Source organism: Morus notabilis, unplaced genomic scaffold (assembly GCF_000414095.1).
Source record: "Morus notabilis unplaced genomic scaffold, ASM41409v2 Scaffold1, whole genome shotgun sequence".
NCBI lineage: Eukaryota > Viridiplantae > Streptophyta > Magnoliopsida > Rosales > Moraceae > Morus > Morus notabilis.
Window position 1 is genome coordinate 29868 of NW_010357566.1, and position 72089 is coordinate 101956.

The 72089-nt window shown below is 33.1% G+C and overlaps 5 protein-coding genes across 6 annotated transcripts in view; 2 read left to right on the forward strand and 3 right to left on the reverse strand.

The window, feature by feature from the left end:
* Window positions 1–19573: 19573 nt before the first annotated feature.
* LOC21396847 (proteasome subunit alpha type-3) lies at window positions 19574–29894 on the reverse strand. Its single transcript, XM_010090173.2, has 10 exons — window positions 29586–29894; window positions 29404–29443; window positions 29233–29316; window positions 28816–28889; window positions 28053–28139; window positions 27871–27955; window positions 27671–27717; window positions 21251–21316; window positions 20470–20560; window positions 19574–19856 (listed from the first exon to the last, which is right to left on the reverse strand). The coding sequence occupies exons 1-10, from the start codon at window positions 29687–29689 to the stop codon at window positions 19785–19787; spliced, it is 750 nt and encodes a 249-aa protein (XP_010088475.1). The 5' UTR covers window positions 29690–29894; the 3' UTR covers window positions 19574–19784.
* A 9954-nt stretch (window positions 29895–39848) lies between these two features.
* Window positions 39849–46595, forward strand: LOC21396848 (N-acylphosphatidylethanolamine synthase). The gene is made up of 4 exons (XM_010090174.2): window positions 39849–40243; window positions 41098–41183; window positions 44663–44800; window positions 45962–46595. Exons 1-4 carry the CDS (start codon window positions 39919–39921, stop codon window positions 46262–46264), a joined length of 852 nt encoding a protein of 283 aa, XP_010088476.1. The 5' UTR covers window positions 39849–39918; the 3' UTR covers window positions 46265–46595.
* A 418-nt stretch (window positions 46596–47013) lies between these two features.
* On the reverse strand, window positions 47014–48326 carry LOC21396849 (syntaxin-related protein KNOLLE). Its single transcript, XM_010090175.2, has one exon. It carries the CDS (start codon window positions 48101–48103, stop codon window positions 47168–47170), a length of 936 nt encoding a protein of 311 aa, XP_010088477.1. The 5' UTR covers window positions 48104–48326; the 3' UTR covers window positions 47014–47167.
* Window positions 48327–57989: 9663 nt separating this feature from the next.
* LOC112093412 lies at window positions 57990–59667 on the reverse strand. The gene is made up of 3 exons (XM_024171749.1): window positions 58924–59667; window positions 58630–58727; window positions 57990–58545 (listed from the first exon to the last, which is right to left on the reverse strand). The coding sequence occupies exons 1-3, from the start codon at window positions 59665–59667 to the stop codon at window positions 57990–57992; spliced, it is 1398 nt and encodes a 465-aa protein (XP_024027517.1).
* Window positions 59668–67895: 8228 nt separating this feature from the next.
* LOC21396850 (aquaporin SIP1-1) overlaps window positions 67896–72089 on the forward strand; it is a 4694-nt gene continuing 500 nt past the window's right edge. For both annotated transcript variants that reach the window (XM_024171857.1, XM_024171864.1), the window contains exons 1-3: window positions 67896–68396; window positions 68700–68972; window positions 71912–72089. The exon at window positions 71912–72089 is cut by the window's right edge. In XM_024171857.1, coding sequence (XP_024027625.1) covers window positions 68097–68396; window positions 68700–68972; window positions 71912–72061 — 723 coding nt within the window. In that variant the 5' untranslated portion in view covers window positions 67896–68096 and the 3' untranslated portion in view covers window positions 72062–72089. The remainder of the gene's footprint in view (window positions 68397–68699; window positions 68973–71911) is intronic.

Genomic DNA, 72089 nt, shown 5'->3' on the forward strand with positions numbered 1-72089 from the left:
AAAATAAATGCAAGAATCCACAGAGATCAGGATACTTCCTTCCTTTTCGACTTTTGATCTATTGCAGTGTGCATAATTGGTATATGTGTGTATATATTTATAATTAAACAAATGAGTCCGCTTTTTACAGTCAATTATCTTTATATTATTGTTTTTATGTTTATATTAGTTGAATGTATGATAAATAAATTGAAACTATGAGACTGTTATTTTAAGTCTTTAGATCGTTCATGTACAGAGAAGAACATACAGAAGACATAAATCTAAAGAGAATAATCTAAAGAATATGATCCGCAATCGAAAGAATAAAGTTAGGCGCTTTATTCAGGTTAAAATTGTTATATTGTCTACTTCCTAACGGAGACGGTTTATCTTGGTCGTCGGAGGTAGAACTCCATGAATAGAGACATTGATATAGTTCTTAGTGGTGAAATCTATATTGGATTGGACTAAAATTGAATTGTTTTAATTAATAATTCTGTTTAAATAAAACAATTCACTTATAACGAATTATATATGGTCATCTTAATCCTGATATGAATAATAAACCTGTATGCTTGACTTGTATTCTTTGATGTACCAAAGGAAGATATCTTGGCACTATGTAAAGGTACGATTATCGGTACATTGAGAATAGACTGTTGTCTGCATATATTTATTATTCATAGATAGGGAATTCATAGCTCCTATAAAGAGTTAATGATATCCTCTTATGACATTATCCATGGATTGAAAAATATGAGCGCTTGGCAATTAGACTACTTTGTGTTATCTAATTATTTACTATTTGTATTGGTATAAATAGTGTGTTTTTGATGGAGTGATTATGGAACATAAGATAAATATAATCGGGAAGGTAAAACACGCTAATATAATGAGTCGTGCACGAGAGCTATTTAGAGCTTTGCAAATATACTATGTGAATTAAGAGTGCAACTCTAAGCTTTTAGTGGAATAGCACTAGAGTTTATAATCATGAGATAGACTTGTTGGTTTACAAGTGCTGTTGTGATTTTAAGAGCTTGATTTATATATGTCGATCGGGTTCCTTTACTAGCTCACATAATTTTCTATAACAATACGGAGTATTTTCTAAATATTGGTAACTTGTGTTATTTTTGTAAAAGGTTCAATGTCAATGTGAGATCGGTTGTTAATTCATGAGTAATTTATCGGGCGAATTAATTGACAAATTAATTATAGATAAATTGGTTGAATTATTGTTTTAGGTTTAATTTATTATGGGAAGACTAATATATGACTGCTTTGATCAGGTTCTTCTATATTAGGTTATTTGAATTAAAACTGAGACTCTGTGCAAGTTTCATGTACTAAATTACTTGGAAAATAACTTTCCCATAACAGTCACCGGTCAACCGGTGGAGTTTTACTCTATACGTACTAATCAACCGGTTGAGGCACGCTGACACTTGCTAATGTGGCAAAACCAGCTCTGTACGTGAGATAGACTTAGGGAAATATAATTGTTGCAGGCATATGACTTTCTAAACTCTATAAATAGCCCAGTAAGTCTCATTATTAATTAGATTACTCGAGAGACTTTTGGGGACAATTGGTAAGTGTTTCTGAGAGGAAAAATTGGTTCAAATTCAAGATTAATTTTTCCTTTGGCTCTCTTGTGATTGGAAGGAGTACAAGAATGCCAATGGGAGATTAAACGACGTGTGTCCACTCGCACTCCGATCATGGAAATGAGAATAGTAAAGAAGACTAGTTGGTTGAGGCTCTTCCGGTTGCTGTTTGGAATGCTTTGATTTGTCAAACGTGCTGTTTCGATAATCTCTCAAGGTATGATTTAAATTTTTGGTACTTATGTTATATAGGATCATGAACATGTTCTTGATGGGCATTGACATTAATTAAAATTTTTAAAATTCTGTTGCGTACTCAATGTTGCTTTTCCAACAACTTATAATATATGCAAAGACACATTTGAGAAAAATAATGCAATATAAGCAAATTAGAAAAATAATATTTATGAAAAATTCAGTCGAGAAGGCCTTCCAAAAATAATTAAGTACGAGCATATTGTTAAAAATTAATTTTGGAGGGACAATTAGAAAAAATTGTGAGAATAACTTTTAGTATAACAATATTTTAGAGTACTATCGGAAAAAATATATCTAAGTACGATAACATTTGGGAAAAATATTAATCAGGTAAATGAAAGAAAAGACAATTAACAAGGAGGGTAAGAACAAGAAAACATAAATTTTTGGGAAGAAAACTAAATGGAGAAAGAGAAAAAAAAAATCAAAAGCAAAAAAATAACAAAAAATCAAAACAAAACAACCAAAATGAGACGAGCGTTTCAACTAAAACGCTCATTTTGGTTGAAAGTTTTGAAACTTATAATATATGTAACGACACATTAGAGAAAGATAATGCAAGATGAGCTAATTAAAAAAATTATACTTATGAAAAAGTAGTGGTCGAGAAGGCCATGAAAAAAATTTAAGTATGTGCATATTTGTAGAAATTTAATTTAATGAGAGAATTAGAAAAATTTTATGAAAATAACTTTTGATATGATAATATATTAGAGCACTATCCGAAAGAAATATCTACGTAAGATAATATTTAGAAAAGAAAAAATAATCAGGTTAAATGAAAGAAAAATGTTTAAAAAAAGGGCAAGAATGAAAAATATAAAATTTTAGAAAGAAGAGTAAACGGAAAAATAGAAGATGGAAAGAAAAAATCATAATCAAAGAAAAAAACATCTAAAGCAAAAAAAATAAAAAGAAAAAGAAAAATAAACAAGGCAAAAAAATGTTTCAATCAAAACGCTCGTTTTGGTTGAAAGTTTTGAAACATATAATACATGTATATATATAGATATAGACAAATTGATCGTGTGTGCATATGTAAGTAACTTTAGTTATTTAAGGGTCTTCCAATATAGTTTTAATTTATTATTCTAACTTGCATTAAAGGATATTATTGGCATATGACAAAATTTTACAAGTCATGTTAAAATAGAAATATATTATAATATCATTAAAATAATTACTACGTATTTTTACACTATAAAATATAAACCTGAGTATCATTATAACAGTTACTAGCAAAAACTGCACGTGCAAGGCACCCGTATTTATGTGCATTCAAATTTTTTAATTTATTTTAATTAAAGTGTAATTAAATATAAGAGATTAATTAAATAATAAATACGATCAGGTTCATCTGGTCAATTAGAGCTGTTTTGTCTTCAAGTTGTGGCTGCTGCTGTGATATTGAAAGTAAATGGTATCCACGATTCTGGATACAAGGTTGTTAGCCATTAAGCAGAAACTAGGTACGTCTTGATGGTTCTCTAATCACTTATAAAATTTAGAGGAATGAACAAGATTCCAGTAACAGTGAAGGGATTCACGGGTGTAAAGCACGAATGATAGAAAAAGAATATATAGCAGAATAAGAGTGTAACCAGAGGATTCGGGGGATGTGCCCCCTGAAACAGGGGGTTCGGGGGTTGTGCCCCCTGAAACATATAATAGAAAGAGTTAAAATTAAATCATGCATGACTTTATTTTTTTTGCATCTACATGGCTTATAGAGTTTGTAAAATAAATTTTCATAAGTTAGCGGTGTACGGGCGAATTTTCGCATCATGAATTTGGCGTACTAGCAGTTCTCTATTTATCCAATTAGTTAATTTCATTATAAACACACAACTATATAAAACATAAATTTAAAATTAATAAAAAAGTTTTAAATTTTCACGTATATTATGTAATATACTATACTTAGAATTATTATAACATATTATACATAACATATATAGTTTAAGAATAATGATATAATTAAATGGGGTGAATAAAGAAGGCATAGAATGGGGGAACTCTAAACTAAACTCTGTTATGCGACTTGCGACAAGTTAAAATTTTAACCCGTTTATAACCCACATCTATTTAAATCAGTTTTTTTTCCACCCTATTTAGGGTGGTCCGTGAATGATTTACGAGGTAAAATCATCATTCGTAAGCTATACATGTTGGCCACCCGTGGAAAAACGACGATGAAAAGTGACAAAAGCAGTCGAGTAAAAGATAAACAAGAAGAAAGGCAACAACAAGAAAAAGAATTTGATTTTACCCGTTTATAACCCGCATCCATTTAAATCAAGTTTTCTCCACCCTATTTAAGGCGGCTCCTTGCGGGTAAATGAGTTAACGGGTGATATCGTCATTCCTAAGCTATATGTGTTGGCTACGTGTGGAAAAAAAGACGACGAACAGCGGCAAAAGTAAACGAGTAAAAAATAAAAAAGAAGAAGGGCCAAAAAGAGAAAAAAAATTGACCATCATCTGCCTACTTTCACACTTAGTAATATACTAGTTTTGTTCATGTGCGGATTAATTTAAAATAACGGTTATACTAATTATTTTAAAAAAGAAGAAAAATGACATAAATTTTAACTTATTTTTTGTGTGTTTTAAATTAGCTCTTTTTGTTTTGTTTAATTTGAGTAGTATCGAGAATTAGAGCGAAGCGGTGAAAAAAATGGATAAAATCAAACCACAAATTAGTTCAAAATAAATAAATAAGTATACCAAATAATAATAACTAAAATAATAAATTGAAAATTATTTGAGTCGTCCTATCGAGATCATGGACGATCACGTTGCGCACGTGCACTCCATAGCCAAGAAGAAGCACATCCAGTTGCAAGTGTGACAGGTGGGTAGTCAACGAACGCACGATAGTGGCCTAGCTATCGGCCACTTTCTTTTCTATGTGAGATTCGCGGCAGTGTGCTCCACGGAAAAGTCTTTAGTGCGTGCTTCGTGTGTGTGATTTTTTAAATAACAGTTGCATACATTTTTTTAAAAAAGAAAAAGAGAGAAAGAAGAAAAAAGGATTTAAATTTTAACTTATTTTGTTGTGTTTTAGATTAGCTCTTTTTTGTTTTGTTTAATTTCATTTTTATTTAATTTTGTGTAATTTTATTTTATTTTAGTGTATTTTTGTTTAATTTTATTTTTTATTCAAATTATTTGTAGTATTTTAACTTGAAGAATATTAGAAATTTGGTTTAAAATGGTGGTAAAACGGACAAAATTAGACAACAAATCAGTTCAAAGTGAATAAATAAGTATAATAAACAACAATAATTAAAAAATCAAATCTAGAATTATTTAGGTCGTTCTATTGAGATCATGGACTGCTTTATTTTTTATTTAATATGGTGTTATTTTGTTTTATTTTAGTGTAGTTTTATTTAATTTTATTTTTTATACGAATTATTTATAGTATTTTTATTTTAACAATATTAAAAATTTCATACAAAATAGTGTTAAAACGGACAAAATCAAACCATAAATTAGTTCAAAATAAATAAATAAGTATAATAAAAAATAATAACTAAAAAATTAAATTAGTAATTAAAACTTTCAAATTGACACAAACAAATTTTATAAATCACTTGTGTCAACATGGTCATGAATTTTAAAATGTGCATGATGTACCTCTTGAACTTTATCACTTGTGTCCACATGTCTTTTGAGTGTAACTCCGTCAAGTTTTTTAACAGAATTACTTATAAAAGCTCCATAAACTTTGTCACTTGTGTCAATATACCACCTGAACTTTAAAATATACCTATTGTGTCTTCGAACTATGATATGTCTCCAACTTTTCATTTTCCCTCTTGATTCTATCAATTTTTTGAACGAAAATATTGATGTAACCATTAAATTGCTAATTAGCTACGATATTTGTGGTTTATTGAATGCCTTCCCCTCTAAAAATATTAGTTAGACACCAATTCTCAAGACATTAGTTGATTAGAACCAATGAAGAGAGAAAAATGTGGAGCAAATCTGTATAATGTAATAGGTTTGTTTTTTTTAGTTTTTTTTTTCTTTTTTCATTAGAATAGGTTTATTAAATTAATAGGTTCTTTAATGTAGATGATAGATTTTTTCTTGAATTTTATATTACTTGTTTTTTTTTTGTGAAGTTTTTTTCTCAAGATTTGTTATTCAATGGGTTTCTTCAGGTTTGTGTTGAATTTTTTTAAAAAGAAATAAAATAAAATAAATGACTTGAACGTACTTAGACTTAAAATTGCTATATTTGTATAAAGAATAAACATATTTTACGAGCACTTCTTTCTAGATTATATATTAAGAAAAAAGATAAAGAAAATTCATTACATTACACATATTTACTCTTCATTATTTTCTATTTTTATTGCCTCTAATCAACTATTGTTTTGAGAATTGGTCCTAACTAATATTTTTAGACGGGAAGGCATTTAATAAATCCCAAATATCATAGATAATTAACAATTTAATGGTCATATTAACATTTCTATTTAAAAAATTGATAAAAGTAAGATGTGGGAGAAAAGTTAGAGACATATCATAGTTTGGGGCATAACAGGTATATTTTAAAGTTCAGTGGGCATATTGATACAAGTGATAGAGTTCAGGGGGCGTTTATAAACATTTCCGTTAAAAAAACTTAACGAAGTTAGACTCAGAGGTATGTTGACACAAGTGACAAAGTTTAAAGAATACAACATACACATTTTAAAGTTTAGAAAGCATGTTAACATGAGTGACAAAATTCAGAAGGAATTTATAAATTTGTCCTAGATGTAAACTACGAAAGTCAGTGATTAGATTATAAACCAAGAGTGGATAGTACCATGCACAAATTTTAAATTACACGCATATTTGTCTTTTGCAAAATATATGGACATCGAAATTTGAAGTTAATATATGTTAACTAATACGAATTGGGCATCTTTTGAAGATATAATGTTGAAAGTATTAACCATTCAGATGTGAGTAGAAAAAAAAAAACAAAACAAACAAAAAAATAAAACAAACAAAACAAAAAATCGGACATGCTTCTTTGGTAAAATGTTTGAGGCTTTACTAAGCTCAAACAGTGTGTTTGAGGAAGGAAAAAAAAAAGAAAAAAAAAAGAAAAAAGACATGCTTCTTTGGTAAAATGTTTGAGGCTTACTAGTTCAAACAATGTGTTTGAGGAAGTACATTACTTAAGAGTCAAAATAGAGGTGTCAATTGGGTTGGACTGTCTATACAGTGCATAATTCAGCAAGGCCCGATCTTGTACTGTTACGGGCCGGGCCGGCCTGACACGTCTAAAGGGCTAGGGTTGGGCCTCATTTTCCCAACTCGCGGCGAGGCACGGTCCTGACCCATTGAAGGCCCAGACACGGCCTAGCACGGGCTTTGGCACGACCCTGCTCAGGGCTGGTGGTACCTCAGCCGGTCGACCTTTGCAGTCGACTAGTTATTGCTCAACAGTAAAAAATAGATTTGTTGTAAAGCGAGATTAAGAGATAGAAAACACTATGAAAGGCCTATCTCCCTCACAACATTCGCAACTCTTCTACATCACTTTCAAGTCTCAACTCCTCTCACTCTCATAACTCTAGCTCTCATATTCTCTCTCTAATTCTTAGCTTTCTTTCTCGATTCTTAAATTTCTCTTATCTCTTTCATTTATAAATTCCAATCAAATTGAAGACATCCTAAAAAAAAGACATTCTACTCATTATTTTTGTATAATATTTTATTATTTAATGTTTGTTTACATTGTTTATTATTAAAAATATTTTTGTTAACATTTTTTTTACAGATAATGGCAGAATCAACTACTTCTGATTTTGGAGATCAACCATTTTATGATGATGAAATTTTGATGCACAACTCCAACCCTACTAATGAGGGTAATGTTTTGCTTGATGACCAATCGGTGCACAACGAGGTTACAGGAGAGCGTGCAAGGGAAAAAAGACCGCGCACAGCTCCTGCATGGCAACATTACATAGAGGATCTACAACCAAATCCCAAAAAAGGTGAAATTAAAATGCATGCGGTTGTAAATATTGCAAAATAAAATATTTTTCTAACAAAAAAGGTGGGGGTACAGGCCATCTCGATAGACATTGAAAAATATGTCTACCATTACACCAAAGTGGTGGTGTGGACTCCCACCAACAAACACTTTCACTCACAAATTAAGGTTTACAAAATTTTTCATATGATGCATAACGTGCTCGTGAGGCACTAGCTAAATTTTTAGGTAATGCCAAATTACCTTTGTCTTTTGCAGATGGTGAAGCATTTAAAGAATTGATTCAGACTGTATTTTGTCCACAATTTAAAAGGGTTAGTAGAAATATAACTAGAGCTGATTGCATAAAAGTTTTTATGCAATGAGACAATAGCTTGTTGATAATTTTAGGTCTTTTAATGCTACAGTCTCTTACACATTTGATCTTTAGGAAGATTGTAATAAAACTGGTTATTTATGTGTCACGACTCATTATATTGACAAGGATTGAGTTTTGCAAAAGCGAATTATTGGTTTTCGTTTATGTCATTTTCCATATAATGCAAATGTTATTTTTTCTACTATTATGGAAATTTTTTTATGGCATTAAAAATAAAGTTTTAACCATTACTTTTGATAATGCATCAGCAAACACAATTGCTATCAATATGTTCAAAGCAAATTTGAAACCAGCTTTTGGTGGAGAATTTTTTCATCAACATTGTGCATGTCATATCATAAACTTAATAGTCTAAGCTGGTATTGAAATTATATCCCATCATCTAACTAAAATTAGAGATGTGTTATCTTTCATCTCAAGTTTTGGAACTCGACTCAAAGAATTTTGACAATATTGCAGGAATAGCCAGATGAGGTGAAATACCCCGGAGAATTAAATGAGATTAATTAAGATAATTGAGATTTATTAGTGTACCTAATTTGAATTAATTAATTAGTTATTAATTAATATATGTTTCTGACGTGTAAAGTTGAGTAATTCCAAGGTATTTAAATATTCTCAGTATTTATATTTTAACCCAAAAGTGTGTATGGGCGCATTTTTAGACTGTTATTTTAAAATGTTGACATTTGTCCATTTTCTTTTCTTTTTCTTTTTCCTTTTCTTTCTTTTTCTCCTTTTCTCTTTCCTTTCCTGTACATACACACACACACACACACACTCTCTCTCTCTCTCTTCGTTCTCACTCTCTCGTTCCCTCACTCTCTCTCTCTTTCTCTCTCATGTTTTTGTCTCAAATCAACCAGATTTCGAACCAGAGAAGAATTTCAAGAAGTTTTCAACGTCAAGAGAAGGATTTGAGGTAAGATCTCTAAAAAATCTCTCTTGAATCTCGGATTTGTGGATTTGAAAACTTATTTTTGGTTCGAAATAGATTTTGATAGATTTTGAGTAAACTAAGTTAGACATTGGAGATCTTGGGTTCTTTAGACTTGTTTTAGGACCTAAAACTCGGATCTAGTGGTTGTCCTTTGAGATATTTTGATTTGGGACTGGATTTGTAGGTTTTTGAACTGATTTCTGTGAGTTTTCTCGCACTGGTTTTCTTCACCGGTCGACCTGTGCGGTCAACCAGATTGCATTGGCCTGACCGGTCGACCAGTAGGGTCGACCGGATTGCACACCACCGGTCGACCGGTGGTGTTGCACTGTTCTGTCACCAGTCGACCGGTGTGCACGGGGTTTGACCCTGTTTGGCCTGAAAATGCTGTTTTGACCCCTGTTTTTTAGGAGGACCCAAATTAGCTTCATTTGGGGACCTAGAGTAGATGGATTAGCATCTTTAATCCCTGTTTTGAGATTGAAAACCCTTGGAATGATGATTTGAAACATGAAATGGTTTGTGGAACCGGTAATTGAATTATGGCACACTAATAGGAAATCAAAAGGATATGATTGAGTCTGAATTACTTTAGGAATGAGATTGGAATCCTAAAGTATTGTCTTGTAACAGTGCTAGCTGAGGACTCGGATTGAGTGGCTTGAGGAAGCGGAAGCCGGAATAGTACACTGCTAGCCACATGTTTGATAATTACGAGGTAGGATTTCTATCCCCTTTTCCTTGTGAGCCTGATTTTCAAAAAGAGTTTTAGCCTTGTAAATGTTTTAAAGAAAGGGGCTTGTTTGCGAAAGAAAAATCTTTGAAAATCGTGGCTTGTTGTAGTTCACGGAATCCATGGCTTGTTGTAGTTCATGAAACCCATGGCTTGTTGTAGTTCATGAAACCCATGGCTTGTTGTAGTTCATGGGGCCCACGACTTGTGTAGTTCGTAGAATGATAATAACGATTTCATAAAATTTAATGAATGATTTCTTAAGGTAAGAGATCTTGCGAACCGGTAAACTGGCTTATGGCCTAGATAGGATGTAGAGCGTGCATCCTCTGGGGCAGAACCTGAAACTCAGCCCGAGAAGGCTTGTGCATGTGGTTGTGTAAGTAATATGTATAAATTACTTGCTGATGCCTGTAATACGGTAATTTTCAGTTATATTTTCTTTGAGAAAAAGGATGTGAGGTTTTGGCTGTTGTGTTGAAACTGAATGTCTCATTTATTTACTTATTCATTTATTTATTTACCGCTTTCTTATTTATCTACAAAGTTATTTCAAATTATATCCTATTGGGCCTTTCGCTCACGTTTCTATTGTTTTATATATATTAAACCCCTTCTAGGCAAATCTAGGAGCGGTGCGGAGTAGCTGGATTGTTGCTACCGTTCGATCAAGTGAGGATTGTGTTCATCCTCTTGGATATATGTAAGGATTTGTAAATTTTATAAACTCTGATATTTGGAATCCTAGACTTTGGTTGATGTCGGTAACTGTAATATTTTGTTTACATGTCATGTATGTACGTTAATGAGATCCTGTGGAAAGACCTTGTAGTTTATTTTAATTGAGTGTGGGGCTCGTTGGGAATTTTCTTTATTATCATGCGTTTAAACCCTAATCGAGCTCCACGTCACCGACCCCTGCTCCGGGGCGTGACATGAGGCCAAGAAAGTTTCGAACAGATGTTCAACATAGGTGGAACTCCACCTATTTAATGTTGAAAACTGCTATTCCGTATCAACATATAATCCTACATATGAGAACACTAAGCATGGTGAGCATTTTATTTATGATGCAAATTGGAAGATTGGTGAATACTTTTTTAAATTTTTAGAAGTATTCTGCAATGCTACCGAATTACTTTCTAGTGTGTATTATCCCACTGTTCATCTTACTTCGCATCAATTATTTAATATTTATTTAACATTTGCTTATTATAGGCATAGTGATCTTTTTGCACCCATAGTAAGTGAAATGGAAAGAAAATTTAAAAGTTATTGCGCCAGTTGTCCAATTTCATATGCATTAGCAAAAATTTTAAATCCTATATGTCAATTAGATGGTGACGAATCTTTGAAGTCTGCTACAGCAGATAATTTATCTGTTGATATGAAACTAACCATTGATGATGCAAGGAAAATGTTAGAAGATATATTTGCATTGTATGAAAAAAATACGTAATAGGACAACAACAGTCAACTTCGACTTCAAAGAGCAGTGTTGGGCCTCAAGGTTCATCGTGGAGCTTCTAGAAGAGAAAAGAGAAAGCATTGGGATCATTATCAACACATGGACTATCTTCAGAACTTGTCAAATATTTTGAGTCAAAGTTTGTAATTGATAATGACAAACTAGACATCTTACAGCGGTGAAAGAGCAAGCAAGATCATTTTCCCACAATATTCATTATAGCATGTGACATTTTGACAACTCCAGTGTCCACAGTAGCATCAGAGCAAGCATTTATTGCAAGCAATCGAATTCTTGAAGATAAGAGGAGCAGAATGTACCCGGATATTTTGGAGGGGCTAAAGTGCGTGAAAGACTGAGAAGATGCAATAAGACAAAAACAACATTATACAAATGATACACTTCTAGACAATTTTTCAAACTAGGACATAGCAGAATCTTCAGGAAGCAATTCGGCCATAGTGTAATTTAATTATCCTTGAATATTTCACTCTTTTTTCCTTCATAAAGGTTTTGTCCTGATCTCCTCACAGGTTTTACTTGGCAAGGTTTTTAACGAGGAAGTCATTTACTTGTAATTACTCATATTATTTCAATAAAATCACATCTTCTTAGGGAATATGATATATTTCCTTTTTGCATTAATTTCAAAAATTACCCCTGAGCTATGACCCTTGTAACACTTTGCCCCCTGAATTTTAAAGTGTAACATCTGCTCCTCCTGAACTTTATTCTGTTAACAAGTTTTTCCTTTCTTTTACAATGAGTGACGGAATTGTCACGTGTCACTTATTTAGTGAGATTTAAAAGTACAATTACGCTTATATCCTCTTAATCAGATTAGATCACAAGGATTAATTGACAGAATTCACCATATTCGTTCCCAAAAACTAGTTCTTTCAAAAAAAAAAAAACATAAATAAGAATTCTTAATTTTGTTTTAAAAAAAATCAAAAGATCTCGTTGGGGCAAGAAATACGATCAAAATTCCAAACTATAAAGAAACCCAAAATCCAATAATGAAGTTGACTCTCAACTTCCAACATAAAGAGAGAAAAAATCTGACATAATCATCGAAGAAACAACTCTAGCTCTTCACTAATCATACAAACTCTTATATTTTTCAAATCTCTATAGGTAAACTAATCTGCAATTTTCAAATGAACACTAAACCTCCTAAGCTTTAATATACCAGTTTAACGTCATTCATGGAATGCTTAGAAAAAGTCACAAACCAATAGTCAAAACAGGGATCTAAGATTGTTTTTTTTCCTCCTTATTATCAAGAACAAATTCAAATTAGAAGACTAAAGGAAAATCTCTATTTTATTCCACCCCTGCCACAACTGCAAGTCAAATCGTTGTTTGAACTCGTAGCTCCGCTAGCCTTAACGCAACGTTGAAGCTCAAAAAGGTGAAACAACATCCTCAAGGGCCGCTCCCACAAGTCGTCTCCCTCGTTCAAATCTGTCACCCCTCGCCTTGGAACCTCAATCCATCGCCCCTTACCACGAAAGCTGCCCGTTGTTGTGAAAGTCGTCGAGCCCATCGTCCCTCATCGCAAACCGGTGGCCTGCATTCCATGATTTTGTCTGATGGGGGAGAACGAGAAAGAATGAAAGGAAAAGTTCAAGAATTAACTTGTTATTCTATTTAATTTAATAGAAATGTATTTATTAATAATGATCTTTTAAAAAAATTTTACTAAACAGTTTATCCTCATGTATTAACTGAAAAGCCTTTTTTTACGCATTAGAGTTTTTTAATCCATTTTTTTAATAATCTGGGGTTTTTACATGGTATTTTACGATAATACCCTCCTCAAATAAGTCATGTACCAGACACGTGGTAAGTTTCATCACTCATTGTAACAAAAAAGGAAAACTTGTTAACAGAATAAAGTTTGGGGGGAGCAGATGTTACGTTTTAAAATTCGGGGGGCAAAGTATTACAAGGGTCATAGTTCAGGGGGAAATTTTGAAATTAATCCTTCCTTTTTTTGTCATTAAATATGATAAAAAATGTGAATCCAATGCAATCCGGTTGACCGGTAGTAGAGAAGTAGTAATCCACTGGTCGACCGGTGATGCCTCTACCGGTCGCCTGTCTCGATCGACCGGTGCCCTATCTCGGTTGACGGGTGCCTTGTCTCGATCGACCGATGCCCTGTCTCGGTCGATCGGTGCATGCTCAACGACCATAAATTGGATCGTTGAGCTTCAACAGGTTGAAAATGGCCAGGGCCGGTCCTAGCCCTTATAGACAAAGGCCGGAGCCAGGGTTGGGCCTGAGGGTCTCTCCTCAAGCCCGGCCCAAGCATGACCCTATACAGTGCAAGGTCGTGTCTGGCCCGGCCCAAGCCCCTAATAGGCTTGGGGTTAGAAGGGGCGTGCCGACTCGGCACGACCCTTTTGACACCTTTAAGTCAAAGCTTATTGATCGCCTAGCTAATTTGGAGTGTTTAATGCGAGATGATACGAGATAGATTGCCATTATATTTTGAAAGTACAAAAAAAAACATATATATAAGAAGAAATCAAGGAAACTAGAATGAGGATAAAACCTGGATATCCTCCAACCATATATTTTTGTTTTGTTTGAAAAAATTTGATAATTTGATGATGGATAATAATGTAATATTATGGCTTCGTTCAGTTCGTTTATTCGAGTTTTTAATTTAAGTTGATATGTGATTTTATATGAGAGTTTTTAACTGTAATAAAATTAAAATTAAAAACTCTAAGAGGTGAAATCAAGGTCTATTATGATTATGATAAGGATATCTTCGAACTTGTCAAATATTTATAAAGATGTCGGTTTTTTGACTTTTGTAGTTTCCCATCAAATCTCTGATTACAATTCCAAGAATCTTTAAAAAAAATCCACATTTTACGAATTAAATAAACGAATTTGAAAATGTAACCACAATGTTGGGTGTCTTGACAATAAGTATTAGGCGTCAGTATCTATATAATTTGGCTAGCAATGTATGAACTATAAATGTCGGCCAATTGATTATTCCTTTTTAACTTATATAATGAACTATAAATGTTTTATATTCCCTTTAAATCTCAATCTCAATAATGTCGGCTAATTGATTACTCCTTTTTAACTTATATAATGAACTATAAATGTTTTTGAATAAAAAATTAGGGTAGAAGCGACTAACTACAACTAATTTTGGAAGTGATTATAAAGACTATATTTATTTCACCGATTTGAGTTTAGAATTCGAGTTTTATTATAGTAAAAAAATTTAAAAAAAAATCACATTTAACTTTTTTACTACAGTAAAAAGCTCTCACATAAAGTCATATCTCAATTCTAATTAAAAGCTCAAATCAGTGAGATAAACGGACCCAAAAACTCCACAACGTTAAAAAATTTATGCATTAAGTCAATAATGTGACTTGCGTTATAGGCGGACCACGTCACCTAAACCCACTAAAAGTTAATGAATATTGAATTAGTAACTTGAAAGTAGCTCTAGAGCTCCTAAAGTATACAATAATGTATCCCTTAACAATGTTAAATAAATTTGTTAAACGATACTTTCATAGTGTATAATTAAATTAAAGCAAGATTACAACAAAGCTTAAGTCGCTATCATGGTAGTTACTCGATTATCGGTTCAAAGAACAATGCTATATATGTGTGTGTCATTGAACTGTGAGATGGGCAATAAATTATTAATTAACAAGCTAAAGGTTTCTTGACATTAGAAAAACTGATAATTTGAAAGGAAAAAAAAAAAAAAAGAGAATGTGAATTTTTAAGTAGTGGACCCTGCCTTTTGATGGAATTAGATTTAGATAGTATACAAATAGTTATCCCCTATATTTTAGCTAAACCACATTTGTTATTAGATTTTTGATAATTCAAATATATATATATATATATATATTGTTTTTGAAAACAGTTGACAACAACCTTTTTAAAAAAACATAGATTTTCGTTATTAATAAAATAATTTCTATGCATAAATTGAGTTCTCTCTCTAATTTACATCGCTTAGGTTTTGTTATTTTCTTTAGGGATAAAACTATTTTGGTACCATATATTATAGTCAAACACATTTTTAGTATCCTGTATTGTTTATTATATTAAAGCGCATCTCCAAGTTCTTAAAAATATCTTCTTAGTATCTTGAAATTGATTTTTGAGATGCAAAATTATATTAGTACCATTCTATTTAATTAGCAAAAAAATTAATAAATACAGAAAAATATTAACTTTTTTATTTTGTTATTTTCTTTTACATATTTTAGTGTTCAAAAGTATTTTCAGATTTAGCTCACAATGAGTTGTAGCTTTTTAGCTCACAAGTTTGTCCTATAGCATGAACAAACTAGTGAGCTAAAAAACTCAATTAGTACAAATATTCCTCTCAAAAAAAATTTCAAACATAACGACATAATAGATAATGAATGACCATTTATGCTTCATTATTGAATATCCATTTATCATTATTAGGCCCTATGCATATGCTCAAATGCGCAAGGCCATGGGATGGGGAGTGACCTAATCATTTAGTCCGACTACCCTAAGGCCATCATTAATTTTATTAGTTATAAATCTCTTTAAAATTCAAAGACAATTATTCTCTCATTCAACTCTTAAGATTTGATACGGTGCTTAGATCTTTATTATCTTAGCTTTTTGTTATAATAGACATGTGATTATAATCATGTCATAAAACATTAATAATGCAACTTAAACTTAAGAGGCAACATACTTAAAACATCATCATTATCATTCATGATATACACTTATTCATCAATCATGGAAAACGGATGCACACAAAGAAATTGATACAACAACACGGCTTTTAAAACTATTCACATTGAAGGTGAGGTTTATTCGCTGTCAGTTTATTATAGAATTTTCTAACTCATCTCATTTAACTCATCTTATGAACACTCGTTAGGATTAGTTAATTTCATTAACTATAATTTCTTAACTCATTTCACATTTCTAGATTAACTAATGAATTTTAACTTATCAGTTAGTCAATCTCCCATTTAAATTTTATGAACCGACTTAGGTTAATTACTCTTTTCTAATTATTTACTCATATGTTGACGTTAATTAATTAATTATCTCATTAAATCTTACTATTTTGATCAATTAATAATTAATTAATTAATTAATCTAATAATTGCTATTACTTCATTCTAGAGTCTGGAATTAATTAGGCTGTGTTCCTGTAAGTACGCTCGTGATTTACCTTTAAGTTAATTTTTAAGCCCAAACATTCCTAAGGATAAGATTTGGGCTTTATGGGCTTGAAATTTGACTAACTACCTAGTAGCTTTCTCTAGGTCTACCTAGAGGTTACCTCATTTTTTATTTGGGCTTTTAGGATTGGATATCATCTTAGTATTCTAGTTGGGTTCCTTAATGGTCAACCTATGCATTACCCTGCCCATTATTAGGGGGGAGAAAGAAAAAAATAGGCCAAGACTTGAGATGAATTAAAATTAATAGGCCAATAGTTTACATAAGTTAATAAATAGGCCAAATTACTGTTTTCGTCCATAACGTGTCTAGTTATGAACCATAACTTGACAAGTTATTGTCCATAATTGTCCATAACTTGTCTGGCTATGAATCATAACTTGACAAGTTTGTCCATAACTTATATAGTTATGAACCATAACTTGACAAGTTATGGCCTTTTAATTTCTATAACTAAAAATTGGCCTATATACTTTCTTAAGCTTTTCATATTGGCCTATTTTCTACTATTTCCCTTATTAGGGCACTTGGGCCCATATGAACCTCTTCACTTAATTAGGCCTATCAAATGGTCGTCTCTGGTCTTCTAAGGCTTTTAGCTTGATCTGGGTTTCTCGGTTCCTGATGGACAGTTTTACATTTAGAAAAATTATCGTTTTATTCCTAGCAGTTTTGACGATTCCAAATCGTAAACCTAGGGCTTTATTATACTAAACTTTCTGCCCTCAAGAACCTTGAGCTAAAGCTTGAAACTCGGTGTCCGTTTAATCTTTCTACCCTTTTACAGTCAAATGACCGTTTTGTCCCTAACGGCTATCCAAGTGACCTTAGGATTCTACTCTCGACTTATTGAGTTTTTTATTGCTTAACTAAGGTTCTAAAATCATTTTAAAGAGAGTAATTCTGAATTTCTCAGAAATTACTATTCTACTCCAAAAGACGGAAATTTTGACGTTTTTACCTTTAGGGTCGGTTTTGACGTCTCTTCACCAACAGACTCATCTTAACACAAGGACCAAAATGTTAATTGGTCCTAAGGCTAATTTTAAGTGTAAGGACTATTTTACACTCGTATAACGCATTTTCTAAAAGCGATAACTTTTTATAACGACAGAATCTAGAAAAAAACTTAAAATATAAAAATTTCTCTATTAATCTAGATCTACAACTTTGTTTTATTAGCCTAACCATAGTTCTACTTCTGTCTAGGACATCAAATTTTCGTTTTTCTACACTTAGGGGCATTTTCATCCACTTTTTGTTTTTAAACGCTTTCGGACCTGGTCCAAACTTTCCAGATTCCAATAAGTTATATAATTAGCGGAAATAGTATAAAGTAGACCAATATAAAAAGCTTAAGGAAGTATATAGGCTAACTTTTAGTTATAGAAATTAATAGACCATAACTTGTCAAGTTATGGTTCATAACCAGATAAGTTATGGACAAACTTGTCAACTTATGATTCATAGCCAGACAAGTTATGGACAAAAATCGTGAATTATGGACAATAACTTGTCAAGTTATTGTTCATAACCAGATAAGTTATGGATAAACTTGTCAACTTATGATTCATAGCCAGACAAGTTATGGACAAAAATCGTGAATTATGGACAATAACTTGTCAAGTTATGGTTCATAACTAGATAAGTTATGAACATAAACAGTAATTTGACCTATTTATTAACTTATGTAAACTATTGACCTATTAATTTTAATTCATCTCAAGTCTTGACCTATTTTTCTCTTTCTCCCTATAATTAGTAGCTTAAAACCCATAGTTTTATGCCATAACAACCTTTTATCACTTCATAACTTAAAACTCACATAAATTAGTTGAAATAACATTTTTCCACAAGACTGTTGTTAGTCTACCACATGTTTGTGTCTTTTAGTTTATTTCCATGTTTCCAACATTTTAAATAACAGATTTGTAACATAAAAAAAAAATGCCCATACATGCTCACATAGCATACTAACACAAAGCATGATCTCTAGAAAACTTTTCTAATAAAAATAACAACTTTCTTCCTTACTAACACAAACCCGTTTTTGTTTTTCACGTTTTTTGAGAAAAAAAAATGAAAACGTTTTCAAAACGGCGTTTGACACAATAAAAATAAAAAACGGAAATGAAAACGATTTTTTAGTTTAGTGTAAAATGAAAGAAATAAAAAATGACTTTTAATCATTTTTTATTTTTTGTTTTCATTTTCTCCTCTTGAGAGAGATATTAATGAAATTTTTTACACTGAAAATAATCTCTTGATAAAACTACTAAACGTATTTTCAAAAATAATTTATGCATGAGTAAAATGTTTTCATTTTCATTTTCATACAAAAAATAAAATCATTTTAAAACGAATTCCAAACGTGTTGTATGCCAAGAGTCCCACATCAATTGGAAACGGGAGCCTGGAAAGGTATAAGTATCCCAGGTTCAACCCCTCCTACCAGCGAAGCGCCTTTTACAAAGGGACAAAACCCCACGCGTCATGGCGGGCCCAAGTGGGGACAATACTTCACCGGTGGGCCATCAGTGTGAGAAATTCTGGTATCAACAATTGACGCCGTCTGTGGGAAAGTTTGGCCACGGCCTGCCTTCCCAATCCCCCGACTCGGGGGGCACTGTTGTATGCCAAGAGTCCCACATCGGTTGGAGACGGGGGCCTGAAAAGGTATAAGTACCCCAGGTTCAACCCCTCCTACCAACGAGACGCCTTTTACGAAGAGACAAAACCCCACCTGTCACGACGGGCCCAAGTGGGGACAATACTTCGCCGATGGGCCATTGGTGTGTGAGAAATTCTGGTATCAACAAAACGCACTCTAAAAGGTGGTGTTTTTTAAGAGGGGAAAGACTAAAGGGTAGTTAAGGAGTTTCTGTAATTCCAAAAAAAAAAAAAAAAGAGAAACCATACGAATGAATACCACAACAAAATGCCCAGAAAATAAAGTTTGACACAATTCAAGATTTCCTCCATTAATCAAAAGCACTCTCTGGTCCACCTTTAAACATGATTGAGGAATTCAACGTTTTTCAACAGGCAATTTATAAGAGCAAATATCAATTGGCAATGAAAATCTACCAATCATGTCCCGTTAACACTTCTTTCAATGTGTTCTAACAGTCTCACTGATACTACGAAGAATTAATCTAGACACAACTTAGTCCGCATCCATTTCTTCCAAAGCCGCTTTAGCGGCTGCCTTTGCTTCCTCCAACAGCTCCTCTGGAACCTGGAAAACTACAAAATTCTCAATGCGCACAAAGGCAGATAATTTGCAGAAAAGGTAAAAAGAAAAATGAATCACAACAAGTCAGATCAATGCACAAATCATATGCAAAACCAATGGCGCGCACAATTTTTATTAATCGGGTATGGGGGACAATGTTAACTTCCAATAAACAAAAGAGAGTTGATTTTGGAAGCTCGACTGGAAAATTAAAGTTGACGAATTGGGGCTGCAAAGAGTTAGATTTGAGGGTCCCTAAAAATAAAATGGACAAAACAAGTTCCGAGAGAACATGTTTGGTTTAATATGTCAAAGAAAGCGATTATAAATATCCTGCGTAATGTACATAATCGATAACAGTAGCAGATATCATAGACAGAGATGAACAGTCAGGATCTCTTTGCATATTCTAGACCTCTTCCCCAAGCGCATGTCACAAATGATACAAGTGATGGTTTCCCGAACCCTTTTATCTCAAGCTAAGTTAATGGATTTCTAGTAATCTCGGAGTACTGCGTGCTAGAATGAATCCTTTAGAGTCCTAAACTACCTCTAAAGAAATTAAAAATAAAACTGGCTATATCATGAGCTTCCCATGTCAATCAAAAGTAATTACCTTCTTATGTTGCCGGTTTGATTCATCACAGACCCAGCTCATTTCCAATTCAAAGTCCTTGTCCTTCGCTTCATCATGTATTCCATAGATGCTGCTCGGCATTAGTTAAAAATGCAAGTATTAGCATGCAATCAAGCCCAACATATATAATAAAGATAACAGAAACTGAAAGGCATTCTTACAAATTGTTATTTTTACTACGTCCCCTTGATGGTATGATTCTCAAAACAGTAAACGCAAGATGATAAATGAAATATTTCCAAATGTTCGAATGTTAAAGTAAGGGGATGGGCGCAAACTGCTTTTTCAAAGGATAGGACAGATAAAGCTTAGAGTAGCTAATCTGAAAATTTAATACTCCTGAGCCTTATTGTTATTGCAGCTTCTCTGATTTTTCCAAAGCATTTAGGAATTACCATTGGTTAAAGCAAAGAGGTATTGAAGTTCAACAGTGTAAGAGCCAAACTGAATACTCACAAATACCATACATCAAGTCTTTACATGCAATGCCAAAAAATAAAAATAAAAATAAAAATAAAAATAAAAATAAAAATAAAACCTTCAAAAGGATTAGACTTCGGAGTTCATATTACCATTCATGTAATAACAATAGCTCACCCATCAGCATCATCTTTTTCGCAAAGATAGAAGTTAACAAAATTTATGGGGTTTTCCACCAACTTTTTAGTTCCCGACGTTAGAAATAAGCAGCTAGAAAATTTCATCATAATGTTAACTAAACAAAGGATAAAGTAACATTCATAAAAAAAATGCTACTCACATCTTGGCAACTTCAACGACACCTTGCCGGCAAGTCAATTCAGAAAGCTTCAACTTTTCAATTTCTCTGCCAACAGATAAAATACATAAACTCCCCAGATCCACATTTAGAACACAATCAATATCACTTTACATGTGTATGAAAACTACAATTATCTAATCTAAATTAAAACAAGACACAAAAAATACGAAGGACATAAATAAAACATGTAAACCAAAAAACAAAAGATAAAAATGTCTACAACATGATATTAAAAGACAACTACAAGACTGACTATCACAAGGCATACACATTTGGTTAAATAAGATGCTCCCACCTCGGAGTATAAAAATGCAGTGAAAGGTGGTATGAAATGCAGCCTTTAGTTTTTAGCCATGCATACAACTGTCTTATGCTGAAGCAGACCCAAGATAAATTTTACATACATAGTTCAAGATTTCAAGCATAAAATACCATGAAAAGTGTTAGACCTCCGGTACAGAAGGTTTATGTTAGGAGGGCCAAGAGAGGAAATGAGATGGGCCCAGGCCCAAATGAGATGGATCAGGAAGGGAGCGTGGCAAGCACGAAGGGCCCATATGGGGGAGGTGCGCGAAATTGGTTAGAGGATCGGTGGTTATATGGGGAGCATCAAGGGAGGGGAGAGGTATCGAATTTGGTGCTGGAATTGATCACTGGGAGGTTGTGGGATTCCTCGAAAATCCCTCTTCATCTTTCTTTCCTGTATTCTTGCATTTCTGGTATTCTTCCTTCGTTTTCACTATCTTCAGAGCTATGATGAAGCTCTTGATGTTATTGGAGTAATTTGAATTCAATAAAGAAGGCCATTGCCACTTTTCAGTCAACTTTTGTTAGCTAAATTCAGCAGTAGTGACTAGAATCCTAACAAAAAGAATAAAAATAGTTAAATGATGACACAACATAGGATTCAAGACAACGCACAAACTTCGATAAGCATGCACTCTTCACAAATTAAGAAAAAAATGATTCTGCAAGCATATAAATGAGTTCGCACTTTCCAGCATAAAACAAAAGCACTTTGCAGAACATACATCTATTCAGTATTACAGATAAGGTAACGGTAAACAAATCACACTATAAGTTCCTAATTATGAACTCTATTCATATAAAAAAAAAAAAAAAACGGCTGGGAAATGACAATGTCAAGACATCTAGCACCCTTCTGGAAATTGTGCTCAGCTTCAGTCTTCACATTTGCTTACTGCTACATATATCCTCTTGGCAAGATGTATTTGCATGTTGACAACGAAGAATCTAAACGCCATGCAGATTTGACACTAGGAGGATATAACTAAAAACACTAGTTCCCACAAGTCAAGTTAAATGAAGCATGTCTAGTATGAATGTACAAAACACATGCTGTACCAAATTCAATCAATTTTAAAAGCAAAATCTTAATTTGATACTTTAAGATGTTCTTACATGCAAGGGCAGCTCTGGAATTTAACATAATTCTTCCGCAGAAATTAGTATTATGCACTATGTTGGGCCTATAGATTTTTCAGACTCAAGAACAGAATATTAATTGAAAGTGGGGCAAATGTCTCTTTCAATTTCCACACTTTTGTCGTACTATCACCAGTTGCATCCACTGCCATGGAACAATACCAAAAGGCTTCAGAACCTATCTGCAGCCAAACTGTTATCATTCTATTGCTATCCTCTTCATTTGATTCATACAAGAAATAACAAAAATCTTTTATGGCAGTGAAATGCTCAAGATCCAAACTCCAGACCAGCCATCAGAGCACACCACATAACCCTATGCATACAAGTATCCTCATCTGTCGTGCCTAGATCAATACGTATCAAATAGATGTTATAAAAATATAGCAGATCTGAAATCAGACATACATGATGGCAACATTTGACCCCGACTTTTAGCATACACAAGTATCTCTTCCTGATTGGTTCAACCAAACAAAAAACAAAAACAAAAACGAAAAAAGAAAAACAAACACAAACACAAAAATGAAGCAAAGCAAAGAGAAAATGTAACAAAACAAAAGCGGCATGAATTCTTGAGAAAAGGTAGCTACTTTTCAGTAGGATCTGGTACAGAAAACCAAGAGACTATTGGGGAATTATATAGAAGGATACATTGCAAGAGGTGGAAATTCTAGAGTCTTAGAGCCATCAGCTAATAAATTAAAAAACTAATTTCTTTTGAACAACCAAGATATGTGTACCCCCACATTAAACATAATTATCGAGATAATAAAAAAAAAAGTTTTGCTTCCTTTTGTCCTCTCTCTTCATCTGACAGGGGGAAAAAATATCGTTCACAGAAGTATTCTTATCTTAACATCCTCGTATGTATAAAATACTCTAAGATTTTTTTTCCTTTTTCCCCTTTCTCTTGTAATTCTACATTAATGAAGATCAAAATCAGTAAGTGGCCTATTAGGACCCCTCAATAACTTGGGATTAGTTTAGTTAGTGGGCTGGTAGAGTTAGTAAGGAATTAGTATAAGAGTCATTGTATTTGCACTCCAGAAATTCAGTAATACCCCCACTAATTTATAATTTATGTTTATTACAATTTTACCCTGTACTAATATTACATTAAAACCCATTAATATATCCCCACATTAACTATAAATGGAAATTATAATTTTTCCAAAGAAATAAATGAGTATGCACCTACATTAACTATAATTAGAAAGTAATATTTAATGGAATGAAGGAGTACTCCCACATTTCTAGTTAAAGCTAATTTCATCTTCATAAACCCTAAAATTTTCTCCATCGAATTCTTTGACAATTTAAATGGAGGTTGAGATTGAGAAGGAAAAAAAAAAGTCTCTTGAAGAACAAATGTTAAACAGATATCAATTCACAATATGCACAATTACATATGGATTTCTTTCAATTTGGGTTAAAGTAAGACATACGCTTGGTGAAAGCCGTTGTTGCAGATGGAAATTGTGGTTTTCAAAGGAGGAGGAAGAGATAAGACGAAGATAGTTAATAAATAAAGGTAAATGGATTTTTTTTTTTTTTTTGTGTTTTGATAAAAGGTAAATGGAATTGCAAGATTTTTAAAAAGAAAATATAATATTAATAATTGAAAGATATTATATTATTTTGTACTCAAATCAAGATTAAAATTATAAGTGGAGGTATGAGATGGTTAATTAAGTATAATGAAATTTATATCTATAAAGGAACAAATTTTTCAAATTTTAATTAGAAGATTATTAATTGGCGGGGGTATTAATAAATTCTTGGGGTGCATATATAACACTCTTAGGATAAATAAGGGGGTTAGTAGGTCATGAAGGGAATTCAGGGCTTGGGAAACCAATATTAGGGAAAGCTCATGGTCTCTTGAATACCACCATAGTTAGGTTTTCTTGTACTATTTTAAAATACATTAAGGGCATGTTTGTTCGACTGTATTAGAGCCCCGTATTATATAATAACACATTAATACAATGTTTGGTGTGACCGTCATATTGTATAAACTAATATGAAAGGTAAATTAATATGGTCTATGTCGTATTATTTAATACGGCTCATTTTTTACATATTGTATCGTATTATTTTATAGCCAATCCATGATTTATGTCGGGGTCGAGGTCGGGTAGGAGCCTATAATTATTTAAAAATTGTGGGGGCATAATTCAAATTTATATTTTCTAAAAATTACATTTGACCCCTCAATAATTACAAAATTTCATTTTGACCCCAAAATTTTATATAAAATCAAATTTTGACCCATTAATTTTACAAAAGTACATTTTAACCCAAAATTTTTACAAAATTACATTTTGACCCCTTAATTTTTTATGAAATTGCAGTTTTTTACCCCAAAACTTTTGAGAAAATTTTTTTTTGAAAATTTTACATTTCAACCCTAAAATTTTACATTCTGATCCCATGTACAATACATCATGAGACCAAACACCGTATTGTATAATGACAATACAACACAATACAAAACACCTCATACAATACAATACGATACAAGCTATCAAACATGGCCCTATTCTGCTAGACATTGCTAGGATCCTATCAATTAGTATCAAAGCATGATCTCGGTATCATTATCCAAACCTATTTTAAAAAGATATATATATATATATATATATTATCAAAACCTGTTTGGAAAAAGAAGGGAGAGCGTATGGAGTCGTTGGGGGCGAGATTCGATCAGCTAACGAAGTCCGTGGAAGAGGCAAGGTAGAATCAAAGCCGGCAAGCACTGCTAGAGTCGGAGGGAACGCGACTAAGATAGTTATCGCGCATGGTCGTTGAAACCTTGAACGATTTTTTCGCAATCTGGTGGTAGGTGGACCAGATATGAGGCGATCGAGCTGTGTTCAGAGATTTCGATCTGGTTTGGACCTAGTCACATGATTGTGTCATGGGTGGGTACAATTCCGGCCGATTTTGGACTGGGTCCGTGATTTCAGTGCGTTTGAAGCTAATTCCAAACGAATTAAAATTGGGTCACGCGATTCCACTATAATTGGGCAAGATTTCGGCGAGATTTAGGCTGCTCCTGGCAAGATGAGGGCTGGGTCTCGCAATTCCATCATGGTTCGGGCTGATTCCAATGAGATTAGGGGTGGGTCTTGGAGTTCTGGCATCTCCCGAGCCAATTTCAGAGCTGTGGCGGCTGAACGTCGCACTTCCTGCAAGATTGAGGCTAATTTTAGCGTTATTGGAGCTCTATCTCGAAATTCAAGCAACATTTGGGGCGGGTCCTCAAAATTTGGAGATTCACGATGAGATTTGGGGGCTGATCCTACGGTTTTTCGATCTGATTTGGGTAAGGTAAATAGAGTTTCATCATCAAGTTGGGTAGGAGGCCTAGTTTTTCAAACAAGGAACGGGAAAGGTGGGACTGAACGTTAGTTTGTTGTATAGGTTGACTGAAAGAGAAAATATCTGGGCTGTGGAAGAGGCTATGGAGGTTGAGCCATTGGCTTGGTATCAATGGCAGGATGGTCGTCGGCCGTTCTGCAGTTGGGATGAATTGAAGGCTCAATTGCTACAACGGTTCCAATCAACGCAAGAAGAGACCAATCATCGGAATTTCTTGGCGAAAGAGCAAGCGGATTCCATGGCTGATCCCGAACAACAAATTGAGGTACTTGCCAAACCTTTGTAGAGAGATTTCAAGTTCGGTTTTAGAGAGACATGCCATTACCAAGTTGAAAGTGAGTAAAGAGCAAGGAGTAGGAAGTTCAATTGGGTTGCTTTCAGCTCAAACAACAGGTTTTCTAAATCAAATGTACATAGAGTTTCTTTCAACGAATCTCGTTGGGAAGGAGGATGGAGAATGAAGATGATTTTCAAACTGATGCCAAGAATGAGGGGCTTTAAGATATGTGGAACAAGATGCTAACAATATCAAAATTCTCTAAGGATGTTCCTAAGCCTTCAATAGATGCACCAGAGAAAGAAGTTAAAGGAGGTGATGAACATTCTTGTATTTTAGAAGATGACCTTGGTCAAGTCAGTGGCATTGATGGGGTTCTTGACAATGGAATTGAGAATTTACATCTGCAAGGCACCTCCATTGCTTGTGATCTGAAAAACAGTGAGCAAGATAAAGCTTTTGAGGGGAAAGTGTCTGTTATACACAATTAGTTTAAGATGATCAGCAAGCTCTTGCATTGTGACATTGTTGAATTTGTGGATGGGCTTCTTGATTTAGTTGATTTCACGGTGGTTCTCTCACCAGAAGTATGAAGTTGGAAAAATAAAGAAGTTGACAAGAAATTTGAAGCAAGAATTGTGCAAACCATTGAGTTAATAAAGTCAGCTGCTCCGTTTGACGTTCCTAGATCCAAGCTCATCGAGATAGGAAGTGGAGTCACTCGGCTTCTATGACTTAACACTTGAGAACAAGGTGTTTCTTTGGGGCGAGGGTAATGTTGGGACCCATTAATAACTTGGGATTAGTTTAGTTAGTGGGCTGGTGGAGTTAGTAGGAATCAGTATAAATAAGGGGGCTAGTAGCTCATGAAGGGCTTGTGTCTGTTTTGTCTATGAATTTGAGATTTTGTTCGGGGATTGGGAAACCAAGATTAGGGAATGCTGGTGGTCTCTCGAATACCACCATTGTTAGGGTTTTCTTGCAATCAATTCAATAAAGATTCAGTCATTTGTTCACTATTGTTCTAGAAATTGTAAGGATCCTACCATGGCCCAAATCAAAGCAACAAGCCACTACACCAACTTTCTCGAAAAGCATGAAATTGGGTACCCAATCAAGAAAGCTCCGAAATGAACAAACTACGATGCATATGCTTCCAAAAGGGAGTAGAACAGAATGTTAATAAGCTATGCCCAAATTGACGGCATTAGAAAATACTTTCTTGAAACGGGTGGAAAACATATACTAGCAAAACTCTAGCTGAAAACAATTGAATACTTCAAACTTACGTTTTAGCAGCTTGCCTGCCCTTCCCAATTGCAGCACCAAAGTACCTCTAGAAGATATCCCAAAACCCAAATCAGTACAAGATAACTCAGAGAACATTAAAACAAGGATGAAAAGAGAAGAGGACTGATTGCTAAATAATAGTCATAGCATAAGACACCAATAAAAACAAAAATAAACAGACAACAACACAACTACTCACATAAGAAACCCCAGATGGTTCAACCATGTACAATTGTGGTCCCTCCCTGTCATAACCCCCAAGGATTACTCCACATCCAAAAGGTCTGCAGCATGATAAATAAGTTTCTTAGTGAATAAATGGTGAAAAGAAACTTGAACTGAGAAATGATCTTTCCATGAACTATCAATTTTTCAACCAACCTGAGCCACCAGTATAGTGTACAGAGATGTACATAGCTACCAACCCGATCTGCAAGTTCCTTAACAGGAATTGCTTCACCATACACGCTGCAGACAGACACAACACAAGCAACCGTGTAAAATGATATGAAAACATAAAACTCTAAAATATGGCAGCAAGAATTATATGAAAATCTGAATGTTTTCCATTGACCACGTTTAGGTAAATTCATGAGCGAATCACATAGCAATTGATATTTTGATTTTAAAAGAACAAAAAACTAAAAGGTGAATGCACCATAACTACAGATAGAAAAATATAAACTATCAATCTCAGATGACTGTATTTCAACAGTCTAAAAAACAATCTCATAATTCTTCATTGAAACGTTCCTTTTCTTCTTTTCCTTCAGCAAAAATTCCACTTTCCAAATTTTTATGCCAACTGCAGTACGCTAGAATGGAAAAAGGGCTCCATTCCACTCCCGCAAGTATACATGTTCACTCATTTGAGCTTTCTTTCTCTTATTTGTGCCTCCGCGAAAGACAACAGAAAGATAGAAACTGAGAGTGCATACATAAGAGCTTAACAGGAACAACAGTTTAGAAAACCACTTATATAAGTATTGTATGCAAAAAAAAAAAAAAAAAAAAAAAAAAAAAAAAAAAAAAAAAAAATGAAAAAAAAAAAAAAAAAAAAAAAAGAAAAGAAAAGAAAAGTATAGAGAACTCATTCACTGAGAAAATAAGATAAAATTAGGAAATTCCGGAGACCAGAACAAACCTTTCATAGTTGGTAGCTTCAGACTTGGCCCGGGCGACAATTTGCCTCCCATCTGCTGCTAAGCCTGCAACAGCCTGCAATTATAAAAAATTAGGAAATGCTTCATAGTCAATATTTAAGGCTTAAAAGTCAAAGACAAAAAAGTTTATATCATTCCCATTTCTTAGTTTGTATTTTCCAAGAGTTAAAACAAATGGTGGACATAACAATATGCTCCCTATCTCGAGGGAAATACCTTTAGAAGGTGATTAGTAAATTTTATACACATAAAAATAACTGGAAAACAAACCCCAAACTAGATGCCAAAATTTCAACAATTCCCTTTTTCATTTATGGATCTGTAACCTAGGTCAACAATAAATCCGCAGAGAAATGCTTCAATATGAAGTGAAATGAAAGTAAAGAAGAAACAAGTACCATCCCCGAGTGTCGATGAACGGAATGAATTCTTCTGTTGGAGCCAGACAACATCATTTTTGACGCGACAAGCTTCTCCACGCCCTAAATTTCAAAAATCAGAAATTACCCAAATGCGTATATATATTGCAGAGATTTTCATACTCTTTGGTCACAGAGAGATTATTATACCATAACGACGCCATCTTTGCATTTGATCCCGATAACAGTTCTGCAAAACAAGAGTTTCACATTTTTAAGAAGGGAAAAATCGATGGGGTTGTCTCTAGCCCTAAGTCCCAAATCGGACACTAAAACGCTACTTTTTCCTCGATATTTTCTGGGGAACCAAACAAAAAGAGAAAGAGGAGTACCCGCTGTTGTCGACGGCTTTGGCGGCGTATTCGATCTGGAAGACGCGGCCATCGGGGGAGAATGTGGTGACGGAAAGATCGTAACCAGTTCCTATGCTGCTCATCTTTCTTCTTTAATTTCTTCTTCAAATTGATTGTTCTTCTTCAGCTTCTACTTCGCTTCTGAGTAAAACTTTCTCGGATGCCAAACACTGAAGGTTAATGAGCTACAAATAGAGGGAGCGAAGCAAGAGACTTTCTTTTCTCTCAAGAAAGAAATACAGCGTCTGACACTTTTGCCTTTCCTCGTTTCTTTTTTTTTTTTTTTTTTTAAATCATTTTGGGCCCTAACTTTTAGGGCATCTCAAGTTATCTCAAATTAACCCTCCTGTTAAAATATATAAAAAATATACTACCTTTTCTTTTAGTTTTGGTTCACAGAAATTTTTTTAAAAAAAATTAATTAATTTTATTTATATTGTTATGGGAAAAAATATTATGGTAAAAAAAATTTAAATTAAAATAAATATATAAGGCGCGTTTAAAATACGTTCTAAAATAATTTTATTTTTTGAATAAAAATAAAAATAAAAACATTTTCAATGTTAGACAGAAATTATTTCTTAAAATGCGTTTAGTAGTTTTATCAAGAGATTATTTTCAGTGTAAAAAAAAAATCATTAATGTCTCTCTTTGTCTCCTCTACTCGAGAGAGGAGAAAACAAAAATAAAAAATAAAAAACGACTAAAAGTCGTTTTTCATTTCTTTCTTATTTTATACTAAATTAAAAAATTATTTTCATTTCTGTTTTTTATCTTTATTACGCCAAACATCGTTTTAAAAACGTTTTCATTTTTTCTTTCTCAAAAAACGTGAAAAATAAAAACGATATTAATTCCAAACATGACCATAAAGGCTCAAACATCGTGCCCTCACATGTAAAATTATATAATTAACCTCTATTAAACCTCACGTTGGTCCTTATGTACCATTTTTTGTTAAGATTTTAATAATCAGATGGATGGAAGACTTAATTTGAGATAATTTTATGGATTAGATACTCATTATAAGACGTTTTAAAAATTAAGTACCAAAATGAGATTTAATATATAGTTCGAGTCAACTAGCTCCAAATGAACTTTTTCACTCAATCGGGCATGTTGAGAGGCCTTTAAAAAATAACTCGCATAATAATTTTTTTCTTTTTCATTTTCCTTACTTCAGATTACTATCAAATTAAAATTGAGCAAAGTCAATACTTTATTTCTTGTTGTCTTCTTCTTCTGCTTAACTATCCAAGTGTCGCCCCTTTACAACAACAACATCCTCCACACCGGTCCAGACCTTTATACCCTTTTTATGTACTATGTTAACTTACACTAGAGTTTATTGAAGGGCATCTTATAATCATCAGGATTCATGATTTGTTCTTGAAAGCACTAAAATGACTCAACATGTTTGAGCCTAACATTACTAGTGACCCTTTTGTTTGGAAGATCCGAACGATATGCTATTGTTGGGGTCCGGTATAGTCGGCGAGTACGATGTATCTAAGGTATACACTATTAGATTCTGAAACAATTTCAATTGGAAAAGCGTGTATTTAACGGATTATGTATAACAAAAATTTTCATAAAATTTTAAAATATTTTATAGATTACATTAATTTATACACGAATAAATTAATCAAATTAAATCATTTACCTAGCAAACGATTAGATCGATAACTTGAGTTCTTTGACAACGAACATTCCTTGCTCCAAGCTAGTTTAGAACACCTGAATCTTTCTCCTATATTCCTTAAATCTACAAAGACATGTGTATGGACACACCTGAAACAAAACAGGATTAGCAAATAAACACTCAAGTTTTTCATGAATATCAACATGTGCACGACGTGAAATTTAGGAGAAAATTTTTCCTTTCCACACACTCTATAATTCGGCCACCTATGCAAGAAGAGAGCAAAAATTATTCTCTAATTTTCTACAATCTCTTATTTATAGAGTAGTAGTCAGACTCCGAGAAGAAGTCTAATTTGTATCTCCAAGATAAAACTTGATAATTATCTTTCACTTCTAATTTAATTTTGAAACAAAATCCACTCTCCCTTATCCATATGTTGGCCGACCACTATAGGGAGATTCATCCTTGTGGTAGGTGCAATTGTAGCTAGGGAATTGGGCAAAATTCTACATTTATCATGCAGTCCAATTTTAACTCAAATTCAAATTCTAATTTAAGTTAAACTTAAATCAATTTGAATTTCAAATTGGACAACCTGTCAAATAAGTCAATTGGATAATTTGGAGAGCAAGCAATTAAATTCCAGAGGGATTCACATTGTGCTGAGCGTTCACACTATGTGAACACCGTCACATGTGTGTTTCAAAATTCAAATTTAAATTTAAATAATCACATTATTTAATTTATAATTAATTCTCAATTAATTATTCTTGAGTGTTTTATTTTAGAATTCTATAATTCTAATATTTCCATTTTACCTTTAATGTCTTGTAGGATTACAAGGACGACGCGTGGACTCATAGACCTATAATTCTGAGCTCTAATAAAATTAATAATTAATTAAACTCTTTAATTAACTAATTAATTCTATTAATTTCAAAAGTTACTCCACTATCAACTTGGAATTGCTACTCTCGTAATTATAGACATAAATTACTTCTAAACTGTGAAGTGTTCATTTAATATAGTCATTACATGTAGATCAATCCTCCATAACTAACTCATACTTAAAGCTAAGTGAAATCCATTAATCTCTCTAATTACATCTTTATCCTTGAGTATCATTGATTCTCTAATGGACAGTGATTCAGAAAAATAAATTCATGAATCGAAGCACCTACTAGTTCAAGTACCGAATCAACCCTCAAGAGAATTATTTATCTACTTCTTTCTCAAGAAAGAATGTATTCCATCTTGTATAATAACATTCTTGGCATCTCACTTCATCATGTCTCCAAAATATAAGGAATAGGATTTAGGATCTCAGAATTTGTACCGAGTAAATTAAAAGACATAAATTCATAAATAGAAGTCTGCTAATAACTCAGGATTAAGATCATTCTATATATGACCATCGGTAGACTTAATTAGAATTTCTATACTTAACGAAAATTATCAAAAATTCATATTGTGTCTATGTTCTTATTTCACATAATCTCATTATGTGTAATACACTCATTCAATATCACTCCATTTTAATAGTGTGAATAACACTGTTCCATTCTGAATATGAATAACATGTATTAGTAATGTTTTAATTAACGATTCTGAACTTTAATTAAATTCATTAGGAACATCGTTTTGATTATTATCCTTAAATATCATCCTCTCGCATATAACACTTATATACAATATTTAAGGTCACATAAATAATCATGAAATTTTCAGTGATATTCATAAAATATTCAATAATATATGCACATAAAATAATGAATATACTCTTTTATTAAACTAATAATAAATATCTTATTACATCTCATACTTCTAAGACACCATTCCCAACATACAAATGCAGGTATCTAATTCATAGGTGTTGATGTGGATGGAGCACATCGTGTCCTCAAAGAAGATTAAACGGTAGGACCTCCAACGAAGATGTGAGGATCGGCTAGGCCCAAAGTAAGCCCAAGAAAGCATATTCTATGGCCCACTTTGTTGCTAAATTACTAAAACACTCATTCGCTAGCCTAGGAGGACGGTAATCAAAGTCAACAAAACCACACCGGCGAAATATGAAGGGAGGACCAATGGAACAGTTGATGGAGAAGTGACTCAGAGATATGGATAAGGTAATTGGAAGAAGTAGTGAATTCTTACTCCAGAGGAGCACATGTCGTTCCAAGAGTAAGTTTTGGGTACTTTCGTGAAGTTGATGGGTACTTATCTCAGAGGAAAATGGGTTGCTCTGAGAGTAAGTTCTAGGTCTTTTCTGCAGAGTAGCGAGTTTTCACTCCGGCGGAACACAGTTGCTCCGGGAGCGAACTTCATGTGTTTCTGGTAGGGTGGGAAGTGCTTTCTCCACTAGAACGCATGTCGCTCCAAGAACAAGTTTCAGCAAGGGTGATATGATGAAGTTTTGTGGCTTTCGGGCACTTTTCGAGAATGTGCTCTAAGGGGCCTAGGTCACTCCCGGAGGTAGATTTCGGACTTTTCAGGAAAAAAAAAACTCAAGAACTTTGCATGTTCTTCATTGATGAGTAGAAATGGATTGAATGAAGTGTCTAAGGATTTTCTCAGGTTGAACAATCAAAATCTGGGCAGAATTTCGAGAACTTTGTTGAAGGTCTTCAAGACTAAAGAACGGAAGCTCAAATAACAATAAGTCTTTAGCACAAAAGACTTTAACTCTCAAAAGAACATCACTCAGAGTTTTGGCTAAGAAAGCGGGTGAATTCGTGTGTAAAAATGGTGTGTTAGAGTGCTAATGGGAAGGGATATTTATAGGTGAGGTCTGGAGATTTTTAACAGTTGCTTCGAAGCCGTACAACGTGCTCTAATGGCAACCTGCACACGCCATTTCCCTCTAGAATAATTGCATCAGGTGGCTTTCCGATTTGACAAACAAATTGGCCAAAAATAGGTAGGTTTAGAGGCATAAGTCTGGAATTTAAGCTGACATACGAACTTCCCCAGGTTTGGAGAATATAGAGTGTTTGACTAATTTTGTCTTCTTAAAAGTGAAGCTGTTGGGATTGATATCCTAAAAGCATGAGATGTAATAAAAATTTTATTATTTATTTAATAAAGGTAGAAATTTTATTATTTTATGTGCACGTATATTCTATATACTTTGTGGATATCATTAAAAATTTCATAATTATTTATGTGACTTTAAATATTGTATATAAGTGTTATATACTAGAGGATAATATTTAAGGACAATAATTGAAATAAGACCATAATGAATTTAATTAAAGTTTGGAATATTTAACTAAAGCATTATTAATACATGTTATTCCCATTAATAATGGAATGAGCTTATTCACATCATTGATATGGATGAATATCGAATGAGAGTATTTTATATAATGAGATTATGTAGGACTGAGACAATACACAATATGAATTTTTGATAATTTCCATTAAGTATAGAAATTCTAATTGAATCTGTAGATGGTCATATATGGAATTATCTTAATCATGAGTAATTAGTATTCTATTTATGGATTTGTATCTTTTAACTTACTCGGTACGGATTTCAATATTATTAAATTTTATTCCTTGTATCTTGAAAACACGATAAAGTAGGTAGCCGAGAATATTAATATTACGAGATGAGATCCATTTTTTCTTGATAAAAGAAATAGATAAATAATTCCATTAAAGGTTGATTCGATATTTGAATTTGTAACGAGTTCGGTTCATGAATTTATTTAATGAATATACTACTAATTAGAGAATTAATGGTACTCGATGATAAAGATATAGTTAGAGAGGTTAACGATTTCACTAGCTCTAATTATGAATTATTTATAGAGGATCAATCTATATAAAGTGGCTATGTCAAATGGTCGTTTTACATATGTAAATAAATTTCTATAAGACCATCTCCAATGTAAATGTTAATGTCAATTGTATATTTAGCATAAAAAATATGATATGATGTGTAATTTTCATTTTTACTCCAATGCATAATGTTATTTAAAATGTCAAATCTACTTTTTATCATAATTATTAAGTTTTGAAAGTTATAAAAATAAACTTTTATTTTTAAAATAATTATAAAATACAAAAGTTGTAATGACTACATAAAAAAGTAAACATTTCAATCAATAACAATCAAATGTCAAATGTTATACTTGGCCGGAAATTTACCACAAAATATAGCATATGCAAAATTAAGCACAACAAATAGCAATGCATTGGAGATTTTTTATTGGCACTCAATTGCTAAATTTGTAATTGGCACATCGATTATAGTATTGCATTAGAGATGCTCTAATATTAAGAGTGTGATTCCTAATTTACAGAGGAATAACTTTAGAACTAATATAATTAATTAATTAATTAAGTCTCTTTTTGTTTTAACAACTCAAACTATTGTTTAGGATTCAAACCTTAGTTTAGGATTCAAAATGGTGGTTGGGAGAAGAAAATTCAAGAACAATTAGAACCACTAACAATGGTTCAAGGACAACTCAAACTGTTGATTTTAGAATTCACACTTCCGGCCTCGTTCGTTTCGCTGATTCGAGTTTAAATTCGAGTTTTGCTACAGTAAAAAGCTCTCACAAACAGTCACATCTAACTTTTTTGCTACAGTAAAAAGCTCTCACATAAAATCACATCTCAACTCAAATTCTAAACTCGAATCAACGAAACGAACGAGGCCTTAAACTCTAACAATCCAAATGTATCAACAGTCCAACAATTTCAGATTCTACTTTTTCTCTCTCTTCAATTTTGATCTTAAAAATGTCATAACTTTATTTTAATTCTGATTGAGATGATTTTTCTAATGTGTTCATAATGAAAAGAGGAACAAATCCTCACCCATATTGAATATTCTTTAATGTCATTTATAATGAAGTTTTGTAAGATTTGTTATAAAACTCTAATGATAGTTTTCAACACTTTATCCAAACGCAGTTCGGATTTTATTTTCAATTCAAATTACAATTTATTTGCATATCTAAACAACAATTCGGATCACAATTTGAATCACCATAATTTAGATTCTACAGTTTTAACCAAAAAGGTTCAAATCTCCACAGTTTGAGTTGTTGAACTAAATAAACCCTAAATAGTTTAATTAACTATTAATTTTATTGGAACTTGATATTATAGGTCCACAAGTCGCCGCATCATCCTTGCAATTTCTACAAGACATTGAAGTTAAAATGAGAAATTTAAATTATGGAATTCTAAATTAAATTACTCAAAATAATTAATTGTGAATTAATTAAATATTAAATAATGTGATTATTTAATAGATAATTTTAGAACACACATGTGGTGAGACCACATGCTTATACATTCCAAATAGTAGGAGAATCCCTATGAGATAGGTTATGCAATTAGAATTAACTAGTTAGATAAGTTATCCAATTAGAATTTAAATAAGTTTGAAGTTTGACTTTGCATAGATATTTGAATTTGAGTCAAAATTAGACAACATGATAAAGGAGAAAATTTTCTCCTTCTACTTGATAAGGTGGCGCCAACCACGGGAAGAAATAGAGAAAATTGTAAAAACTGACCCTTAAACACATCATTCTAGAGTTCTACCATTTTGATGTGATAGGTTACCCCTTTCATAACAATCTGTCAAATTATAGATAATAATTTATTAAATTTTAGACAATAATTTGTTGAATTACGCCCACCGTCGGCGACTGGAGACGCGCCACCGACGACATTTGTCAAATTATCGATAATAATCCATCAAATTACTTACTCAAAAAGGACAAAATAAAATAGGCCAATGTTGAGACCCAAAAATCTTTAATGGTGTCATTTTAAGGGGTATTTATCAAAATTACCCAAAGAAATACTTCTTGTGGGCTGAATTTCTGCATAAACTAGAGAGAGAAAATTGTTCCAAAATTAAATAGGAATTTATCTTGATTTTAAATGATATTAAAAATAAAGATTAATTACCAATTTTCTTAAGCCTTATTTAGAGATAAATTAGAGTTCTATTGGGACTCTGATAGCTCTTCTATAAATAGGTGGTAATAGAAAATTAGAGAATATAATTTTTACTCTATAACTGCATAGTGGCCGAATTTTATAGAGAAAAAAGGGGAAAAAGTTCATCTATTCTCAGTTCGACCTCGTACATGTGTTGATGTTAGTAGAAGACTAGTGAGTTGATTGACTAATCCCATTTTGTTTCAGGTTGTGCCCACACACACAACCTTCGTAGAGCCTAAAAGCAGACGAGAAATATTCTTAGTGATATGAGAACCAAAGCATTGGATTGTTTGTAGTTAAAGAACTAAAGTTATCGTTCTAATTGGTGGTTAGATATATTGAAAATTAATTAGATTAATTATTATTTAATTTTGTAAATAAATTAATATATTCTAAAGCGTTTAACAAAGCTTTTATGAAAATTTTGTTTATACTTTATTTGCACTAACATGCTTCCGCATCAAAATCATTTCAAAAACCAAGTGGTATAAGTGGTATATAGACTATATTAATTTATACTGTGATTATGTGATAATCAAATTAATATTGAATAAGTGCTATTTAATTTTGTATGTATGTGATGGACAACCACTTTGTATTTATTTATGGATGCTTATATTTTAATTCATGTGAAGAGTGCATAGATGATAAATTTGATCGTTAATTATATGATTCTACAAATCGATTTATTTTTCCGTCTATTTATTTTTTTTCAATTAGAAAAATTGTAAACCTTCGGGTATAGGAATTATTGTAATTTTAGATTTTAGGGATACCTTAGATTTAGGGAAAGGCATTATGAACCAGGACGAAGACTGGCAATAGCAAGCAGGAAAGTGACAAAACATACGCAAACGTCAAGCCTGTGGTGCGTTCTACCGCACGAATGTTGTGCGCTCATGTGGGTGCACTCGAGATTGTCTTGGTCTTGGGTGCTTGTCATGCGCACACCCGCGATGGTTGCAGGCAACAACGGTGCACACAGTGTGAGCGCTTACGAGCAAACTAAATACTGGTAATGGCATAATAATTAGTTGTCCGATAACATATTTTTCTTTTCAATAATATTAAGGACACCAATTTGAATCTCAATTTTTATGTATAAACTAATGTGATATTTGAGTTATCATTTTTACATTAGTGTACGTCTAAAACATTCTACGGCAATGATAAAATATAGTATTTACCAATAAAAAATAACAACACACGTGTCACAATTTGATATACAAGAATTAATATTGCATTTCGTTTCTCTAGCACTATTCTTTTTCTTTTCTTTTCAAAATAAGGAGACAATTATTAGATTGCATGAGTCTTGAGTACTTTTATCCTTTACTCTTGATTAATACATTTTAATCAATTACTATATTTGTCAAAAAGGTATTAATAATGAGTAAAAAATCTAGAGCCATATACTTCTAAGAGTATCTCTAATGCAATGGTATAATTGATGTGCCAATTGAAAATTTAACATTTGAGTGCAAAAAATACTCTCCAATGCAATATTATTTGTTGTGCCAAATTTTTCATATGTTATACTTTGTAGTAAATTTCTCACCAAGTATAACATATAAGAAATTTAACATTTAATTATTATTGGTTAAAATATTTACTTTTTTCATGTAATCATTGCAACTTTTGCATTTTCTTAAAAATTTTAAACATAAAAGTTTACTTTCACTACTTTAAAAGCTTAATAATTATAGAAAAAAGTAGATTTAGATTTCAAATAGCATTATATATTGGAGCAAAAATACAAATAACATACCATATTACAATTGACATTAGTATTTACATTAGAGATGGTCTAATAATAAATTTAGTAATATTTTCTCTTTTTTTTTTTGAGATATAGAGGCAAATGGTACTTTTTTAAGAATTTTTTTCAATAATAGCTAAAACTTTATGAAATTAGAAAAATGACAGATTCTTTAATTAAATTAGTGACCAATCACTAATTAACTTAGTAGTAAATCATTGTCTGACCGGTCTATCACTGATTAGTCAATAAATTTATCACTGATTAATTCGATATATTTCATTATTAATCAATATTAGTTAATAATTAACCGAATCAGTTAGTATTTAGTCAATTTTAATCAACAAAGTACATGTTTATTAATGATAAATCATTGGTAAATTATAATAATGAATCGATCAATCAATGATTGACTACTGAAAAAAACAGCATTTTGCTAAAATAAAAAAAGTTTAGTTATTTGTTAAAAAATGTGATAAAAAACAACAATTTACGTGATTTCTCTTTTTTCTTTCTTGATATTACATATATAAGTAAAGTTTTCAATTTAATATCGAATTAGAACGACACATATATATATTTTTTAAAAATATATATATTTTAAAATATATATATATATATATATATTAACATCTTTCCTATGCATCATCAAAATCATACACAATAAAAAGTAGGAGTTATTTAATTTGAGAATTCATACCCTAATTTGAATCATAATTCATAATTCGTTATAATATTTTTTTTTATAAAAAATATATATAAATTAAAAATAATTTTAATCTTATGATTCTAATCCATCAACCAAACGTATCCGTAATAATTGCTCTTACAACCTCTGCTTTGCTACCTATTCCCACGCTCCGTTAAAACCCCAAAACCAACCTACTCCTCAAATGGAGAAACGATTTGGTGGATAGTTACCAGTCTCGTCAATGGAGTGGGCGGGGCGGCCCAACCACATTCGAGGGGTTCCGAGGAAGATGGTTTTCATGGTGGCCGGTGGTTTCGCCAAGCTCTTCGCTTCCTTCCTCAACTCCACATCCGTTCAAAATGCCCAAACTCTCATTCGTCTCGTCCGTTCTCGACCTCCCGGCGTTCCTCTCATCACCGTCAGCAATCACATGTCGACCTTGGACGATCCCCTTATGTGGGGATTCAAGGGCTTTCCCTCCATTAATGCCGACCTCGCTCGCTGGGTTTTGGCCGCTGAGGATATCTGCTTCAACAACTCCTTCTACTCTTACATGTTCCGTCTCGGTACGTGCGCAACTTCTTGTGGACAGTCTAGAGTTTTGTGTTTTGTTACATTGATAAGCTCCAAATGCTTGTTTTTTATTTTTCTTTTTTCGGTTTTATTTTTCTTTTTTCTTTTTTCTTTTTTCTTTCCAACCTGGGATTTTTATAGACTTATACTTAGCATTATGATTTTCCGAAAGACAAACATGGTAGTGAATGGAGATTTCTCTTTTGATTCTTTAGATGTTGGGTAAAATCCTGCTACACAATATCATGTTTATGTTATGTAAATACAAGTATTTGTGTCTTCTATTGAACTTGTAAATCTGTTTTCAACTTAAGATGGCAATTATAGATGCTGGAATTAGTTTTCTTTGACACATTGTTTATTGTTTGCTTTTTTCTATTGTAATAATTGTTTGTTGTTACATCTTTTTCTTTCAAATTAGGGGTTTCGTTGGTAAGTAGTGGTAATAGCTAATATGTTGATATGAACTGAGTAAGCTGCATTTCATATGAACAGAATAAAGCAAGTGTATTTTCTACAAAGGAAAAAAAAAAGAACAAAGAATAAAAAAGGGGAAAAAATGGAGGGTGTTAGGTAAACAACCATATACATTATGCCTGTCTCTTGGTCGATTTTAATGGTTGCCTTATTCTGTTTGTTTGCATTTCAGAAAAAGCGTCTTATGGTTTTGGAAGAATTTTGGACACTGCCAACCTGTTTTTGCACTCAACAAATCTTTTTTTTTTGTTTTTGTTTTTTTTCCTAACCGATTATATTTTAATGCTCTCCTCAAATGCTTTTTTGCTTTTTCATTTATCTACTTCTTTTTCAATAATTTAAATCCTGTCTATTACATAAAATTGCGCAGGGAAGTGCATACCTATTACAAGAGGTGGTGGAATTTATCAAGAACACATGAATGAAGCTCTTGCGCGGCTAAATGATGGAGCATGGGTATTTACTTTATTCTTAGATTTCTTAATTTTCTCACGACTTACAGTGTACTCTTTTCTTTAATATGTTAAGTTGCAACTTGGAAAGATTGGTGTTGAGATGTGATATTCCTATCATGTTTCTCTTTGTTGACCAATAGATGGTCTTTGATAGTTTCTTCTTACATTCCTTACAACTAGTCTCTGTTGTTAGATTCTAGTTGTCAGAAACCGGTTTAGCACTTTTGTTGTTGTTTCTTTGAAAGTTGCTTGAGGATTGGCATATGTGTCAGTAACATAGAATCTAGCCATTGTAGTAAGATTTACCGAACATTCTGCACATGCTTCTTTCACATAAAAGGTTACAGCAGCTTTTCTAGGCACAATTTGTAGTTGATGGTTAAATGCAACATGATTGGTGACTGAGGAAGTTCAACTTGATCTGGTGTGAACTTATGCATACATCTAATTAAGTATCTAGGGCGACAACTTTTAAGGACATTGGATTTACACTGCTTGTTATAAGTATTGGAATTCTTCTTATTTTATTGTGGTCTTCTTGGTTTCTTTTATTTTTCCAATCTTTTTCCTTTCTCTTAACATACGAACCTGTGAGAAGTAAGAATGTCATATCACTCATATATTATGCCTGTATTTACTTTTTTCCCCCGATTTAATGTGTTTGTTTGTGTATCATTTTATTTTATTTTTTTGTTACAAATGGTCAGTCTAGTTAGTTTCATTGAAGCTGTTGGGAGCTGTTTCTAATTAACTCTAATGTAAATCTAATGTGAACGGTTACATGTAGAACAAAGGATTTTGGGACCCTAGAATTGATGGTTTAAGGTCAGTGAGTTGGTTTTTGTACGTGAATGATATAGCACCTTGAGAACTGCTAAGTGTAATTTCTTGGAGATTCTTGGCCACTCTTTGCAGTCAACAAGTGCCCCACTTTATATTTCTTTTTCGTTTTCCCCACTTTATATATTTTTTTCGTTTGCCCCACTTTATATTTCTTAAAAAATCCCACTTTATATTTCTTAAAAATATCAAATGTGGAAACAATTATTTATTTGTTTTTTTGTTACAAATACGTTATTCTCCAAATATTTAAGGCGTTGCAAATCAACAGTGTTTTCTTTGATGTCCCTTTTAAATCCCACTCTGGTGTACTTTACGGGCTTTCTAATCCTATAATGGTTATGTCGAGGAAGACTTTAGGGACATTGGTCGCAAACTCGCAATCCCATGTAGTATTTCAAACTACCTGATGTAGGACAGAGTAGGGAAAAAAGAGAGAAGAAGAAGAAAAGGAAGAAGAGAGGAAAGTGAAGAATTAAGGTAGAAGAAGAGGAGAATTTAGAGAAAGAGAAGAACTTTAGAGAGAGGAAAACTGAATATTTGTATTATCAATCAATAAGTTCTGAAAAACAATGAACAATACTAGGCCTATTTATATATAGGCAATTCAAACACTAATAGGAAACTAAATGCAATTAGGAAACCAAATACAAACAGGAAACAAAACATAATAGGAAACTAACTTAAGAAAATATACTAGTTACCAAAAACTAAATATAATAAAGAAAGAAAATAAAATAATATCCTAGTTTCTATATTTGTGCCTGACATTATAACGGAAACTAGTATTGTGATCTCCATCACTACCATTCCTAGCAAAGTATTATGCGGAGTCTTTCCAAAGGCATTGTCTGTTTGTAAGTTGCTTCTTTTTTGTTTTTTTTTTGTTTTTAAAGAAACAGTGGAGCGAGCGCATGTGATGATGCAGGGGTAGGTATTGCAATGAGTAGGAGTTGGGTGAGGATCTGATGATGGGGGTGGGAAAGGTTCGATGGTGTCTAAAGAATCTAAGGGGAGTAAAATGGGAATCTCTAATGAGAAGGAATCTGAAAGTTGGTGGACTTCAGAGTTTCCCAAGCTCTAAAGTGCACAGGCGTTTTAGTTGTGTAGTATTTTTGTAATAGATATGCAAAAGAATGATGTTTTAGAACTCACATCTCTAATAGTTCTAAGAAAATAAAGTGGGACTTGCATCTACCGTTGAAGCTAGCGAGTGTCTTCAACAACTACGCTTAACATTCCTAGGTTTTAAAGATTTGTTTGCTTTAGTTTCTTTGGGACAATCAGGAGGACAGCAAATTGAAGAGTTTGGTGGCTTGGGACATTGTTACGAGGAGCAAGCAAAAGGGTGGTTTGGGGATTGAAAATTTGAAAATGAAGAATGTGGCTCTTCTAGGGAAATAATTGTCGAGATTTCCCTTGGAACAGAATTCATTGTGGGCTAGAGTGATAAGAAGTATGGACTGCAATCTAATGGCTTGGATTCGAACTTAGTGACTAGAGGATCATTTAGAATTCCGTGGAAATTTATCTCTCAGGGGCTGAATTCTTTTCTTCAAAATGTCAAACTGAAAGTGGGAAATTGGACCAAAATCTTATTCTAGAAAGATAAATGGTGTGATAATGAATCCTTGGAGCTTTTATTGCCTCAACTCTTTAGACTTTCTGACTTTCCAAATGCTTTCATTTATGATATTGTGTGATTGTCTAGTAACGACGAGTCAAATTGGATACTTGGTTTTAGGAGAGGCCTCAATGATAGAGAGGTAGAGGATTTGCAATTTCTACTTCAAATTCTCAACTCCGTTTTATTTAGCTCATCTTCTCTTGATTGTAGAGTATGGTTGTATGATCCTTTAGGTTTTTCTTGTTGATGCTTTTTGAGTTACTTAGTGGACAGAAATGACATTCCGAATTTTGAACCGTTTAAATTCATTTGGAAGTCTTGTGTCCTCCATAGAATTAAAGTTTTTGCTTGGTTGGTCTTTCATGGGAAACTTAATACTTGTGATAGGCTGCAGAAGAGAAACCTTCATCATGCTTTCCCCGTCTTGGTGTGTCTCTGCAGGGATAATGAAGAAACCATTGATCACATACTGTTACATTGTAGGGTGTCCAGATCACTTTGGAACAAATTAAGTTTGGAGGCCGGTTTTAGTTGGGCAATTCCAGCGAAGTGTAGTTCTTTGATGGTTGAGAGAGCAGTGGGCTTTGGACCTAACAAGATGGCCAGAATGGAATAGTATGGTGCTTTTGATTCTATAGGCTCTGTGGATGTAAAGAAACGCCAGAATTTTTGAGGAAAAGGAGATGGAGCCAATTGATATTTTTGAGAAGGCAAAGTTCGATAAAGCTTTTAAAGGATTTCCATTTTCTTTGGTCATTTTAAATTGGAAAGATGTAATAGGGAATTGATTTGAGTTATTTTTGGTGTTTCCTTTTATATCTTGGTCAGATCTTTTTTCACATTTGGCCATTTTTGCATCTTATGGATTTGACGATACCTTATCCTCTGCCCCTGTTATTGATTTTATCAATAAAGTTTTTCTTATCAAAAAGAAAATTTGTTTGCTTTAGTGAAATTATATATTTCATAGAAATGGAAAAAAAAAAAAAAATTCTTAAGGTTTTATTTGGCAGCTGCATACATTTCCAGAAGGAAAAGTTTTGCAGGAAGATGCCCCCATCCGAAGACTGAAATGGGGAACCGCCAGCCTTATTGTTCGATCACCAGTAACCCCAATGGTTTTGCCAATTGTTCATCACGGGTTTGAGCAGGTAATATCTATTGCTTCCCTTTATCGCTCTTTTAACATCTATGCATAGCGAGTAGGACACTCTTTTTCTTATGTTTATTGTCTAGACTCCAAATATCTTTTGCGCATGTCATATTAGAACTTTGAAGGGTGAACGTTTATATATATCTAGACAACTTACCTTTTCTCTTAGATGCTGGGCACCATATCTGTAGAATCCCTTATTGTTTATTCTATTTATCAGGGCTTGGTCGTTCTAAAGCCAGGTGTTTCCAGGCCGCCTTAGGACGGTGGCCTTCACTTTTTTCACTGTTTGGAGCTGAAATTAATATAAAGGCCCAAGTCCTAACTCATATCAGCCAAAAGCAGTCCAATAAAAAACAAAAACGTAGATAATTCTGGAAGAATAACGTTGCTATGACCAAGAGGCAAGGGTGCAGAGTTAAAACAAACCCCTAGATTGCTAAAAATAAGAGGGAGAAAAGAAAAATGAAGAATACTTTTTTTTAGATTTAATAACTTTTGTTGAGTGTTAATATAACTTTTTATGATGTTAAGTATGATTTATAACTTTTACTTTAAATTGCTTGATTTTCCATATTTTGAATTATTTTATGGTTTATTTTGAGGCTTACACTTCGTCTCACAAAGACAAAATGTCTCAGTATCCAATTGCGCAATTTTAAACCCTGTCCCGCAGTGCATGCACTTAGAAATTTTGAAATGGTACGAGACCTCAAGATTATGCATCTCGTAGAGATGCACACAGGACACAGGAAAGGAAACTCTGATAGGTCCTCCAATTTACCTGGAATCAACATTAGACTCCTTGTCCCCCCAAAAAAAAAAAAAAAAAGTCCTTTGTTCTTGTACAATTATCCCATAACATCACTAATATCTCCAATATAATTGCTGATAATTGCATAATTTGAACTGTATTGCATCTTTTAACTTTGAGCACTATATTTCTAATATAATTGACTGTTCTTCTTTGAAATAACGCCAAAGAATTGACGCATTAACCTCTCTTCCTGACCTCAATTTTCTTCTTGGGCCTTATAAGAAGCAGATATTTCAGATTTCTGTGTTGCGTTAAATAATTGCAAAAGCACGATCTACTTGATCTTCTTTGGCATATTTTTTCATCATCAGTTCACTTCTCATTTTCTCTTAAAATTTCCAGGTGATGCCTGAGAATTTCATGTTTGGTAGAAGACCTCCAGTTCCGTTGGTTAACAAGAAGATAAGCATAACTATTGGCGAGCCAATAGAATTTGACCTTCCGAAAATGCGGCAAACGGCAATTTCTCTTTCTCATAATTTTTCACTTCCATTATTGGGATGGCCAAGCACTAGTGGTTTGGATGAGGCAGCACAAAGATGTCTCTACTCTGCAATCTCAGAGAAAATCCGAACTGCCATGGAAAGCTTACGGACCTTGGGAAAAAAACAAAAGGTTTTAACTCCAAATTGCTTCCAACAATAGGCAAGACATCGTCCTTTCGAAAGTATGGAATGAGAAATACTTGCTCGAGGACCGAAAACTTGATCAAAAAGTTGCTTCAGTCTGAACAAGTGACATGATCGTCTGGTTTAATTTGCTGAAATCATTTTTTCCTCCAACATGAACCTGAGCCAATCTTGAATCTTGATAGAAAGAAATCTTCGTTCGTTTTCTTATTTTTTTATTTTTTATTATAACCAGATATCATCAATGTATTTCTGTTGGGGGACCTTTGACTATTGAAATATTCCATGAATTGATTACAAGGACGTTTTTCCTTGCTACAATCAGCATGAGAATCGAGTCTAATGTTCTTCAAGACAGCGAAGCCATAGACTATTTAGCCATAAAATGGTTTCAAATAACTGGAAAAACTTGTCTTTCCACAAAATTTAAAAAGTGACTGGAAGGAAGGACTCTTTTAAATGACAAATTAGGAAGTTCAATTTTCTTTTTTTTTTTTTTTTTTAACTTTTAAGAATGTGGAAATCTCTACCTGTTTGGCTTGACATTTGGCCAAGCAGACTATCTTCAATGTGTTATGGATGCATAACTAGAGAAGAGAAACGAAACTGATTGATTGCCAGCATATAAAATGCCCAGCTAAACACCTCGGTAAAACCAATTGCGGCAAAGATAAAAGATATGAAAGAGAGGGAATCATCCTAGAATTACTACACAAATTTGCTTGCTCCGAAGTAGTATTTTGTTAAATTTCCAACAATAAGAGATGGTGAATAAGCAAATTACCATTTAACCAACCCATGAAACGCCAATGTAAAAAACAACATCCATCCTCAACCAAACAAGTTGAGATCAAAACAAATATGGAAAAAGAATTAACACCACAACCATACATATAGCAAGTAAAGTAAAGATTCTGTCTCAAGAATCAGTGAAGCTTGTAGCAATGGGAATGACAATGACAAGAATTATGATCAAGAGAAGAATAATCCCAATACACATCCACTTTCTGCTTCCCTTCTGGTGTTCCTTGGCACTCTTGAGCTGCTTACTCCCACCCTTGACATACTGAGCAGCATTCATCACATGATGCTCAATGTCATCCATCTGCTCCCCCTGCGCCTCCACCATCACCGCCATGTCCAAGAACACCTGGTGGAGCTCGAGAAGGCTCCGCTCGATCTCCCGCGCCGCCCCGTGCCGGTCCTGAATCTCCACCACCGTCTCCATCACCTTTCCCCTCCCGTGCTCCCTCACCGCCCTCTCCAAAAACTCCTCCCCACCGTCCGCGATGATCTTCTCAATCACCGCCTCGTTGGGGCTCTCCCCCGTCACCGTGTAGTACCTCCGTCCCACCGTCTCCTTGTACTCCGCCATCATCCTCTGCCGCAGCCCCTGGAACTCCATCATCAGCTCCTTCAGCTTCTTCCTCAGCCCGTTGGTGACTGCAATTCGGGTGCGGTAAATCGGGGTCCCTTCTTTCTGGCCGGAGAGCCGCTTGTTGGCGGCATTGGCCCGGTCCATCTCCTCGAGCTGCGATCGGATGGCCCGGGCCTTTTTGAGGACTGCCACTATGTCGGCGTTGATCTGGGCCCGGAGGGATTTCAGGGCGTCGGACTTGTGTTGGGACTTGGATTCCTCATTGGCTTGCTGGAGCTTTCCGAGGATTTCGCGGAGGGAGGCCATTTCTTGCTTCACCTTCTCGGCTTCTTCAAGGAAGAGACCCAGATCGGTGTCCATGTGGGTTGCGGCAGAGGACGACATTTCGAGGTTTCCGGCTTCCAAATCGAGGTCTTTCATCGCGGCTTTCTTGAGGTCTACGTAATTGGTGAAGGATTTCGTCATGAGATCGTTCATTTTTGTTTTTTTCGTTGTGGGTTTTTCCTAATTGGGGATTTGGAGAAGTGGGTTTTTGGATGTGGAAATTTTCAGTCAGAAGAAGAAGAAGAAGAAGGAGAAGATGAGTTGCCTTTTGTTTTCAGATGAATTGCAACAAATGAGCTGAGATGATGACCTGTTTTATTCCAAGGGATTATTAACGGCTATGAGTCGGAATATAGCCGTTGTTCCTTCTTTCTCCCCAACGGATATATTTTGAAATGGACGTTGGTTTCTTTTCATCAATTTTTTATTTAAGAAAGAAGAAAAAAATTTCGGGAGAGCTTCGGGACCCTCGGCAAAGCGCTTTATTTTTGTTTTGCTTATATTTTTGTTTTTTGTTTTTTTTTCTGTTTTGATTTTCTTTGAATGAAAAGTACTCATTGGATTTTGCTTTAAAAAAAAAGAGAGAGTTTTTCAGTCAAAATCACTTTTTTTCGTCTTACTAGAAAGCTCCCAAAAAACATTAGTAAAAGGCCAAAGTTTTGCATTCTTTTGGAAGACAAAGAAAAAAAAAAGAAACTGACTAAAATTATTTTATATCTACTTCCTAATAAATCATTCGGTATTTTATTTAAGAGAGAAAAAAAAAAAAAATCGGCAGAGCTTCGGGATCCTCGGCGATGCCCTTTATTTTTGTTTTGCTTATATTTTTGTTTTTCTTTGAATGAAAAGTACTCATTGGATTTTGCTTTAAAAAAAAGAGTTTCTCAGTTTTTAACTCTTAAATTAAGGAGATGTTTGGTTCATAGATTAGAATTATTTTTTATTTACGTGTATTTTTTATGAGAGAAAACACTGTAGCGAACCATGAATCATGATTCAAATCATGGTTTGAATCCTCCAACCAAACATCCCCTAGGGTGACAATTCGTGTTGACGGGTCGTGTTCATGTCATGTTGACCCTCCTTAATTGACACGAATAGGTATGACACGAACAAGATCCGTTTATTAATCATGTCGAAATACAAAATCTAAACACGACCTGTATATTGGCGGGTTGACACGACATATCACGAATAACCCGTTTATTAAACAGGTCATAAACGTGGCGTATCAACCCGTTGATTACCTGTCAACCCGTTTCTAAAATGGGTGATAAATGAGTCGTGTTAACCTATTTCTGAACCTATTTTTGAACATGTTTATAAAATAGCTGATAAATGGGTCGTGTTAACCTATTTCTGAACATATTTTTGAACATGTTTATAAAATGGGTAATATAAACGGGTTGTGTATTCGTGTTACCCAAATATGAAACGTTTAATAAACAAGTTATGACGGATCAATTACGGGTTGGCGGGTCAACTTGAAAATGACACGTTATTTAATCGTGTTTCATGGGTTCGACCTGATTTTGACCCGTACCTATTTATGATAAACCCAAACCCGCTAATTTCGTGCAGGTTTCGAGTCGTGTCGCTACCCGAATTGCCAGCCCTATCTTAAATCAAGTTAAAATTACATGAGATTGAAAAATTATATAAAATAAATAGTTTTAATACATATCTAACGGCTAAAAATAAAAAATTATGCATAGTTCCTTTTTTTTCATCTTATTAGAGAAGCTCCCAAAAAATACTGGTAAATAGCCAAAGTTTTGCATTCTTTTGGGAGAAAAAAAAAAGAAACTGACTAAATTTTTTTATATCTACTTTCTAATAAATCATTCGGTAAATTTAATTGTTTCTTTCCCTGTTATATTGTTAAGTAAGTGTCTCAAATTGATTTTGAGAAGGTAATTATTTTGTAACGCCCTCAACGCTAAACCAGTCTAAGGCCGAATTTAGCGAGGTGATGCTACTTAAAACATACTTTCTATACTTAAAACAATGTTATTTTTAAGATGAAGAAATTTGTAGTTGAAGTCATCACAAAATTTTCGAAATGACTTTTGAACAAAATAAGTTAGTGCGCAAAATGATTACAACCACAAATTTTAGACATTAAACAGTTATTCAAAAGCGACATAGTAACAAAAAAAAAAACATTTTAGGCCCATCTATTGTTTGGAAGTACATATAAGGAAGATGTCAGATGTAGGACCTAGAGTACTCAGCCAACCTTAGAAATTATTTTTTTTACTCTTCGGTAACAACAACATCATCTGCATCACAAGGTAAAACTAATGAGCAAAAACTCAGTAAGTAAATTTCAAATAAAGTAAGTATCTAAAATCTTTGTGGTTGAAATCTCTTTGTTAAACTTTCATACTTATTCTTAGTTTAGGTATGATACAGAACTTTAGTTCCAAGTAAGCCTCTCTATACATGACCTTCTCTAATTTTGGCTAATTCTCTTCTCTTAAACACTAAGCGGAATTTTTAGAATCTATTTCTCTTGTGATCAACAAGAGACTTCCCACTAACATTTTTCTCTAGTTGTCTCAAAGAGACAGTTTCTCTAATTTGGGGCACCGGTCCCTCGCCCCCCTCCTTCCCCAGCCTCTCATCCATATATCATACCATAAAATCTCTTAAAACATAAAAACATAATAAGCAGATATCATAATCTCTTTCAAAATAATTAATCATGAATACTCTTTGAACATAATCATATAAGAATTTCATAAGAGAATAAACTTGCATAATCACAATTCTGAACAAGTTCTTTTGTCAAATAGGTCTTGTGATGTAGTTTTGAAAATGCTTTAACTTTACTTACTTGAATTTCGATTATCACTTTGCAAGCACAAACTAGCTGGTTGTGGAGAGCCTTCAATGTGCTAATTAACCTTTAAAACCCGTAGCTTTCAAAAATCACATTCATATCATCATTTAACAAAACACATAACTGTGCATTGTTACGAAAATATTCATAATAAATTCATCAAAATTCAAAATATTATGAGACCAGTAGCAAATAAAAGTAAACTTAAAACTCTCTTTTTAGAGCTACTACATGATAGGTTTCAGATTTTCTAAACTAACAAAAAACAGCCCGAAATTCGGATTGAAGTATAATCTTGTCAAGAAAATGACAACTTTTTAGCCGAACTTATAAAATTCATAACTAAATGTAGAAAAATCCGTTTAGAGTGATTCAAAAACTCACGTAAAGCTTGAGATATATAATTTAATAGAAAAATATAAGATCAATCAAAATCATACATTTATATAGCACGAAAATAGAATCTACATAGGCTGTACAAAGGACTTATATTTGAACATTTCATCAAACACCTAACATGCAGATCTTAATCTTCAAATAGCACTCTCAAATACATGAATCATCATCTTAATAAGTGTTTATCTTCAAATAATCATCAATAATATTAAGCTAAAATCATTAATTTCACCCAGAAACTAATATTTGAACAAAAACCTCAAGAAACTCATTTTTAAGGGTCTACAACCAACATGCATAATAAGTCACGTCAAAAATCTGAATCTCAAGTAGGATTTCAACATATTAATCTCTGAAATCTTAGTTTCTAACATAAGAAATAAGTTGCCTCAAAGAAAAACGTGTTCCTAAGTGAATAGAAGCTCAAAATATTGGTGGTTATTTTTTGTTCTAGGTTGAAAACGAGTTGAAATGGGCTGGTTGAGTTTTTAGCTCATTCTCTCTTGAAAACCTAGGTTTGATTCTGAGTTTTGGGTGAGAAAAGGAGTGAGAAGAGAGAAGAAAATGTTATGGTCGGAGTTCTAGGCTTTTTTGCTGAAATAGACCCAAAAATGAAGTCTAAACATGATAGAGACCAAACAAAACTAAAGTGACCTTGTAGTAGGACAAGTGTCTAGGTTTTTCTAAGCCTCTAACATTTGTCTTAACCTCATAAAATCAGCTCTAAAGTCTCTATTTTTCTTCTTCAATTAGGTATCTAAAGTTCATTCAATTTGCTAACATAGCCTTCTCTCACAAAAACTCAAAATAGCAACTAAGTCCTTAACACGTTTACATAAAACCATATAATAAAAATATAAAATAATAATTCATCATTAAATTAATCATAAGAAAGGTAAAATATCATATCCAATAATCATAATAAATATCATTTTTTCTTCATAAGTTTAGCACATTAAGTTCCCACATTGAGCTAGTTGCATTGCACATTAAAACTGAAAACTCGATTAGCAAAGCTATAAGTTAAATAAAATCATATGATAGCTATAATAATAAAATATAATGCCAACAAATAACTTTGAGATAAATGATAAATGTGGTGCATGATTTTAATTTACTAAATTTATTTATTATTGGCTTAAGGCTTAATTAAATCTCGGGTATTACATGTTTTGTGTTTTTTAACTAAGTTATTATTTTTTATTCTTAGGCAAGGGTTATTTTATGGTTTATTATAAGTCTATAAATAAGTTCTTTATGTAAAAGTTTTATGTGTGCTTAAAAAAGTGCAGAGAAAGAGTGCCTTGTTTTTGAAAAGAGGAGAGAAAAGTGATAAGAGAAAGAGGTATTTGGGTGGAAAGATAAAGTGAAAGTTGGTTGAGTGTGTATAAGGATGTATTTTTCATTAACAACTGGTATCAGAGCTGTGATGAAGATTAAAAAAAAGTCTAGATGATGTCCAGTATAAAGTTTGAGGAGATTGAGCGGTTTGACAGAAAAAATAATTTCAACATCTGACAGAGTACAACGAAAGATGTTCTGATTCAACAGGGATTACTGAAAGCGCTACAATGAAAGAAGCCAGAAAATATGAAAGATAAAGATTGGGAAGAATTGGAAGTGAGAGTGATACGCACTATTCATTTAAGTTTGACTCCTGAATTAAAATATAGTGTTATGAATGAAACATCTACTTCTGAGTTATGAAAAAAATTAGAAAAAGTTTATATGGTGGTGAAATCCCTAACAAATAGACTATGGGCCAGTTTAGTAGTGCTGTAGATTTTAAAAAAATTACTAATTACTGTTAGCTGTGCTGGAAAAAAAATAGCTGCTACAAAAAACAGCTGAGTGTTTAATAAACTGTAATTATACAAATATTGATTCCATGGGTATTATTGGTATTATGAAAGTTTCATTAATTGTACTTCAAGGTGATTGCTGCACAATCTAAAAGCCAAAGTTGCCTTTGGGTTGCTTCTGATTTTAACTGTAAATTCTTCAAAATTTCTTTAAGAATAACTTTTTATGATTTTTACCGACACAAATTTCAGCTGTAGATGGCTACATAATTGATTTTGGGCTTTAAAAATCACTATCAAACATACCCTATATTTGAAAAAGTAACTATATGACTTGAAAATAGTGAGAAAACTGATGTTAGGGATCATATAAATAATTTTAATAAGTGCATAACTTAATTATTAAGTGTAGAGGTTAAAATTGATGAGGAAGATAATTGGGTAATTTTCTTTGCCTCCTTAGCCAAATCGTATGAGACTTTGGTGACTAAACTTTTAGTTAGAAAGATGACGTTGACTGTGGATGATGTGTCAACTAATCTATTAGAGAATGTAAATATGAAAAGTCCTAGTAGTACTTCTCATACTGAATAAGTTTTAGTGGCACAATCAAATTTGACTAGGGGTAGGAGCAAGTCACGATGGAGATATTATGATAAGAAAGATGATCGTTTCCAATCACGTCTAAGGTAGGATATTGAATGCTGCTATTGTCTTAAGAATGAGCATATTAGGAGAAATTGTGAAGAACTGATGAAGCACATTGAAGAAAAAAGAAAGAAAGAATCCTAAGAGATTTATGTGTATGTATTATTGAATACTTTATGAATACCATTAAAAATTTCGTAATTATTTATGTGACCTTAAATATTGTATATATACGAGAGGATAATATTTAAGGATAATAATCGAAATAATATTTGTAATGAATTTAATTAAAGTTACGTAATCTTTAATTAAAACATTACGAATACACGTCATTCCCATTAAGAATGAAATAGTGTTATCCACATAATTAATATAGAGAGATATTGAATGAGTGTATTATGCATAATTAGATTAGGTAGAACTATGAGACATACACAATTTGATTTTCTAACAATTTCCGTTAAGTATAGAAAATCAAATTTGAGTCTACCAATAGTCATATATGGAATGATCTTAATCCTGAGTTATTAGTAGACTCCGATTTGTGAATTCGTCTTTATTTGACTTACTCGGTACGGATTTTGATATTCTAAATCCTATTCATTGTATCTTAGAAACATGATTATTTAATAGTTGAGTATACTAATATACAAGATGGAATCCATTCCTTCTTCTTTGAAGTAGATAAATATTTTCCTTGAGGATTGATTCGGTACTTGAATAAATAACGAGCTCGTATTCATGAATGTGTTTTATGAATATACTATTCATTAGAAAATCAATGGTACTCAAAGATAAATATGTAATTAGAGAGGTTAATGGATTTTACCTAACTCTTATGAATTATTTATGGATGCTTAATCTATATGTAGTAACTATATCAAATGAACCCTTCAAGTTCTTAGAAGTAAATTATGACTATAATTTCGAGAGTGCAATTCCAAATTTTTAGTGGAATAACTTTTGGAATTAATAAAATTAATTAATTAATTAAAGAGTTTAATTAATTATTAATTTTATTAGAGCTCCGAATTATAGGTCCATGAGTCCCCGTGTCCTCCTTGTAATATTTGCAAGATAAAGTGAATTATTGGGATTTAATGTCACTCGAAAAAAATAATGTAATTATTTAATTAAATTAATTTCAGAACACACTGTGGTGGGACCACATGAGGCCACATGCCCAGGCATAAGGAGGTGCATGCGTCATGTGACACAGGGATAATCTCACTGGGATTCAGTTTGTTGCTCTCTAAGATACCCGGTTGACTTGTTTGACAAGTATTATGATCAAATTCAAAAGAAAAGTGAAGTTTGGCTTTATTTAAATTTGAATTTTAGCTAAAATTAGAAACTGGATAAATGATGAATTTTTCCTCCTTCTCTTGCCTAATTTGCACCTGTTGGTTTCTCAAACTAGATTTTCAAAAAAAATTGTGTGGAAGCGTGATATCGATCGAATCACATAAATCAAAATTTAATGCGATCATTATTTCATGTTAATTTAACTACAAAGATATTAAAGAAAGGAATGAGGATTTGACCGTCGTTTGATTAGGACGTAAATCTTGAACTCTTCCAACACCGTCTTGAGCTCTTAAATTCTAAGAACATCACGGTTCTTTCTCAATGTATCTCCGGATTAACATGAACTCGAACGTGTAGGCGTTCTAATGGGTTTCTCAACACATGAGATAGATGAATAGGGATGCCACCTATAGTTATCACTCACTTTTCTCAAAAGTATGTGATAGTACTCTAGAAATGTTCCCTTTTGGTTTTTCTTTTTGTTCTCCTGTTTTTCACCCTTTCTGTTCTCTGAAAAAAAAAATTTAATCCACGCTGAGGATTAAAAACCGTTCACACCGAGGAACTCATTCCTCTCTGTCTGTGACCTTTTCCTCATAGCGTTTCCTCCCACTTCCATCTCTTTTTTTTTTTTGAGGAAACGTGCACCTGCACGTTTCCTTTCTTATTACAAGAAGGAAACATGGAGAAGAAAATTCTTCTAAATTCATCCAAATTAAATTTAAAATAATTTTAATATTAATTAATCAAATTAATTAATATATGTGTATTTAGAATTCTCAATTCTATATTAATAATCATAACTCAATATGATATATTCAGTTCATATTATCTTATGGAGCCATTGAGAGGAACTATGGACATTATTATTTTAAGCTCCAATAATTTTTGACAATTAATTAACACCTTAATTAATATATCAAAATTATTAATTCTAAATTACTCCACTATAAATTTGGAATTGCACTCTTAAAATAATAAAATAATTATGTTCACAAAATTTGTGTTGTCCATTGATATAGTCACTACATACGAATCAATCCTCCATAAACGGTTCATAATTAAAGCTAGGTATTTTTCGTTAACCTCTTTAATCATATCTTTCTCCATAAGTACCATTGATCCTCTAATGAATAATATATTTTATGATCCAATCATAAAATTGAGCGCTCTTATTATTCAAGTTCCGGATCAACACTTACGGGAACTGTCCATCTACTTCATTATGAAGGAATGGATTTCATCTTGTAAATTAATATTCCCGGCTATTTATTTTACTATGCTCCCAATATACCATGACTTTGACACTATTTTACTATGCTCCTCAAATATTGAGTATGTGTTTGACTGCAACCCAATGATCTAATCCTAAGTTTGACTGGTATCTGCTAACCAACCCTACTGCATAACATATGTCAGGTCTAGTACATAGCATTGCATACATCAGGCTACCAACTACCGATCCTCGTCTCATATCCTCTTCCTCTTGAGGTGTCTTTAGACACTTTTCTTGGAGAGATAAACTCCATGTCGAGAAGACAAATTTCTTTTCTTGGAGTTTTGCATCGAAAACCTGACAAGCACCTTGTCAATATACGATGCCTGAGACAATGCCAAAAGCCTATTCTTGCGATCCCAAATAATTTGGATCCCAAGAATATAGTGGGCTTATCCCAAATCCTTCATTTGGAATTGGCTGGCTAGCTAGTTCTTTACTTTGAATAACGATTCTACATCATTCCCAATAAGCAGAATGTCATCTACGTAAAGAACCAAGAAGACCACTTTATCTCCTTAAATTTGCTTGTAGACATAAGGTTCACCAAGATTTTGTTCAAAGCCATAAGATTTTATAGCTTCGTTAAATCTGATGTTCCAAGATCTAGATGCTTGCTTTAGTCCATAAATGGACCTCTGCAATTTGCAGACTTTCTGCTCTTGGCCTTCTACCACGAAACCCTCTGGTTGGACCATATGAATGGTCTCTTCAAGATGGTCATTCAGAAACGCCGTCTTGACATCCATTTGCCATATGTCATAATCATAATGAGCAGCAATGGATAAGAGTATGCGAATAGATTTTAGCATGGCTACAGGGGAAAAAGTATCCTCATAGTCTACTTCTTCCTTTTGGGTAAAACCCTTTGCAACCAATCTTGCTTTGAGCGTTTCAACTTTTTCATTAGCTCATTTCTTTCTCTTATAGATCCATTTGCAACCAATAGGCTTAACGCCTTCTGGTAGGTCTACAAGCTCCCAGACAGAATTGGAGTACATAGACTCCATTTCAAGTTTCATGGCTTCTTGCCATTTTCTTGATCAATATCATCCATCGCCATCCTGTATGACAGTGGATCTTCTTCACTGCCATCGGTGACTGCAACATTTGCTTCTCCATTTTCATGATAGCAGGTTGGCAATCTTATTTCCCTCCCACTGCGTCGTGGTGGCGGTGGTGTTTGATCATGGTCAGTGGTCTCCCTTCTTTGTCATTCAACAACTGTTGTCAGCATGGGGCTAATCTGGTCAGCCAGTAACTCTTCCAGAACTATCTTGCTTCTGGGCTTGAAATGTGCCATATAGTTATGCTCAAGAAACGTAGCATTTGTCGATACAAACACTTTGTTATCCTGATGACTATAAAACATGCCTCCTCTTGTTCCTTTGGATGGCCCACAAATATGCAGACTTCCGAGCGAGGTTCCAACTTCCCAGTTTTTCCCTTCAACACATGTGCTGGGCATCCCCATATGCGAATGTGTCTCAAACTAGGTTTGCGACCATTCCACAACTCTAGGGGTGTTATGGGGATTAACTTAGATGAAACTAAGTTTAGAATGTATACTGTTGTTTGCAATGCATATCCCCAGAATCAAGTGGGTAAAGAAGAATAACTTAACAGTGATCTCATCATGTCAAGTAAGGTGCGGTTTCTTCTTTCAGCTACACCATTTTGTTGTGGTGTGCCAAGTGTAGTGAGCTGAGATATTATTCCATTTTCAATCAAATGGTCTTTGAATTCATAATCCAAGTACTCTCCTCATCGATCTGATCGAAGAGTTTTGATTGATTTGCCTAGTTGCTTTTCAACTTCGACACGGAATTCTTTGAACTTTTCAAAGGTTTCGGATTTCTTTTGCATTAGGTATGTATATTCGAATCTCGAATGATCATCAATAAATGTGACGAAGTATTCATAGCCTCCCATCGCTTTGACATTCAAAGGACCACATACATCGGTATTTATGATTTCGAAGGGTGTCTTTGCTCTTTCACCCTTTGCTGAAAATGGCCTCTTGGGAGTGCCAACCTTTAGCTCTCTCAAAGGACCATCCTTTGCTAGCATTTCAATCCTATCTATGTTTATATGACCTAGCCTTAGATGCCACATGTATGTTTCATTTTCGTTAGAAACCTTTCTTCTTTTAGGGGTTGGTTCAGTGACTTTGAACATTTCAGTTTGTAGCATTTCGTTGAATATGGTTTTAACAAAGTAAAGACCATCATCAACAAAATCAGAACAAATATGAATTCCATTCTTAGATAAAGATACAAATTCAATATCAAGAGAAACTGAAACAAATTGTTCATGCAACCTAGAAACCGAAACCAAATTCCGTTTGAAATTCAGAATAAAATAAACATTGTCTAACAATAAATATTTATTATTTGCAAAAGACAATCGCACTGTCCTTACTGCCGTCGCTGAGATCCTTGCCCTATTGCCCACTCTCATCTGGAAAGCTCCCTCTTCAAGATCCCTGGACGTTTCCAGCATCTACAAAGAAGTACAAACATGATTAGATGCCCTTGAATCAATTATCCAGGTAGAGAAGTCATTCTCAACTAAACATGTTTCCATGACCAGTAAATCTGATTTACCTTACTTCTTCACTTTCAGCTCATCGAGGTACTTTTTGTAGTTCCTCTTCCAATGGCCGTCCTGGTTGCAGTGGAAACATTTTCCGTTAGACTTTGGAGCATCCTTGTTCTGCTTGTTCTTCTGGATCTTCTTCTTCCATTTTGCCCTTATTGTTCCCTTGATTCTTCTTCTTCTTATTCTTTGATGAAGAAGGCCTTCCCTCAACTGCGTTGGCTTCAGCAACGTTTGCCTTGCCTCCCTTATCACCTGTAAGGGACTCAAATTGTTGCAGCTCATTCAGGAGCTCAGTTAAGCTATCATTCTTTTGGTTCATTAGATAACTTGTCCTGAATGGAAGAAAATCAGGAGAAAGTGTCTCTAGTATCATGCCAACCTGAGTTTTCTCATCAATGTGAGACCCATTAATTTCAGCCTCATTAAGATGATTAATCATCTTAAGCATATGTTCACGTACAGAAGAACCATTCTTCATACGGTCGTTCATAACAGCTTTGACAGCAGCGTGTCGGGCTGAATCAGATGGACGTCCAAACATCCTCTGAAGAGTGTCCATGATCTCTTTAGCACTTGCAAGGCCTTCGTGCTGAGTTCTCAGCACTTCATTCATTGCTGCTAACAGGTAACAACGGGCCTTGTTGTTGGCGTTGATCCATCGATCATATCGCTCGGCCAAAGCCCAGGCGGCGTTGGCTGGAGGCACTGGAGGACAATCCTCCTTAACGATAAAATGGTAGTTTTCACAGATCAAGAGGATATTCATGTTGCTTTTCCATTTGACAAAGTTTTCACCATTCAAAATTTGGGAAGCGAGAAGTGCGAAAATAGGATTTGACATTTTTGCTGAAAATAAGAAATTTAACTCAATCAATATTTTTCATAAATATCACTACTAAATTTAAGGCATATAAATATGATGCATGAATGCACATGTTAAATACACAAATACATGTTTAATTGCCTAAGGAATTTTAATCACCACAATTAAGTGCAGCCGTAGGGTAGGTCAAATAATTGTTAATTAAAATGAGACCATCTCAATTAATAAATACTATCTGAAATATCTCATACTTCTAATATTTATTAATTTCCTTTATTTAGGTCAAGAAAATAATTAACCAATTTAATTATCTCTTTATGAGTGTAACCCACCGCTTCAAATCTTTTAGACTTAACTTAGAAGTTGCTGCCGTAGGGTAGGTCAATTCTAAAATACATCTTAGAGATCCTATCTCTTTAGAAGTCAACCTTGTTATTATAATTAATGACTACCCTCCGTAGGGAGGACGAAATCAAAGCGTCTCGAGGCCTCATTAATTACTCACGGTGTTGTACTAATGGTGAAGACCTATGGGTTATATTGTCATATTACCTGCTCCCACTCATTATTTACAAATGATGTATTTATTTTATAAAACAACTCTTGCTTTATACTTCTCAGCGAATTTAAACAATTTAAGTCACTAAGATCCAAATAATTTTAAACAACTTTAAAATTATATTAAGTCATTTGTGAATTTTAAAATTTAACATTTAAATTTATAAATTTCACATTTGACTTATTTACATTTTGTAAAAACCATTTGCTAAATAATTTATTTAAATTTAATCTCATTAAATTTAACAACTTCAAATTTAATCTTATTAAATTTAATAACTTTGAATTTAATCTCATTAAACTCAACAATTTGGCACATTTAATTAATTTAATTTACTAAAACAATTTTAGAATTAAAACATATAATTAATGCGCATGATGCATGTCATACATATAAACTAAGTAGGCACTTTTTATCCTAGATGGCATGTTAAATGCATGACAATACAATTATTATCAAACACAGTAGATAAATAAATAACATGCAAGCGAAATGGAAAAACTTGGCCGGGTTCCATGGACCTAAGAATTACGACCCCAAAGTAATAATAAAAATAAAATTACATCAAAAATAGGTCTTCTTGTAATTCTCCGTCTTCAAGTATTCTCCATCTTCATGTCTCTTTTCCGGTGGATTAAAAAAAAATTGGGTTTGGGCTTTTCTGGGCTGTCAAAAACAGCCATTTACTACACTTGGGCCGGCTGGAAAAGCCAGCCCATTCCATGTAATGCCTCTGCCTCATTACTGAGGCAGAGCACCACATAATGGGCTTGGGCCTTTGCACCATGAGGTGAAAAGCTCAAGCTCCCGTGACTGCACCTGAAGGTGTAGTCACTTGCAGCAGCTTGAAGGCTGCTGCACTGCCATGGTCGACCTTCGGCCATGGCAGCCGCCCCTTCGCCGACGACTGTCGCCGGAGACTGTCACCGGCGACCGTACGGTCACCGAAAAACCTTTTTTTTTTAATAGTTTGGAACTTTTCTAAAAAATAAATAGTTGAAACTCTTCCATGATGATCCTCTTGTGTTAGGAGAATAATAATTACATATTGATTCCTATTTTACAATTGATCTAATCAAAATAAAATAGCAAAAACTAATTCCATGGAATCGGAAAAATTTACGACTAATCCATTCGCATAAAACATAACCATCACACAATAATTATACATCATATGCATAAGTGCTTACCCATTATACATCTAAGAATTATCACATAATTAAACGTTAAATTAGCATGAAATAAAGACCGCTCTGATACCAATTGTTGGTTTCTCAAACCGGATTTTCAAAACAAATTGTGTGGAAGCGTGGTATCGATCGAATCACATAAATCAAAATTTAATACGATCATTATTTCATGTTAATTTAACTACAAAGATATTAAAGAAAGGAATGAGGATTTGACCGTCGTTCGATTAAGACGTAAATCTTGAACTCCTCCAACATCGTCTTAAGCTCTTAAATTCCGAGAACACCATGGTTCTTTCTCAATGTATCTCCGGATTAACGTGAACTCGAACGTGTGGGCGTTCTAATGGGTTTCTCAACACATGAGATGGATGAATAGGGATGCCACCTATAGTTACCACTCACTTTTCTCAAAAGTATGTGATAGCACTCTAGAAAATTTCCCTTTTGGTTTTTCTTTTTGTTCTCTCGTTTTCACCCTTTCTGTTCTCTGAAAAAAAAAAATTAATCCACGCTGAGGATTAAAAACCGTTCACACTGAGGAACTCCTTCCTCTCTGTCTGTGACCTTTTCCTCATAGGGAGGAAACGTGCAACATCACGTTTCCTCCCCCTTCCATCTCTTTTTTTTTTTTTGAGGAAACGTGCACCTGCACGTTTCCTTTCTTTTATATATATATATATATATATATATATTAACGTGGGGAGGGAAGAGATTCTCACCTTTTATATGATTAAATTCATCCATCTTAATTTAAAACAATTTTAAATTATTTTTAATATTAATTTATCGAATTAATTAATATATGTGTATTTAGAATTCTCAATTCTATATTAATAATCATAACTCAATATGATATATTCAGTTCACATTAATCTTATGGAGCCATTGAGAGGAACTATGGACATTATTATTTTAAGCTCCTTAAAATTAATTAACACATTAATTAATATATCAAAATTATTAATTCCAAATTACTCCACTATAAATTTAGAATTGCACTATTAAAATAATTAAATAATTATGTTCACAGAATTTGTGTTGTCCATTGATATAGTCACTACATACGAATCAATCCTCCATAAACGGTTCATAATTAAAGCTAGGTATTTTCTGTTAACCTCTTTAATTATATCTTTCTCCATAAGTACCATTGATCCTCTAATGAATAATATATTTTATGATCCAATCATAAAATTGAGCGCTCTTATTATTCAAGTCCCGGATCAACACTTACGGGAACCGTCCATCTACTTCATTATGAAGGAATGGATTTCATCTTGTAAATTAATATTCCCGGCTATTTATTTTACTATGCTCCCAATATACCATGACTTTGACACTATTCACATGTGTCATTACTCAATATGTCAAAGAACATAATATCATAAATAGGAGTTTATTAATTACTCACACTAAGATTAATTCATATATGACCATCATTGATTAATATTGAATACTCTATTTAATAACAGAATTTATTAGAGATTCATAATTAATCGCGTTCCGGTCCTATGTAATCATATTACATAAAATGCTTTCATTCTAATAATCTCATTATTAACAATCTAGGATAAGATTGTTTCATTCAGAATGTAATGAACCGCATTAGTAATTTAAAATTAAAGATCCCAACTTTAATTTATAATTACGGACAAGTTTAGATTATTTTATTTCAAACATTATCCTCTGCATATAACAATTATATACAATGTTTAAAGTTACATCAAAAAATAATCTAGAGATTTTGATATTTATAAAACATCACATGTATGCAAAATAATATTGAAAAAATTCCTCATTTCATTGATAATCAGCAAAATATTTACATCTTATTTGATTTATGGGCATACATCCTAACAGCGCCAACCACAAGTAGATCAAAAGATACGAACATGAGTCACAAGTAGATCTCCATATTTATGAATAATAAATCAACGCAAACATGAGTCATATCTCCAACATACAGGTATGCATACCTTCAACAATATCAGGATGTCATCCTTTGGTACATCAAAAGAAACAAATCACATATATGGATTTATTATTCATCTTAGGATTTAGATAATCACATATAATTAGTCAAAAGTGAAGTGTTGATTAAAACAATTTCAACTTTGGTACAATCTAATATATATTCCATGAATGGAACTATATAAGTATCTCTTTCCATGAAGTTCCACTCTGACGACGAAGACAGACTATCTCCGTTAGAAAATAGATAACATAATAATCTTATTATAAATAAAGCGGTTAATGTTTTACTTCGATTGCGGATCATATTATTTAGTCTATTATTTTCTTCTACATGTTTTTCACATTATATACACGATTTAAAAATTTAAAATGATAGTCTCAAACTTTCAGTTTATTTATCATACATTCATATGAATGTAAAGAAGACATTACTTGATACATATGAAAAAATAAATAAACATTTAGTTTTTTACATTTATTGTTTATGGTTTATTGCTCCAGTGTGTTTTGGGTTTCTAGTCTTTCCTTGTTTTGGCTGGTTTATCATGTGGTGTATCCTCAGACTAATGTTTTCTGACATTTGCCTCCGTAATGGAATCTCATTTTTAGCAAAAAGGAAAAAAAAAAAAGTTGTGTTTTGGAAATTAGTATATATATTGTTGGAAGTTTATTTTTTAGGGAAAAGTTTGCAGGATTTGATTTTTTTTTTTGGGAAAGTTGTCGAAATTTGTATAATTTGTTGTGTTGAAATAGGTTTAATTTATTTCGGAAGTGAATTATCAATATATTTAGAATATTAATTACTATAAATTATCTTACAATATTCTAATTACTCTTAAAAGCAAATTCTGAGAAATTAAAACATTTTCATCATTATTGTAAAAATTATGGTCATAAGTTGGTAAGAAAAAACATTATTCTCAAATCTATTTTAATCTTAAAAATCATTATTCTTAAGAAAAAAAAGTGTAACAATCATTTAAAAATATATTGTAATACTGGTTTTATAAGGAATTCGTACGATGAAAAAAAGTGTAACAATCATTTAAAAATATATTGTAATACTGGTTTTATAAGGAATTCGTAAGATAGAGGATATTTACATCATTATTGAAAATAGAGAGTGAGAATTTGTAATTTGATAAAATATAAGGTTTGTTTTGTAATTATATTTTTGGAATTTGGGTTATTATTAGGTGTGTGTGACCACATACAATCTCACTGAGATAATGTCAACCTTTAAATTGTACCCTACCAATAAGAAAAATAAGGCCCACTACCGTACCTAACTAAAAAGGCCTTTTGCATTGTTACCAAGATTCACAAATCAATCATTGAACTTTTTTTTGCTTAAAAATTGGTAATTGAAACTTGAGAGAAAGAAGAAAATAAGTTAAGACTTTAGATGAATTAAAATTAATAGGTTAATAGTTTATATAAATTAATAAATATGTTAAATTATTGTTTTCGTTCATAATTTGTCTGGTTATGAATCATAACTTGACAAGTTATTGTCCATAATTGTCCATAATTTGTTTGGTTATGAACTATAACTTGACAAGTTTGTCTATAACTTATTTAGTTATGAATCATAATTTAACAAGTTATGACCTATTAATTTTTATAACTAAAAATTTACCTATATACTTTCTTAAACTTTTTATATATTTTTAACTATTTTCCTTGAAACTTCAAAATATGTTGGGCTAGTGATCCAATTGATAACATCTATCAAATTATAAACAGTCTCTGCCACATGAGAATCACATGACCTTTTCTCAAGGTTGTTAAGAGCCTGTTTGTTTTCGTACGTTTAAAATTATGATTCTAATTCTATTATAATATTTTTCTCTCATAAAATATAAATAAAAAAAGTTCTCATGAATGATTTTTTCACAAAATTTAATTTAAAATCAAAATTATTGTAGACGATTAGTTCATGGATTTAAAATCATGATTCAGAATCATTCTCGATTTACGTGTGTTTTTTGTGAGAGAAAATACTGTAGCGAACTATGAAACATGATTCGAATCAGAGTGCGTTTAGTTGGTGGATTCATGTCATGATTCGAATCATGATTCGTGGTTCACTACAGTTTTTTCTCTCACAAAAAATACACATAAATAAAAAATAATTATGAATTATGATTATAAATTTATAAACTAAACGTCCACTAATTTAAACGCGTGAACCAAACGAAACATAAGTATCTTCTCATAAACCAAATGAAAAAAAATAATAAAAAAAAAGAAACCAAAAACAAAAAAAACAAAAAAACCCATAATTGGCATTAGAACTTTAGAAACACCTCCCCCACAAAGGTGGATCTCCAAGTTCCGCATCACAACGACCCTTCCCTATTAGATCTCCTCATCGCAAGACTCTTCTTACCATCATCAGATCCAGGCGTCACCGTACCTCCTCCGTCGCTAGTTATTGTCGTTGCTTCTTTCGCTTGTCAAATCTCAGACTCACCGCATCCCTATCTGTTAGATCTCGCCGGCGCCACAAGTCTGCTCTTTGGAACTTTGTTCTTTTGGGTTTTGTAATTTTAGGTTGTGTATTGGTGTATTCTTTTTTTGTGGGTTCTAAGTTTTAAGCTTTTTGTTTGAATTTTCTTTTTCTTATCTTATACTGTGATGGGAAGGAAGGAAATTACATGAAATTGCAGCATTTTTCCAAGGTGGGTTCTGGAAGAAAATTATTTTCCAAGTTGATTCCAACCTCAAGTTTGTATTATTTTCGTACTTTGTTTTTTTGTTTTTTTTTTTCCTTTTCTAATGCATGATGAGGGAATATAGCATGTTGCTGTTTCATTCTTTTGGACCAATTCGATCTGATTAATCCACCCAACCTAATCCATTATAACTCAAATTTGACCAATTCGATCAAGAAATCAACCTAATCCACTTCATCTGATTATTAATTAAGTGGGTTTAAGTAGAGTTTTTTTAAACTTAATTTAATCTGAACCCATCTAATCTATTTATATATTAATAAATATTTTTCTACCTCATAATGTGTAATATTTATTTTATATTTTAAATTATTTACTTAAAATTTATTATGTTTTATGTTGTATGGTTTTTATTATTATTTGTTTATTAGTTTACAATTTATATATTTAAACTTGCTTTGCATATATTTTATTTTGTATTAGTTTAGAATTTATGAGATAATTAAAGCTTTATAAGATTGGTATTATGATGAAATTATATATATATATATTATTTTGAATTAAATAATTATTTTTATTTTTATTTTTTATTATGTTCAACCTGATTAACCTACCCAACCCACTCAAAAATATCAACACTTGCTCTTCTTTGTTTCTTTTTTTGGAGCTGATTAGGATTGAATTTGGCGAAAGACATTGCTACTACTAGAGTCGTCCTCTGAGAAATTACCAGACCAAAGTTGCAATTATAAAACTTTGTTTTAAACATTTTTTTTTCGTTCAAGTTAACTTGGACTAAATTTAAAAAGGATTAAGTAATTTTCTTAATTTCCTAGTTATGTTCCTGGCTAACTGGGATAGTTTGGTTCATTGATTAAAATCATGTGATTAAAATTATTTTTGATTTACGTGTATTTTTTATGAGAGAAAATATTGTAGCGAACCATGAATTATGATTCAAATTATGGTTTGAATCTTCCAACCAAACATCCTCTTAGACCAACACATTTTGAAGTTTAAAAGTGTAATAATCGAGAAAGAAAGTTCAGAAACTGATTTACTAATTACGTAAAAATTTAAGAGGTAACAGTGCAAAAAAAAAAAGAAACAAATAAAAATAAGCTAATAGATCATGATAGAGTTTGTGATATTTTAAGGGAGTTTTTTTAATAAAATTAAAAAAATAAACTAATAATATATTTTTATTTTTATACTGTTAAATTTATATTAAAAATTAGGAAAATAGTAGAAAATATGCCAATATGAAAAACTTAAGAAAGTATATAGGCCAATTTTTAGTTATAGAAATTAATAGGCCATAATTTGTCCAATTATGGTTCATAACCAGATAAGTTATGGACAAACTTGTTAAGTTATGGTTCATAGCCAGACAAGTTATGGACAAAAATTGTGAATTATTGACAATAACTTGTCAAGTTATGGTTCATAACCAGACAAACTATGAACGAAAACAATAATTTAACATATTTATTACCTTATGTAAATTATTAATCTATTAATTTTAATTCATCTCAAATTTTAATTTATTTCCTTCTTTCTCACTCTATGAACGAAAACAATAATTTAACATATTTATTACCTTATGTAAATTATTAATTTATTAATTTTAATTCATCTCAAATTTTAATTTATTTCCTTCTTTCTCACTAAAAATTAATTAGTAGGCCCATATTTTGTTTTCGTTCATCCAGTAGGCCCCAAAACTTAAAAGAGAACTGAAGTGGAATTGTACGAGAGACAATTTGTGAGCTCTTTTTTTTTTATTTTAATAATCACAACAATTTGTGAGTTTTTATTGTGAAAAGTTCACTCAATAATTTTGAAAATAACAATGAAAATAACTAAAACACGGAGCAAAGTGGCAACTGACTTCTGACTAGTTGTTAGCTTTTGGTGCATATTCTGCCAACGAACGAACCCAAACAACGCACGGAGGACGAGAGAGAGGAGAGAGAGAGAGCCATTTCTCTGCTATTAACACACCTCCGTTACAGGAAACGCATCAAAACTACACAATTCACGATGGTGGGCGCAATAAAGGCGGCGGTAGGTGACGCGGTGCTGACATTTATGTGGATCTTCTGCGCCTCCACTCTCGGCGCCGTCACCGCCGTGGTTTCGTCGGCGATCGGCGTTCAAGGCCTCCTATGGCCGTCTCTATTCATCACGACTGTCCTCATCTTCCTCCTCGTCTTCGGTTTCTCCTTCATCGGCGAAGTCCTCGGCGGCGCCACCTTCAACCCCACCGCCACCGCCTCCTTCTACGCCGCCGGCCTCGGCTCCGACACTCTCTTCTCCATGGCCCTTCGCTTCCCTGCTCAGGTCTCTCCCCTTCTCTCTCTCTCTCTCTCTCTCTAGGTTTTTGGATTCTAGATATGACATCGTGATTGCCAAACCACATTTATTTCATTGTTTGTGCTGTCCTTAAGTGCTGTTGTTCGAATTCAATTTCGAAACATTTTATGAATTCATCAAACTGTTTTGAATTCTTTGATATCCAGGCCTACTCTCAATTTCATTCCGTTTGGATTTTTGCGGTATTGACGTTGTGTGGTATACAGTATTATATACAAGCTTTGATTTGTCAATGGGAATTTTTAGTGTTGATGTATGTTGGTTTGACAGGCATTGGGTGCTGTGGGCGGAGTTGTGGCCATAAAGGAGGTGATGCCGGAGCAGTACAAGCACATGCTTGGAGGGCCTTCTCTGAAGGTTGACTTACACACTGGAGCCATTGCTGAGGGGGTGTTGACTTTCGTAATGACCTTTATTGTTCTTGTTATTATTCTCAAAGGTCCTCGTAGTCCTCTTCTCAAGATGTGGTTGATTGCCGTCGCTACCGTGGCGATGGTTGTCGCAGGTTCTTCGTACACCGGACCTTCAATGAATCCTGTCAATGTCAGTAATTCATCTCTCCTTGTACTTGGTTGCTTTGTTGCTGATTTATGTCTACAAATTCATCGTACTGATTTAATGGTTTGAATGTCAGTAATTCATCTATCCTTTTATTTGGTTTGCTTTGTTGCTGATTTACGTCAATAAATTCGTCGTACTGATTTAGTGGTTTGAATGTCAGTAATTCATCTCTCCTTTTATTTGGTTGCTTTGTTGCTGATTTATGTCAATAAATTCATCATAATGATTTAATGGTGCATTAATGATGTTTGACTCTCTTTTCATTGCTTTTCTCATGTTGTGTCTCTGGCTGCCAAAATATCTTCTGATTGAGATTAATGTTTGGGTATTTGAATTCTATGCATTTAAACTAAAATTTGGTTGATATTCATTGTTAAAAGACATGCTTTGAAGATCACCTTTTCATTTGATAACAAAAAAACATTTTTTTTTTTCCAGTACCGTACTCTGTTTGCGATACATTGGTCTTATTTAATCCGTCCGTACTGTTTTAGCACACAACTAAATTATATTCGGTTATTCCTTGTTGTTGTCTTTCCATTTTGACACTTTTCCAACTGATTAGAAACTTCGTAAGCTTTGGAAATTGTATTTTCTTTAGCGTAGATTTGGTTATGAACACATGTAAGCTGACTGAAAGTAACGGAACGCTGTAGGCAAATTATTCCATACACATTTTGTATGCTAAAGGATGATAGTTGACAAATTCTTCTAATTTTGCTTCCCCTAATAACTTTTATTTGGAAGGATATGATAATTGTGTCGTGTTTTAGAGATAAGATTGAGTTCAAAAGGTCTTTCTTTTTAACCATCAGGGAATCCTGTTTTGTTGATTTCTATACCTTTTGAGTTCAGTATGGCATATTGTTTGAAATTGATGACCTCTTCTCAGCCCTTCCCGAATCATAGCACTTGATATCTACGGATCGTTAAGGATCTCCGTTTAGAGAGAACTTTTAGCTTATGGACCACTCCTTAAATAGTTATGTATTGATTGGATTGCTACGACATATGTTCAATGTTTGACTTATCTAGATATCAAAAAATACATTACTCAGACTTCACAAGTTCAACTAGAATAAGTGACTAACTATTTGATTTTTTACAAACTTATTTGCACCTTGAGACTAGACGAAATTGGTCATAACTTTTATTGCACTGGAGGGAAACATTGGCCATATGCTCTATTGGAAAATAGTGATATTAATATTGCAAAATTCTTATAGCCTTCTGTTTTAAGTTTCTCTCCAAATCACTTAAATCCTAACATGGAAAAGAAATATGAAACGTAAGCTATGAGCTAAAGGAAAAAATTTATTCCAATTACCAAACTTGCCTACATTTCCTAAATGCATGACAAAGAGAAAATGATTTTCATTTCTCCTTAAATTTTTCTTTCTAAACTTGCAAGTTGAAACATAAAATCGAGCATAAAATCATTTAGTGGTGAGTGTATTTATCGTCATAATTAATCAGGCAATCCTTTCTTGCTGGAGATTGCATGGTAGAGAATCTCTTTGTTATAGTGGAGAATTCATTTTTCCTTTTGCATCACGCTGAATCCATTCAATGAAGCACAAAACTTGGTCATTCGCAAGGTAGGTGACCCTAAGAAATTGAACCCCATGGCCCATATCATTTGGGAGCAAATGACATGCCTAACTGCTCAACGTGTGGGGTCTAGCGATGACTCCACTTTCGAACTTGGGTCTGCTAAGCAGGTTTTGGGGAATATCACAAACTAAACAAGAAAAGGACAATCAAAGGGTTTAGGAGAAGGAATAATGTAGCAAAATCTGACCTCAATATTAATAGCTCAAATAGATATTGGTCACTATTATTTGTCAATTACCTTTAGAAATTTCGTCAAAAATATAGTCACCAATAAGTTTCTTGCTCACCAGAGACATATTTACAGAAAGTAAACCTTTTTGGTCTTTAGTTCAGTAGTCAGTTAAGCTATTTGCCACAAACTCTCGGAGATTTCTGTTTGACCAGATTGATAGATTTGACTGCCTAGCTGTGTAATTTGGATTCATCTAGTAAGAATCGACTTTTCAATTAGAATCCTGCTTGTGTCAATCTGTGAACTTCAAGAATGCAAAAAAGGTAGGAATATTTTTAGTCATGGGAAAAGTATCGATTGTGGTATTTTTATAAGATCTTTGTGGGGGAGTCTAAGCTTAAAAATGATAACAGATGATTGGTCAAATCTTTTTTAGCAGAACGTCCCTGATAAAAACTTGTGATCTGGTTGTTTGTGCTCTGGACTAGTCTCCAATACTCTCTTTTGCAATGTCATATGCTCCCTTTATTCCCTTTTTCCTTCCTCTTTTCTCTCATACCAAGCAGCTCATTTTTTCCATGTTCTCTCCATCAGTCCCTCTGCTCCCCCTCCATCTTTCCACCTTTCGCCACTACCAAACAAAGCGTAAATGGGGTAAGTTTGTATACTTAAGTTAAAGATCCACGTCTCCAACCTCTCTGTATAGGTCTTCTATATTAGAACTTTGGGTCACGGACAAAGTTTAGGGCTTTTATTATTTTTTAAAATTCTCTTCTAGGATTTGTCTGTAATTAGATTTCTGCTAGATTATGGATGAATAGCTCAACAAGAAAGTAAAGACTTTTGTCAATGTTTTTTGGGACGCAAACTCATCTCTTGTTATGTTTCAATGCTTTTCCCTCTCTATTGCCCTCTTTTCGATCTCCGCTTGTTTTTCTTTTTGTATATTGCTTGCTTCAAAATTCAAATACAAAAAACAATTAGGCGTTCTTGTTTCTTCATTCTTCAAGTAGGGCTCATGCTTGATTTTTGTTTCTTTTCTTTTCTTCCCTTTTCTTTTTATGGATATGTAATTGTCTCATATCACGGGGAAGCCTAACAAGATGCATAATCTACTACTATACTGTCTTTGCAGGCCTTTGGTTGGGCTTATGTGAACAACTGGCACAACACATGGGATCAGTTTTACGTTTATTGGATTTGTCCCTTCATAGGAGCAGTGTTTGCTGCCTGGTTCTTCCGTGCTCTGTTTCCCCCACAAGTCAAAAAACAAAAGAAGGCCTAAAGAGCACATTAGCTCCTTGGCCATGGTC

Excerpts from the sequence above, each read along its gene's own strand:
- LOC21396849 (XM_010090175.2), bottom strand. The coding sequence starts at position 48,103 with ATGAACGATCTCATGACGAAATCCTTCACCAATTACGTAGACCTCAAG.
- LOC21396848 (XM_010090174.2), top strand. The coding sequence starts at position 39,919 with ATGGAGTGGGCGGGGCGGCCCAACCACATTCGAGGGGTTCCGAGGAAG. Across the intron at positions 40,244-41,097 it reads CTCTTACATGTTCCGTCTCG|GGAAGTGCATACCTATTACA; the intron begins GTACGTGCGCAA and ends AAAATTGCGCAG. Across the intron at positions 44,801-45,961 it reads TTCATCACGGGTTTGAGCAG|GTGATGCCTGAGAATTTCAT; the intron begins GTAATATCTATT and ends TAAAATTTCCAG.
- LOC112093412 (XM_024171749.1), bottom strand. The coding sequence starts at position 59,667 with ATGTCAAATCCTATTTTCGCACTTCTCGCTTCCCAAATTTTGAATGGT. Across the intron at positions 58,728-58,923 it reads CAGAACAAGGATGCTCCAAA|ATGCTGGAAACGTCCAGGGA; the intron begins GTCTAACGGAAA and ends ACTTCTTTGTAG. Across the intron at positions 58,546-58,629 it reads GCAGTAAGGACAGTGCGATT|GTTGCATGAACAATTTGTTT; the intron begins GTCTTTTGCAAA and ends TTCGGTTTCTAG.
- LOC21396847 (XM_010090173.2), bottom strand. The coding sequence starts at position 29,689 with ATGAGCAGCATAGGAACTGGTTACGATCTTTCCGTCACCACATTCTCC. Across the intron at positions 27,718-27,870 it reads AACCATCTGGGGTTTCTTAT|AGGTACTTTGGTGCTGCAAT; the intron begins GTGAGTAGTTGT and ends GATATCTTCTAG. Across the intron at positions 21,317-27,670 it reads GGCAGGCAAGCTGCTAAAAC|AGAAATTGAAAAGTTGAAGC; the intron begins GTAAGTTTGAAG and ends ATCTGTTGGCAG.